The sequence below is a fragment of the Cervus canadensis genome, chromosome 3 (assembly GCF_019320065.1).
Source record: "Cervus canadensis isolate Bull #8, Minnesota chromosome 3, ASM1932006v1, whole genome shotgun sequence".
NCBI classification, from domain to species: domain Eukaryota; kingdom Metazoa; phylum Chordata; class Mammalia; order Artiodactyla; family Cervidae; genus Cervus; species Cervus canadensis.
Genome location: NC_057388.1, coordinates 8,509,839 through 8,572,104, shown reverse-complemented (window position 1 = coordinate 8,572,104; position 62,266 = coordinate 8,509,839). Strand labels below are relative to the sequence as shown.

Here is a 62,266-nt window from a genome sequence, read left to right as displayed (position 1 = left end):
AAAGCTTAAGAGTCAAACTTCCTAACAGTAATGTAAATGTTTTCATTTTAGAGGTTATGCAGTTTCATATTTCACTTGAAAGTGAAAGTCGCTCAGTCGTGTCTGGCTCTTTGCAACCCCATGGACTATACAGTCCATGGAATTCTCCAGGCCAGAATACTGGAGTGGGTAGCCGTTCCCTTCTCCAGGGGATCTTCCTGATGCAGGACTCCACCTGCAACGTGGGAGACCTGGGTCCAATCCTTGGGTTCCATGGGTCACATGAAGAGTCAAACACGACTTAGTGACTAAACAACAACAATGCTTATGATAGGGAAGGGAGGAGGAGGGTTTGAAGAAATGTGTTGAAAATCCTGGTGCCTAAGGGACATGTAGGTAGAGATGCCCCTGGCCTGAAGCAGGAGTGGCAACTGAAATTACAGGAACAGATTTAAAGCCACCCAGGAAGAGTAGAATGAGAATCAAGCCAAAGAATGCCATTTGAGAAATGGGCAAAAGGAAGAGCAATCCACAAAGCATCTTGTTAGGTACATGGTTATCAGTATGGAAAAGAAACATCTTGGCACCATCCTGCCCATAAATTTCATATAGGCAAAAATTAAGAATTAAAATAATTTTTAGGGCATTCTTTTTTTATTTCACATTCTTTTTGCGGGGGTTGCTATGCTGGGTCTTCCATGTGGTACGCGGGCTTCTTGGTGAGCTAGCTTCTCTCGTTGGGGAGCATGGGCTCTAGGTGCAGCTTCAGTAGTTGCAGCCTAGAGGCTTAGTTGCTCTGTGGCACATGGGATCTTCCCGGAGCAGGATCAAACCCACGTCCCCTGCACTGGCGGGCAGATTCTGAACCACTGGACCACCAGGGAAGTCCAAGGACGACCCTTTTAAAGCTTTTTGTTTTCCTTCCTTTTTTTGATCTGGTTCTTCAACTACATCCTCATATTCTACAAATGTTCCCGGTTTTCTGATAGTACAGTTATATTGGTTGTATTAGACTAGGACTAAATTAGTCATGTAACTTTCCCTTGTCTTGTTGTTTAGATGATGAGGTTTGAAAGGCGGTCACACTCACCTCAGGACCTTTGTCAAAGCTCAGCCACGTCTCCGGCCCACATTCATTCCCCAGTACTTCCTGGAAACTTCAAAGGCAGCCCCGCCTTCAACTCAACTCCTCTAGGTCTAGGGGACCCCTTTAAACACTGGTGCAGCCGCCACCTCCTGGAGTTGCGCATGCTCCGTTATCCAGAGCTCCAGTCGCTCACCTTCAGCCTGGTTCAAGGTATGGAAGCCTCGTCCGGCCTGAAGAATGGCCTAGGAGTAACCGAAACAAAAGAGGGCGGACTCCACGAAGCGGTTTGGTCAAATTCAATGAGATGGTTTGGTGACAAGCTGCGTCCTCCACTTTACTAAATGCCATTGTCCGCCTGCCCCCCCGCCCCCCACGATTCACCCGCCATTTACCCCGCAGGCACGAAAACCAGGTTGGGGAGCAGCACCTCAGAGCACGACTCTCCGTGAAGTTGAACCCGAATGGGTTAGCGGGTTGTAACCGCTGAGGGCCAAGCCCTACCCAGTGACTTTCCACTCCGGCGGCTCCTTAGACTCAGAAGCCAGGGCCGCCGCCGACCACTCAGTCAGAACCCGCCTCCCTGCGAAAGGCCGGGGCTCAAGCTGAGGACCCAGACGCGCGCTCTCGGCTCCGCACGCGGCGGCCGGCGCGCGCCCCTGCGCGGGTTCTCGCGTGACCCGGGGCCAGCTCACAAACGCGCGGGTGCGGCGGAGCCCCGGCGCCGGGCCACTGTCGCCGCGGGCCAGGCTTGCGTCCGAGCCGAGCAGCAGGCGCATCCCCCCGGACTCTTGGCATGCGACCCCTCCTACCACTCGCCAGGGGAAGACTCCAGGTGACGCGAAGCTCTCTGACTTTACATCAGCGACCCTCTCAGCCAAATCCAGGTTATCTCCCTGTTTCCCCTCCACACCTGCAGCCCTGCGTGACCTCCCTTTGTTCCATGTCCCTGGGATACCCACCTTGAGCACGTGTGCATCCTGTCACACGTCGCTTTTTTCACAGTCTAGGAAGTAATTTGTCCAAGCTTCACTGTGTCTTTCAGCTCTGTAACAAATTACACTGGGTCACTGTTGAGCTAATTAATATTTAGGATAACAGAAGTTGGGATCTGTTTTTGCCTATCAAATCGGCAATATTTAAGATGAAACTCTCAGTGCTTGTGATAATGAGGGGAGACTATATCCTATAGCTTTTTAGAATGTTATTTAGTTGTGTGTGTGAGTCTTAAAAATATTCACATAGGAATGGTCAAATAATTGATGGCACATCCTTCAATGGGATATTTTTCAGCCATGAAAAGTAAACTTTCAAATATTTGATGGCAAATCATGGTATGTTAACTATGACATATTCTGTGACAATGTAAATGTTTCATATCTGTACTGTTCAGTAAGGGAGTCAGCACCTAAGGTAGTCAGTCCAGTATGACTGAGGAGTGAAATCTTAATTAAACCTAAACTAAAATAAGAGAAGGCAATGGCACCCCACTCCAGTACTCTTGCCTGGAAAATCCCAGGGATGGAGGAGCCTGGTAGGCTACAGTCCATGGAGTGGGAAGAGTTGGACATGACTGAGCGACTTCACTTTCACTTTTCACTTTCATGCACTGGAGAAGGAAATGGCAGCCCACTCCAGTATTCTTGCCTGGAGAATCCCAGGGACGGGAGCCTGGTGGGCTGCCGTCCATGGGGTCACACAGAGTTGGACACGACTGACGTGACTTAGCAAACTAAAATAGCCACATGTGGTTACTAGCTACCATACTGGATGATGATGCATGGTCTCATTTTGTTTTTTCAAAAATGTATGATATTCATCATTGGTTATCTCTAAGAAAGGGACACCATAGTTGCTTCTCCAGCATCTAATCTTCCTTTGGGTTGTTCTAACTCCCTGATATGTGTATATACGTGTGTGTGTATGAATATATTCTCACATATACACATCTCATTTCTGAGTCAGTTTCTCCTCCAATGCCAGTCCAAACTGGGTGCAGTATTCATGGTCAATCTGCAGGTACCTTCACATGGAGACCAGAGCAAGCAACCCTTGTCCAATTCTGTATCTTTTAAAAACAACCCTTTTGTTACACACAGCAATGTAAATGTACATAATGCTACCAATTGTACACTTTAAAATGATTAAACTGATAAATTTTATGTATATTTTACAATGAAAACAAAAAAACCAACCCTTTTTCAGAAAAACAGCGAGAAACCTGAGGATACAACTACCGTAAACCATGATGACCCATCAACATCACGCCCCCAGGTCTGCCATGCTTACTAAAGCACAAAAGCTAAAGCCACTTAAGGAAGCTATTCCCACAAAAGCCAACTGCACAATCTGGGCTGCTACAAAATACCAAGGTCAAAACTCTAAAGCTATAAAACATGAACCCTCACCACCCCAGAGTCTTAATTTCTCTAGTTGCATTTATTTTTCAAAATGTTCAGCCAATGCACCAGATGTTGCAAATTGTGGCAAAGAAAGACACCCTTTTTACCCCTCCCAAGTTCTTTATCATAAACTATAACCAAGTAGAAAAGAGTCAAAGTAACACAATTATTACTGGCAAAGCAGTTTAGAGATAGTGGTTTTGGTGTGCAGCTAAGTGAACTTGTAATAACTCACCAATGAATTTGACATAATTGCTTTGCCATCACACAGATGGACAACCTTAGCTCCCCCAGCAGTTAGGCACCGCCCTTATTCTCTGGAAGACAACCGCGTGGGTGCGTGCTAAGTGGCTTCAGTCGTGTCTGTGCGTGACCATATGGTCTATAGCTCACCCAGCTCCCAAGAGGAGCTGAGTTCATCTGTCATCCAACTCTCGTCTTGTCTATAGAGGAGGTATAGCAGAGGAGACTCAAGGCCAAGGGCATTGCATGAGTAGAGTTTCTTCCACATGGAAACCTGAGGTCAGGAGAAAGCAGTTACTCCCCCACATGTCTCAAGAAGAAAAAGAAAATTTGGACAAACCAATAATCGTTAAATCAAATGCATGAGCGATCAAGAAGCAAGTTTCACAGAACCTTCAGGGAATAGATTATTCCTATAATATTCAAAATGCTTTAAGAAGCAGATAGTTCGTATGCTACCCAGTTTGTTTTACGAGCATGGTATAACCTTGACAGTAAAATTGGACAAGAACAGTACAAAAAAGGGAAACTGTTAGCAAAATTACTCTTAAACACATAAAAATTCTGAGTAAGTGTTATATTTAATTCAGAAAAAGTAATCTATCATGATCAAGTTTGATTTTTCCAAGAAATGCCACATGTTCAATAAAAAAAATCTATTAATGTAATATACCCCATTAGCAGATTGAAGTAATAAGACAGATAGCAGCTGTCATTTCTCCACATGGTGCTGAAGGGCTTAACAAATGTATTAAGACCATAATAATAAACAAGAGTCAGAGAACTGGATAAGAAGAAACAAAAATTGCCAATATTTATGATATTGTCCCTCGAATATCCAGGAGAATGTGTAAAGTTATTAGAATAAGACAGCCCAATCAAATTGCTGGATACAAAATCAACATACAAAGATTAGTAGTGTTCCTATATACGAATATTTTAAAAACTGAAAGAAGAAACACAGGAGACAGATAACATTCCCAGTATAAATAGAGCTATATCACATTATTAACTAGGAAGACTTAATGACAACAACACATCACTTCTTCCCCAAATTAATTTACAAATTTAATTAAATACTTATTGAAGTACAAGCAAGAGAGTTTATGGAACTTGATATGCTTATCTTGAAATTGATCTGGCAATGTAAACAGCTTGTGGGATCTTAGTTCCCCAACCAGGAATTGAACATAGGCTTTTGGCAGTAAGAGTGAGGTCCTAACCACTGGACTGCCAGGGAATTCCTTGCACTTTACTCATCTGGGTGAGCCATTCGGAGTTGGGTCAGCTGAACAGTTCCTCTGATAGCCCTGGCAAGGGCTATCTGTGGTCAGGTGGGTTACTCTGCTTTGGAGTGTTGGCTGGTTAAAAGCTGGAGTGACAAGTCACATGTCTCTTGTCATCCAATAGGCGAGCCCAAACTTCTTCACATAGGTAGGGGGTCTCAAGAACTGTTGAGAAGCCAGTTCGTAAGTTCCAATATCTGTCAAAACTCTGAGGTGTCATGTTTGCTAATGCTCCAGTATCCAAAAATAAGTCACGTGACCAACCTGAGACTCAAGAGGTAGAATCTGTTTCATACAGAGTTAGGAAACATTTATGACCCTTTTGAAATTTCTGATTCTGCTTTCTGCCCCGGGGGGCTGAAGTATATGGACATCTTCAAGTGTTTCTCATGCTCTTTGGCTTCTCCTGGGCTCAGCCAACGGGAACAGCAGGGAAGATAAGAGGAGAGTGAGACTGAGGATTTATTCCCTTGGGTCTCTTGCTGCAGACTGACTGGTTCCTCAAGCCAAAGGCCCAGTTCCAATCAGGTGGTTTTTCTCCTACAGTGTGACAAAACACATTGTAGAAATAGAAAATTATAGACCCAATTACTTGGGCTCAGCCATAATTGAAATTGTAGTTAAAGCCTTAAGCCATACATTTTGAGAAACTTTAAGTAGAAATCATTTGGACAAGGACTATTTTAATAACCTTTAATACTCAGGTGTTAGAGTTAGGTGTTAAAGTTAAGTGAGCAGATAGGTGACTCAGATGGTAAAGAATCTGCCTGCAATGCAGGAGACCTGGGTTTAATGCTGGGGTCAGGAAGATCCCCGGGAGAAGGGAACGGTTACCCACTCCAGTATTCTTGCCTGGGGAATTCCATGGGCAAAGGAACCTGGTGGGTTATGGTCCATGGGGCCACAAAGAGTCAATTATTTGGGCTTCCCTGGTAGCAAAGATGGTAAAGAATCTGCCTGCAATGCAGGAGACCCCAATTTGATTCCTGTGTCGGGAAGATACCCTGGAGAAGGGAACAACTACCCACTCCAGTATTCTTGCCTGGAGCCTGGCAGGCTATAGTTCATGGGGTTGCAAAGAGCTGGACACGACTGAGTGACTCATTCACTTCATTAACACTCAGTTAAAGCAAAAGCCGAAAGTGTACTGGTTAAACCCCAGTCCAGTCTGGCATGGTTATGGTTCTATTGAAGTTAGATCTACACATGGAAATAATATAATTTAATATGTCTCCTATTATGGACATGTGTTATTCCCAATCTATTACTATCACAAACAATGCTTTTTCTGTCCACTTAAGAATTCATTCTCCTTTAACCAAAATAATATATTATGATAAACAGTAAGGATTCACTGCATAGCACAGGGAACTATATTCAATATCTTGTGATAAATTATAATGGAAAAGAATTTTTAAAAATAATATATACATATGTATAACCAAATCACTTTGTTGTAGACTTAAAACTAAAACAATAGTGTAAATCAACTATACTTCAATATAAAATAGTAAAAAGAATTCGTTCTCTGTTCTCATGTATGAAGACATCCTCTTAATATCATCTACTTGGAAAGTCTTACTGTTTTACTTTTCACATTTAAATCCATAGTCCACCTAAGATTGACTTTTGTGGATGGCAAGATAGGGGTCAAAATCTTTTTCTTTCTGTATGGATTCCCAGTTGACCCAGAATCAAAAGCTATTCTTTCCCCATTATTCTTAATGCCATCTTTGTCATAGATGAAGGTCCATTTATGTATGGGTCTCATCCTCTTAATGTCAATCTTTCTGTGACCTTATACTTTAGAATTATCTTACATAAAGAACTCCGACATTAATCACAGCAAGATCCTCTATGACCCACCTCCCAGAATATTGGAAATAAAAGCAAAACTAAACAAATGGGACCTAATGAAACTTAAAAGCTTTTGCACTACAAAGGAAACTATAAGTAAGGTGAAAAGACAGCCCTCAGATTGGGAGAAAATAATAGCAAATGAAGAAACAGACAAAGGATTAATCTCAAAAATATACAAGCAACTCCTGCAGCTCAATTCCAGAAAAATAAATGACCCAATCAAAAAATGGGCCAAAGAACTAAACAGACATTTCTCCAAAGAAGACATACAGATGGCTAACAAACACATGAAAAGATGCTCAACATCACTCATTATTAGAGAAATGCAAATCAAAACCACAATGAGGTACCATTACACGCCAGTCAGGATGGCTGCTATCCAAAAGTCTACAAGCAATAAATGCTGGAGAGGGTGTGGAGAAAAGGGAACCCTCTTACACTGTTGGTGGGAATGCAAACTAGTACAGCCGCTATGGAAAACAGTGTGGAGATTTCTTAAAAAACTGGAAATAGAACTGCCATATGACCCAGCAATCCCACTTCTGGGCATACACACTGAGGAAACCAGATCTGAAAGAGACACGTGCACCCCAATGTTCATCGCAGCACTGTTTATAATAGCCAGGACATGGAAGCAACCTAGATGCCCATCAGCAGATGAATGGATAAGGAAGCTGTGGTACATATACACCATGGAATATTACTCAGCCATTAAAAGAATTCATTTGAACCAGTCCTAATGAGATGGATGAAGCTGGAGCCCATTATACAGAGTGAAGTAAGCCAGAAAGATAAAGAACATTACAGCATACTAACACATATATATGGAATTTAGAAAGATGGTAACGATAACCCTATATGCAAAACAGAAAAAGAGACACAGAAATACAGAACAGACTTTTGAACTCTGTGGGAGAATGTGAGGGTGGGATATTTCAAAAGAACAGCATGTATACTATCTATGGTGAAACAGATCACCAGCCCAGGTGGGATGCATGAGACAAGTGCTCCGGCCTGGTGCACTGGGAAGACCCAGAGGAATCGGGTGGAGAGGGAGGTGGGAGGGGGGATCGGGATTGGGAATACATGTAAATCCATGGCTGATTCATATCAATGTATGACAAAACCCACTGGAAAAAAAAAAAAAAAAAAAAGAACAATTAAGTTTTGTTTCTTTTTTTTTGTTTTTACAAATTGGTTCCTTTTTCCATTCACATCTATTTGATTATCAATATGTTTAGACTGGATACTCAATTCTACACTGATGGTGACTTTCACCAAAGTTGCTAGGAATTCTTTTCTCATTTTGTTATTCCTTTTCGTTAAGTGTTCCCTCCCATCGGATTGCTCTCATGATATTTTGATTGTTTATAATGTTCTATAGTTTCAGGATAAAGCTGTTTAATTATTCTGTTTTGGGTATTGTTGTACACCATGGATCTGTGGATTCATATTTTTCATCAGTTCTGGAACATTCTTAGCCATTATTTTTAATTTTTTCATAATTTTATTTATTCATTTTTGTCTGTGCTGGGTTTTTGTTGCTGCAAGTGGGGGCTACTCTCCAGTTGTGGTGTGGGGGCCTCTCATTGCCGTGGCTGTCTTGTTGCAGAGCATGAGCTCTAGGTGCAAGGGCTTCAGTAGTTGCGACATGTGGCTCAGTGGTTGTGGCTTCCGAGCTCTAGAGCACAGGCTCAGTAGTTGTGGTCCACGGGCTTGGCTGCTCTGCAGCATGTGGAATTTCCCCAGACCAGGGATCGAACCTGCATTGGCAGGCAAATTCTTTACCACTGAGCCACCAGGGAAGCCCTCATTATTTTTAAAATATTGCTTTTGCTTCATTGTCTTCACTTTTTCCTTTTGAATCTCTAATTAGATATATGTTAGTCCATTACATCTTCCATGTGCTGACTTATAATTTCCATCTCCTTATCTCTCTTTACTACATTCTGGATATATCTTTCATATTTTCTAGTTAAATAGTTGTCCAGTTGTTCTAGCATCATTATTGAAAAGACCAGTTTTTCCCCAACACTACACAGTCCCATCTTTTTCATAAATCACGAATCTGTATGTCATAATCAAATGTCTGTTTCTGGGACTTGTATGTTTTCTACTGATCTATTTGTATATTCTTGTACCAATTCCATATCCCCTTAATTGCTGTGGCTTCATAATGAGTCTTGATATCCAACAAGCAAGTCCTCCCACCTGATTTTCCTCCTTTAAGAGTGTCATGACTATTCTTGGCCCTTTGTTTGTCCAAGCAGTTTTAAAAATCAGCTTGTCAAGTTCCACAGAAATAAGGTTAGGGTTTTGATAACAACCTTACTCAGTGTGTAGACCTGGGGCAGACAGATCCTGGGAGAAGACTGCCACAGAGGCAGTCAGAGCCCAGGCGGCTGCAGCGCCACCTCAGTTCTTGCAGCCCTGATGCCCCGACCCCAGCACCAGGCTCCTGCACACCACAGCCGTGCGCTAGATGTGGGACAAACACAACAGAGAAAGGGATGCGACCTTGGGTTTCTTCTGTGTGGAACTGCAGATGCCTACGCAGGCAGCGCATAGGTTTGCTGTGACCACATATGCGGCCCTTGCTTTAGCAATTGTCTCCTTTGGAGCAAGGCACACAAACAAGGGCAACGGAGTCTGATCAAACCGGGCCCTCAGAGCTTCTACTCCAACAACCGGGGAGCAGATCCCACCCCTAGTAGGGCAATGACGGCCACAGAGGAAGCCCCACTTCACATCCAGCACGATCTCTCAACACAACATCCATCACACTCCCTAGCAAGGGACAGCAGTCAGCACACTCTAAAGAAAGACATGGTTGTTATCTATACCAAAACCAACCTTTATGCCAAAAATATTGAAAACACACAGTATTCACAGGGATGATCTTACATAAAAACACCCCTTTAAGACCACAGTAGATAACTATTTCTCCTAAATTCTGAGAAACTTAGAATTAAGTAAAATGAAAAAGCAGAGAAACTACTTTTAATCAAAAGGACAAGAGAAATCCCCTGAAAAAAATAATGGAACAGACCTCAGTAGTCTATCAGACCCTGAGTTCAAAAAGCAGGCAATAAAAATGCTAAAGAAATTAAAGGCTATTGATAAAAATGTAGCTCTCTGTAACAATGAACTAAAAACTATAAAGATGAGTCAATCAAACAATTCAATTGCTGAAATAAAAACCAATCTAGAAGCAATGAATAGCACTATATGACAAAGAACAACAAATAAGTGATCTGCAAAATAGAATAATGGAAAACATGCTGTTGATACCAATATGTGGGATCTATGTGATAATATAAAGTGTGCTAACTTACATTTAATAGGACTTCCCAAAGGAAAAGACATAAAAGTGGGAATCAAAAACGTATTGGGAGAAATTATGGCTGAAAACTTTCCAAACGTAAAGAAGGAAATAGATATTCGAGTACAGGAAACAGAGAATCCAAAACAATATGAACCCAAACAGATCTGCAGCAAGACACATCATAATTAAAATGGCAAAAGTTAAAGAGAGGATTCTGAAGGCAGCAAGAGAAAAATAAAGATTAAGTTATAAGGGAACTCTCATTAAGACTATCAACTGATTTCTCTGCAGAAACTTTGCAGGCCAGAAGGGAGTGGCATGATGCATTCAAAGTCATGAGAGGGAAATACTATAAAATAAACTATTCTGTCCAGCAAGATTATCATTTAAAATAGAAGGTGAAATAAAAAAAATTTCACAGGTAAGCTAAAACTGAAGGAATACTAAACCTACCCTAAAAGAAATACTGAAGGATCTTCTCTAAATAGAAAAGAAGCAAGAATCTATAGGAGGTGAAAAATCATGATAAGAAAGGCAAATGAATAAAAGACTTGAGGATATTTAAATAAACCAGTACATAGTTTAAAAAACAAACAAAAATTTTTGTAAAAGTGATTATAACTATTACAATAAACAGCAAAAGGATAACCATGAAGATATGAAGCAAGATGTCAAAACTGCAGAGTGTGGGGAGAGAAGTACAAAAATTAGATTTTTAGAATGTGTTGGAACTTGTATAACTGTCAGTTTAAAGCAAGTGGGTATAATCATGGGTCAACATACTTGAAAACTAGGTTAACCACAAATCAAACACATACAACAGATTCACAAAAACCAAAAAAGAAGGAACTTAAGCATACTACAAAAGAAAATAATCAAACCATGAAAATAAAAACAAAAAGAAGAAGAAATGAGCAAACTACAAAAACAAAGTTTAAAATGGCAATAAGTACATACCTACCAATAGTTACTTTAAGTGACAATGGAATAAGTGCTCCAATCAAATGACATACAGTAGCAGATTGGATTAAAGAAATAAGAATCTACAATATGCCACCGACAAGACACTCACTTCAGAATGAAAGACACACACAGAATAAAAGTGAGGGAATGGGAAAATATGTTTTGTGCAAAGCAAATGGAAATTATAAGAAAGCAGAGGTAGCAATACTCAAATCAAACAAAATAAAGTTTAAAACAAAAGTCATAAAGAAAGATAAATAAGGATATTATATAATGATAAATGAATCAATACAACAAGAGGATATTACACTCACTGACATATATGCACTCAATATATAGGAGCACATAAATATATAAAACAAATACTAACAGACACAAAGGGAGAAAACAATAGCACTCCACCAACATTAATGGACAGATCATCTGGACAAAAAAGTCGAGGGCAACAGGGGTCCTAAATGATACAACAGACCAGTTGGACTTAATTAATATCTATAGGACGCTATATACCAAAAAAAAGTGGAATACACATTCTTTTCAAATGCACATGAAACATTCTCTATAATAGACCACATACTAGGTCACAAAACTACTCTCAACACATTTAAGAGGATAGAAATTATTTCAAGCATCTTTTCTGACTACAATGGTATGATACTAGAAATCAACCACAAAAAACTAGTCTCAACACATTTAAGAGGATAGAAATTATTTCAAGCATCTTTTCTGACTACAATGATATGGTACTAGAAATCAACCACAGAAAGAAAAATGGGAAAAGAATGAATGCATGAAAACTAAACAACATTTTACTGAAAAACCAATGGGTCAACAATGAAATCAAAGAAGAAATCAGAAAATACCTTGAGGAAAAAAAAATGAAACTACCACCTTACAAAATCTCTGAGATGCAGCAAAAGCAGTTGTAAGAGAGGAGTTCATAGTGATACAAGTCTACCTCAAGAAATAAGAAAAATCTCAAATAAACCATTTCACAATCACCTAAAAGAATTATACAAAGAACAAACAAAACCCAAATGCAGAAGGAGGAAGGAAATAATAAAGATCATAGGTGAAATAATTAAAATAGAGGTTGAAAAAACAATAGAGAAAATCAATAATACCAAGAGCTGTGTGTCTGTGTGTGTGTGTTTAAAAATAAACAAAATTTACAAACCTCTATTGAGGCTTCAGTTCAGTTCAGTTCAGTCTTTCAGTTGTGTCCAACTCTTTGCGACCCCATGAACCACAGCACGCCAGGCCTCCCTGTCCATCACCAACTCCCAGAGTCCACCCAAACTGATGTCCATCAAGTCGGTGATGCCATCCAACCATCTCATCCTCTGTTGTCCCCTTTGCCTCTGCCCTCAATCTTTCCCAGAATCGGGGTCTTTTCAAATGTCAGCATCAGGTGGCCAAAGTACTGGAGTTTCAGCTTCAGCATCAGTCCTTCCAGTGAATACCCAGGACTGATCTCCTTCAGGATGGACTGGTTGGATCTCCTTGCAGTCCAAGGGACTCTCAAGAGTCTTCTCCAAACCACAGTTCAAAAGCATCAATTCTTCAGCACTCAGGTTTCTTCACAGTCCAACTCTCACATCCATATATGACCACTGGAAAAACCATAGTCTTGACTAGATGGACCTTTGTTGGCAAAGTAATGTCTCTGCTTTTTAATACGCTGTCAGGTTGGCCATGACTTTTCTTCCAAGGAGCAAGCATCTTTTAATTTCATGGCTACAGTCACCATCGGCAGTGATTTTGGAGCCCCCAAAAATAAAGTCAGCTACTGTTTTCATTGTTTCCCCGTCTATTCCCCATGAAGTGATGGGACCAGATGCCATGATCTTAGTTTTCTGAATGTTGAGTTTTAAGCCAACCTTTTCACTCTCTTCTTTCACTTTCATCACGAGGCTCTTTAGTTCTTCTTCACTTTCTGCCATAAGGGTGGTGTCATCTGCATACCTGAGGTCACTGATATTTCTCCCAGCAATCTTGATTCTAGCTTGTGCTTCCTCCAGCCCAGCGTTTCTCATGACGTGCTCTGCATATCAGTTAAATAAGCAGGGTGACAATATACAGCCTTGACATACTCCTTTTCCTATTTGGAACCAGTCTGTTGTTCCGTGTCCAGTTCTAACTGTTGCTTCCTTACCTGCATACAGATTTCTCAGGAGGTAGGTCAGGTGGTCTGGTATTCCCATCTCTTTCAGAATTTTCCACAGTTTATTGTGATCCACACAGTCAAAGGCTTTGGCGTAGTCAATAAAGCAGAAATAAATGTTTTTCTGGAACTCTCTTGCTTTTTCGATGATCCAGTGGATGTTGGCAATTTGATCTCTGGTTCCTCTGCCTTTTCTAAAACCAGCTTGAGCATCTGGAAGTTCACAGTTCACGTATTGCTGAAGCCTAGCTTGGAGAATTTTGAGCATTACTTTACTAGAGTGAGAGATGAGTGCAATTGTGAGGTAGTCTGAGCATTCTTTGGCATTGCCTTTCTTAGAGATTGGAAGGAAAACTGACCTTTTCCAGTCCTGTGGCCACTGCCGAGTTTTCCAAATTTGCTGGCATATTGAGTGCAGCACTTTCATAGCATCATCTTTCAGGATGTGAAATAGCTCAACTGGAATTCCATCACCTTCATTAACTTTGTTCGTAGTGATGCTTCCTAAGGCCCACTTGACTTCACATTCCAGGATGTCTGGCTCTAGGTGAGTGTGAGTGATCACACCATCATGATTATCTGGGTCGTGAAGATCTTTTTTGTATAGTTCTTCTGTGTATTCTTGCCACCTCTTCTTAATATCTTCTGCTTCTGTTAGGTCCATACCATTTCTGTCCTCTACTGAGCCCATCTTTGCCTGAAATGTTCCCTTGGTATCTCTAATTTTCTTGAAGAGATCTCTAGTCTTTCCCATTCTGTTGTTTTCCTCTATTTCTTTGTACTGATCACTGAGGAAGGCTTTCTTATATCTCCTTGCTATTCTTTGAAACTCTGCACTCAAATGGATATATATTTCGTTTTCTCCTTTGTTTTTTGCTTCTCTTCTTTTCACAGCTATTTGTTAGGCCTCCTCAGACAACCATTTTGCTTTTTTGCATTTCTTTTTAGAGGATGGTCTTGATCCCTGTCTCCTATGTAATGTCACAAACCTCCATCCATAGTTCATCAGGCACTCTGTCTATTAGATCTAGTCCCTTAAATCTATTTCCCACTTCAACTGTATAATCGTAAGAGATTTGATTTAGGTCATACCTGAATGGTCCAGTGGTTTCCCCTACTTTTTAAAGTTAAGTCTGAATTTGGCAATAAGGAGTTCATGATCTGAGCCACAGTGAGCTCCCGGTCTTGTTTTTGCTAACTGTATAGAGATTTCCATCTTTGGTTGCAAAGAATATAATCAGTCTGATTTTGGTGTTGACCATCTGGTGATGTCCATGTGTAGAGTCGTCTCTTGTGTTGTTGGAAGAGGGTGTTTGCCATGACCATAGCATTCTCTTGGCAGAACTCTATTAACCTTTGTCCTGCTTCATTCTGTACTCCAAGGCCAAATTTGCCTGTTACTCCAGGTGTTTCTTGACTTCCTACTTTTGCATTCAAGTCCCCTATAAAGGAAAGGACATCTTTTTTGGGTGTTAGTTCTAGAATGTCTTGTAGATCTTCATAGAACCATTCAACTTCAGCTTCTTCAGCATTACTGGTCAGGGCATAGACTTGGATTACCGTGATATTGAATGGTTTACCAAGAAGAAAAGAGAGGGAACCCAAATTCAACAAAGTAAGAAATTAAGAGAAATAACCACCGATACCACAGAAATAAAAAAAAATAATATTAAGAATAGCTATATGCTAGGAAACCTGGAAGAAATGGACCAATTTCTAGAAACACATAGCTTGCCAAAACTGGGTCAAAAAGAAACAGATAATTTGAACAGACCAATCACTAGAAGTAAAACACAATCCATAATAAAATTCTGTGCAAACAAGTCTAGGACTGAACAGCTTAAGAATTCTACCAAACATACAAAGATCTTACACCGATCCTTCACAAATTATTCCAAAAAACTGAAAAGGAGGGAAATTCATTCCATGAAATCACTTACCCTTATACCAAAACCAGACAAAGACACAACAAAAAAGAAAATTACAGGTCCATATATTTGATGACTATAGATGCAAAAATTATCAACAAATATTAGGAAACTGAATCCAAAGATACATAAAGGATCATACACCATGATCAAGTTAGATTCATTCCAGGGTCACAAGGATAGTTCAACATATGTAAATCAATCAGTTGATAGACTACATCAACAGAAGAAAAGACAAAAACCACATGATCATCTCAATGGATGAAGAAAAAGCCTTTGACAAAATTCAATATCCATTCATGATAAAAACTCTTACCAAAGTAGGTAGAAAGGAACATATCTCAGATAATAAAAGCCATTTGTGAAAAACTCACAGTCAACATAATATTCAGTGGTGAAAAGCTGAAAGCTTTTCTGCTAAATTCAGAAACTAGACAGGATACCCACTCTCACCACGTCTATTCATTATAGTATTAGAAGTCCCAGTCACAGCAATCAGGCATGAAAAAGAAATAAAAGGCATACAAATTGGAAATGAAGAGGTAAAACTGTCACTATTTCCAGGTGTCATGATAATCTATATAGAGAACCCTAAAATCTCCATACAAAAATTATTAGAACTAATCCATGAATTCAGCAAGGTAGCAGAATATAAGATTGATATATATAAATCTGTTGCATTTCTTTACACTAACAATGAAATACCAGAAAGTTTAAAAAAAAAATCCTGTTTAAAAGTAACTTAAGAAATACCTACGAATAAACTTAACCAAGAACAGAAAAGATTTATACAATGAAAACTACAAAACATTGATAAGGAAATTGAAGGTGAGTCAAAGAAATCAAGAGATACCCTGTGCTCTTGGTTTGGAAGAATTAATACTGTTAAAATGGCCATACAATGCAATCTACAGATTTAATGCAATCCCTATCAATATATGCATGACATTTTCTACAAACTATAATAAATAACCCTAAATTTTATATGGAGCCACAAAAGACCTAGAATTGCCAAAGCAATCCTGAGGAAAAAGAACAAAGTTGGAGGCATAACCCTTCAAGACTTCAGACTAAAAAAAAAAAAAAACAGACTTCAGACTATACTACAAATATAAAGTAATCAAAACATCACAGTACTGACACAAAAACAGACATATGGATAAATGGAACAGAATAAAGAGCCCAGGAACAAACACACATCTATAGTTCATTAATTTACTACAAAGAAGATAAGAATATACAAAGGAGAAAAGACTCTTTTAACAAGTGGTGTTGGGAAAACTGGACAACTACAAGTAAATCAATGAAATTAGGACACTCTCTCACACCACATACAAAAATAAACTCACAATGGCTTAAGGAATTAAATATAAGACATGATTCCATTAAACTCCTAGAACAAAATATGGGCAAGACATCCTGACATAAATCATAGTAATATTTTCTTAGATCAGTCTCCCAAGGCAAAAGAAATAAAAGCAAAAATAAACAAACAGGACCTAATCAAACTTAGAGCTTTTGTAAAGCACAGGAAACCACCAACAAAATGAAAAGGCAACATACGGAATGGGAGAAAATATTTTTGAATAATACAACAAAGGATTAATATCCAAAATATACAAACAGCTCATATAACTCAACATTGTAGAAAACCACCTAACCAAAAAAAGTCTAAATAGACATTTATTCAGAGAAGACATACAGATGCATAAAAAATGCTCAACATCTCTAATTATTAGAGAAATGCAAGTCAAAACCACAATGAGGCAGCACTTCACATGAGTCAGAATGGCCATCGTCTACAAATAACAAATGCTGGAGGTGATGTGGAGAAAAGGAAACCCTCTACACGGTTGGTGGGAAGGTAAATTGGTGCAGCCACTATGGAAAACAGTATGGAGGTTTCTTTAAAAGATAGCTACCACATAATCCAGCAGTTCCACTCCTGGGTATATATCTGGAAAAGATGAAAACTCTAATTAAAAAGATACACTCCAATGTTCATGAAGCACTATTTACAATAGCCAAGACATGGAACTCATCAACAGATGGCTCCCTTAAGAAGATGTGGGGTGTGTGTGTGTGATGGAATAATACTTAGCCATAAAAAAGAATGAAATATCACCATTTGCAGAAATATGATGGACCAAGAGAATATTAGAGAAGCAAGTCAGATAAAGACAAGTATTATATGGTATCACTTACATGTGGAATCTAGAAAAAAATACAAACGAATATATATACAAAACAGAAATAGACTCATAGGCATCAAAAAAAGAAACTTATGGTTGCCAAAGGGGAGAGGTGGTAGAGGGGAGATAAATTAGAGGAGTATGGGACTAACAGATACAAAGTACCATACATAAAATAGATAGGCAACATGGATTTACTGCATCACACAGGGAACTATATTCAATATCTTGTAATAACCTACAATGGAAGATAATCTGCAAAAATATTACTGAGTCACTTTGCTATACACCTGAAACTAACACAATACCATACATCAACCGTATTTCAATTAATAATAATAATAATTTGTTAATATAGGGAGTTGTGTAGACAGGTATTGGAGTACTGAAAAGGTAAAGCTGAGGCTGCAGCAACAGAGACAATAAATACAAGAAGCAGCTTCCACCCCTAGGGATGCAGGTTGGGCTGTTAAAACCCATAAACTTGAAAGAGGGACCTACAGGGGTCAGATTCATACCTCTTGAGGAGGTTGCTCCCTAGCCTTGCAGGTCCTCAAGAGTTACATGAAAGACTTAAAGTCAGGCATTAGTCCTTGAAAAGGTTGTTTTACCTCTAGTTTACTTTTATTGAAAGCATCCCCCCTTCCTTAAGACATTTTACTTTCACCTACTGGAGAATTGTCATACACACTGAATTTGTTGGGACAAGATACTTGAATACCATATGTAAATCTACCATATGTAAACATACCCACAATGAGAATGATACTCTCTCTACATGGGGCATGAGGGAGTCACTGGCTACACCCTGTCTTTCAAAAAGTTGAGTTCTTTCATTCCTTTATGTGTCCTTTCTCATATTCTTTGATATTTTTATTCCTTTCTATAATCTTAATGTGATTTTAAGAGTTATCATGTGATAAATGCATCCAATCAATAAATGTCTTTAGCCAGTAATTATATATAAGTTAATTAGTTATAAATGTTTTTTAATGATTATGAAATTCATTACAGAATAAAAATTATTGTATTAAAATTCTTTTGTAACTTTAACATCTTTATTATATCTCTTAACATCAACATTTGTTTTGTAGGTTCAAAGGAAAAAATTAAACATGAAAATTATAACTGAGTTACAATCTTGTATTGGTATAAAATATACCCACAAATAAGATGTCTGAAAAGAAGCGTACTTCAGAAGAGCTAGAGGATATCATTAGTCGATTTCGAAAAGAATCTAGATCACGGTCAGTGGAGGAATCTGGACTTACTAAAGAAATATCAAATTTGTTAAAGGAAGATTCTGATGAGACATCTTCCAACCAAATTTATGAAACGCTTCCTAGAAAGAACACATTAGCTATAGATGATGATACATCAACATCCTCCTCTGGAAGTAAGTCTAAGAAATATGAAGAACAAAGGAAAACTCTCCAATTTTCTGAAACGATTGCTACATATGACAGCCTGCAGTCAAAAACTGGAGTTTCACAAAGTTCATCATTATCAGAAACTGAGATGAGGACTGAATATCAGGCTTTTGTTGACTCCCTACCTCATGAAACATTAGGAAAAATTAGTCCACAACTCTCTGAAGAAAATCAGGAAGGATCTGGCTTACCATCAGATAACTTTACAATTAACCTCAAAGCCAAGGGTTTACAAGAATTCCCTAAGGACATTTTAAAAGTCAAATATGTAAAATATCTGTATTTAGATGAGAATGAAATCAAAAGTTTTAAAGGGGCAGACTCAAGGGATATGCTAGGACTTGAAATTCTATCCATACAAAAAAATGGGCTAGCAACACTTCCATCTGAAATTCAGTTACTTCATAATTTAAAACTATTAAATGTCAGTCACAACCAAATATCACATATACCTAAAGAAATATCACAACTTGGGAATATTAGGAAACTATTTTTAAATAACAATTGCATTGAGGATTTTCCTTCTGGCTTGGAAAGTCTTAAAAACTTGGAAATTTTAAATTTGGCTAAAAATAAGTTAAGACATATACCAGATGCCCTGTCTAGTTTGAAAAACTTGAGGGCTCTTAATCTGGAATATAATCAGTTAACAATATTTCCTAAAGCTTTGTGCTTCCTTCCCAAGTTAATTTCACTAAATCTTACTGGAAACCTGATAAACAGTTTGCCAAAAGAAATTAAGGAGCTTAAAAATTTAGAAAAACTTTTACTGGATCACAATAAACTTACCTTTTTGGCTGTGGAAATCTTTTTATTGCTCAAAATGAAAGAACTCCAACTGACAGACAATAAATTGGAAGTTATTTCAAACAAAATTGAGAATTTTAAGGAACTTAGGATTCTAATACTTGATAAAAATTTATTGAAAGACATGCCAGAGAACATTTCCCACTGTGCAGTGTTGGAATGCCTTAGTCTTAGTGATAATAAATTAACAGAACTTCCTAAGAACATCCATAAGCTTAAAAACTTAAGAAAACTCCATATAAACAGAAATTATCTAGTGAAAATACCTGAATATATTTCACATCTTAATAATCTGTTCAGCCTAGAATTTTCAGGAAATTTTATCACAGATTTTCCCATTGAAATAAAAAACTGCAAAAACATAGCTAAAGTTGAATTGAGTTATAATAAAATAATGTATTTCCCACTAGGTTTGTGTGCTTTAGGTTCTCTTTATTATTTGAGTTTCAATGGAAATTATATTTCAGAAATACCTGTAGACATATCTTTCAATAAACAACTGCTTCATTTAGAATTTAATGAAAACAAACTCCTTATATTTTCTGAGCACTTATGTTCTCTTATTAATCTTGAATACCTGGATCTTGGTAAAAACAAAATAAGGAAAATCCCGCCATCTATTTCCAACATGGTATCACTCCATGTCCTTATTTTATGCTGTAATAAGCTGGAAACTTTCCCCATAGAAGTGTGTACTTTAGACAATTTGCGAGTACTTGATCTTTCAGAAAACCAAATACAGACTATACCTTCAGAGATCTGTAACTTAAGAGGAATCCAGAAATTAAACATCTCAAACAATCAGTTTATATATTTTCCTATTGAACTTTGCTATCTTCAGTCACTGGAAGAGTTGAACATAAGCCAGATAAATGGGAGAAAGGTAAGAGACAGACGGCTTGGGCTTTGTGGGGAAGGGAGGGCTGAGGGGATCCAAATCTCAGCTGCAGTGTGTGTGTGTTTAATTTAACTGAAATATTTTATTTTTTAACCTCAAACATGGCTTACAAATAAACTTTTCAACACAAGAGTTTAACAGGAAAACATTTCACTAAAATGAAATGCCAAGTAATTAAAGGTGACAAATTTATAGATTTATTTTCACTTAACTTACGGATGTAACATAAACACATTATTGAAGATTTGGAAAATTGACAAAAAAGAAGTAAAAATAAATTCCACAAGCATACCATCACAATACAACTAACGGACATACATTGATACAACTTACTTTTACTCTTGCTTTTTCTTATTTATATGATTTTATAAGCAATTGTAGAAATATTGTATACTCAATTTTAAAGTCTTCTATTTTCACTTAACATATAAGAATTTACCCATAACATAATCTTCCCAATAATTTTTATAACCAATGCATGATATGTGTAACTAATCCTCTCTTGTTAGGCATTCTGTGATGTTTCCATTTTTCATCATCGTAAATAATGCTATGATGAACTTCTCCATAAATGTACCCTTTTCATATTTTACTATTTCCCTATGGAATTTCCCCTAAAGAACTGCCAGACCATGGGTATAAATGTTCTTACAGCATTTCAGTTTACTCAACACTGAATTTTATGGAAATATTTTTTAAAAATCAAAGAATTTGATTTATATATTAAGATATGATTTATATATTAAGATCTCAGTAAACAAGTGGAAAGGACACAGCTATTACCTAGCTATCTTTAATCTGACCACCACAGTCAAATTAATGTGATAGAGGCTTGACTATTATCTGGAGAAGGGATAGGCTACCCACCCCAGTGTTCTTGGGCTTCCCTGATGGCTCAGCAGGTAAAGAATTCTCCTGCAGTGCGGGAGACCTGGGTTTGATCCCTGGGTTGGGAAGATCCCCTGGAGAAGGGAAAGGCTACTCACTCCACTGTTCTGGCCTGGAAGATTCCATAGACTGTAGAGTCCATGAGGTCACAAAGAGTCAGACACAACTGAGCGACTTTCACAAGTCACACAAGTCACAAGGGACTATTACGGACAGCAAGATTTCCTAGTGTGTGTGTATGTGTTATGTGTCCAACTCTTTGCAACCTCATGGACCAGAGCCCACCAGGCTCCTCCGTCCATGGAATTCTTGCTCCTCTGTTCAGGCAAGAATACTGGAGTGGGTTGCCAGCTCCTCCTCCAGGGGATCTTCCTGACCCAGGCATCAAACCCCGGTCTCCCGGAAGATTCCAGGCAAATTCTTTACCGTCTGAGCCACAAGGGAAGCCCAAGATTTCCCAAAGTCTGTTACTAAAAAATACTAGGCCCATGAGCTTTGAGAAGCACTGGGCTCTTTGAGAATCACAATGGATTCAAAACATTAAAAGCTCTCAAGTGGCCTGCGCAAAGAGATTGGTTTGTCTCTATTTAACCCACATTTCCCAAAGTTATTTTTTAAACCTATCTGCTATATATACATTTTACAGAAAGACTACTTCAGAAAATACTTGCTTAAGTAGATGGAATGAATAATAATACATGTTATATTTTAAAAATTTCTCTTATACTAAAAGACATGTTTTAGTTCTGTACTATAATTGTCAACTAATTCCTTGGCTGATTTATAATCCTCTCACTTTCTCTTCTTATATCTTACTAGGGAAATCTACAAAGTTATGTCTTTAATTTTCTCTTTGCTATTAACTGCTTCCTAGACCTCAGCATGCACATAACTCTCAGATCCACATGTCTGGAGCTAATCTTTCCTCAGTGCACTAGTACCACAGATTTGCTGGATATTCTCTGTTCTCTTATTCTTCTACTGTCCAAAACTCAATATAACTTCAAAATCAAACCCACCTTTCTTTCTAATGCAACTCCCTTCAAAATTTCCCCATTTCTGTTTGTGATGCCACTTTCTTCAGACCTGCCAATCTAGAAATCATGGAACCATCACCAATCATACTGAATCTTACACCAAAGCAATTTCATTTTTCCTCTGAAAAAGCTCTTGGATCCTCTCTCTGATTTTCCAATGTCACTGGCTCCATCCTGGTCCATGCTCATTGCTCAGTTCATGCCTAGACTACTCTGGGAAACTTCTGCTATTCTCTTTGATTCTGTCTCCTTCCTTTTCTCAGGACTCATCAAAACTATCAGCCTTCATTTCACAGGGCCATTCTTAGGAATCTAGATTCCTTGGATGGGTGGACGGTTGCCAAATGCCTGTCATTAAAACATCAATTTGAAGGTCACCAAATGAGAAAAATGATATATCAAAACTCCTTTCAAAAGGAATATCCTCTATCATTGGAAAGATCACTTTGATAACCCTCTTGGGGTGAAGGTAATATACTCAAAAGATTAATCTATATAATAGCATATATTCACTGTACAGTCATCTGAAGAACAGGAATCAGGTTAATTACAGGGCTTTTATTTTGCTGAGTGAAGGATGCCCAACAGGACTTTTCCTTTCAGAGTAGCTCTCTCAGTCACACAGTTCTGAGGCACTTCCTCTAAGAAATGCTGAGCAAATTGTTCAAGAATATTTGTTTGAAAGAATGTCAAATTGTAGACCTAGCTATTTGTATTGATCAGATTCCTCCCAATAGGCCCAGATTTCAAGTCTTGCCAGAGGTTGGTTCCATATTCCTTCTCTAAATATATCTCCTTCTGCTTCCTATCACCTCTTTACTTGTCAGCTTTTCACTGGCCATTTTTATGCATGATATTTGTCTTGCCTAAAGTGTCCTGTAACTTCTATACAATCCTATTCATTCTCAAAAAACCATTTGAGTCCCACCTGAAACTACATGAAACTTCTTTTTTGTTCTCTCATTTATGCTGATATACATTCCCTAAATTCTCTCTCTATATATTACTGTTAACGTTATTTTGGCACTGAATTACTTATTGATTAGTGCTGATTTCTGATTGTTTCATATGTGTATATTTTGGGCTTCCTAGGTGGTGCTAGTGGTAAAGAACCCACCTGCCAATGGAGGAGAAGAGATGCGGGTTTGGTCCCTAGGTCAGGAAGATCCCCTGGAGAAGGGCATGGCAACCCACCCCAGTATTCTAGGCTGGAGAATCCCATGGACAGAGTAGCCTATCAGGCTACAGTCCACAGGGTTGCAGAGTCGGACACCACTGAAGTGACTGAGCATGCACGCATGCATTTTGTTCCCAAACTGAATTTTAATCTCCCTGAAGTTAGGATCATCTATTATGCTTCTTTTATACATGGAAGAACACTGAGCTCGATATGTAGTATTTACCTTGTTGTCTGATTATTTTTGAGGGGCCCATATATTCAAAACACTTTTTTCACTCACAGGACTTCCTCTATTTCAGAAGCCACTTGTGATGACCTTATTTTTTCTGGAGATGCGTATTTCTTCTTTGCCTTAGCAGAGTATCTTAATTCCTGTTACTTTGCAATCCTTTTTGTACTCGGAATTTTCATTTGAAGCTACATTGCCAAACTGTGTGTGTCTATTACAAAGGAATTAATGAGCACTTACTCAAAATGTATCATGATTGGGAACATGCATACAAAAACTATATGTCATTTAAAAATCCAAGGAGAATACACAAGGGATTAATAAAAAGCTATGTTGATGAGAGTAGGAGCAAAGAGATCAAATATGGAAGAGAATAGTTTAGAAAGACTTCAGGGAGAATAAATCAAAGCTGGGTAAGCTTTAGGGACAGAAGGGATAAGGTGGGACTGAACATCAAGCACTGGGAGAGAGAAAAAAGTAGTTAGTAAGCCACAGGGTTGAATAGGTAGCATCGGTCAGACTGGGGAGATATGTGGATGTTACACAACTTGTGGGTTTTATTAAGGAAGGGAATCACAAAGACTTTGTGACATAGTGAAAATGTCTCCTTTTTTGGAACAAAAAAAATAATCTCTCCTTCCCTTTTATTTCAGAAAAAAGTTTTCACCATAGAAATATTTATTAAAAATATAATTGTTTAACCTTTGTTACAGCTAACAAGACTTCCAGAAGAGCTGTCTAATATGACTAAACTTAAAGGACTTGATATTTCAAATAATGCAATCAGAGAGATGCCAACAAATATAGGGGAACTGAGGAGTCTGGTTAGTCTAAACGCAGACAACAATCAAATAAGATATCTGCCGCCATCTTTTCTATCTTTAAATGCTCTCCAGCGGCTAAACTTGAGTGGTGAGTGTCAAGTGTAATCAATAAGCATTATTAATAAGTTGAGTTTTAGTTTCTAGGTTGCAAATTTTGCTGACAAGACAGAATGGCAAACACTCAACACCATGTATTAAGTGCCCATTGGAAGGAAATGGCTATTGCACATAACAGAAAATGAGAGCAAAGCCTAAAGTCCAGTTCCTTCCCTGAAAGAGGTTATGATCTAGCTGGGGAACTTGAACATATTTTCATTTCTTTTCTGTCTTCTCTGCCTATACCTAATCATTCAGCATTTCTTCCCTTTGTGAACCTGACCTCTCTCCATCTACACATACAACCTTAGGTCAGCATTTTCTCTATTTTCCTTTCCTGCTGGCTACCCTGAGCCCACTCCTACACCCTATAGTAATCTAATATCTTACAGTCTTTTACAAAGTAAATCACTTCAATTACAACAACAAAAGTAAGTCATTCTAAAAATATCAGAATTCTCAAAGCTAGACTAGTATTTTTCTTAATTTTTATTATAAAGTATTTCAGGCTTACAGAAAAAACCACTTATGTGCTTACTCTCAGGTATAAGGAATCATTTACTTGAGTTTTTTTCATTCTTTTTTTTGAATTAACTTAAATATTTATTGAAGGATAATTGCTTTACAGAACTTTGCTGTTTTCTGTCAAACCTCAACATGAATCAGCCATAAGAGGGGATACATGTATACTTGAGGTATTTTTGACTGTTAAGAAATAAAACAGAATCGAAACTTCTTTTGTACTTCTCCCCAAGACTGGAAGTAGGGGCAGGTGGCTCACTGGTAAAGAATCCACTGACAATGCAGGAGGCGCAGGTTTGATCCCTGGGTGGGAAAGATCCCCTGGAGAAAGAAATGGCAACCCACTCCAGGATTCTTGCCTGGGAAATCCCATGGACAGAGGAGGCTGGCAGACTACCATCCATGCGGTTGCAGAGTCACACATAACTAAGCAACTAAACAATAATAACCAAACTAGAAGTAACCACTGTACTGAAATTGGTGTATATCTTTTTTCTACCCATTTTTTCCGTCCTTGATAATCATACCACATACTCTAAAAAAGTATATTCTGCAAGTGTTAGGTACAGTGTTTTATAAATATCATATAAGTACTGGTTGATAATCTTGTCGGAATATTCTGTCTTCATTGGTATACTGTCTTGTATTAGTTGCTTTGGAGAGGCATTAAAATCTACAAGTAGGACTGTGGAATTTGTATGATTTTTGCTTTAGTTATCAATTTTATTCATGTATTTTCAAGGACTATTATTAGAAAAACACAAATATGATTGTTTTTAATAACAAAATGGTATTGAATTTTGTCAAATGACTTTTCTGTATCATTGAGAGAATCATGAGCTTTTATTCTTTTTTCTCTTAATATCACATGTTACACTGATTGATTTTCTTATATTGTACCATCCTTGCATTTCAAGATAAATCCCACCTCACAATGGTGTATAATCCTTTTAATATTTTGCTAGATTTCATTTGCTCTTATTTTGTTGAGGATTTGTGCAAAAAGGATATTGATCTGTAGTTTTCATTTCCTGAAGTGTCTTTTTCTGGCTTTGGTATCAGGGTAATGGCAGCTTCATGAAATGAGTTATGAAGTGTTCGGTCCTCTTCAATTTTTTGAAAGAGTTTGAGGACTGGCATTAGATGTTCTTTAAATATTTGGTAGAATTCACCAGTGAAGCCACAAGGTGTAGGGTTCTTCTTTGTTGGAGGATATTTGATTACTGCTTCTGTCTTCTTTCTAGCCATAGATCTATTCAGATTTTCCGTCTTTCTCCATGATTTAGTCTTGGCAGGTTTTGTGTTTCTTGCTATTTGTCCATTTCCTCTAGATTATCCAGTTTGCTGGTATAATAATGGTCATAGTACTCCACAATCTTTTACTTCTGTAGAATCAGTAGTAATGTTTCTACTTTCATTTCTGGTTTTAGTAATTTGAATCTTTCTTTTTCCTTAGTCCAGTGAACTAAAGGTTTATCAATTTTGTTGATCTTTTCAAAGAACCATCTTTTGGTTTTGTTGATTCTAGTGATTCTCTATTTCATTTATATCTGCTCTAAAAATTCCCAAGTGGCTCAGTGGTAAAGAATCTGCTTGCCAGCACAGGAGATGCAGGAGACGTGGGTTCAATCTCTGGGTCAGGAAGATCCCCTGGAGTGGGAAATAGTAACCCACTTCAGTATTCTTGCCTGGAAAATTCCATGGACAGAGGAGCCTGCGGGGCTACAGTCCATGGGGTTGCAAAGAGTTGGACACAACTGATTGACTGAACATGCTTGCAATCTTTATTTCCTCCTCTTCCTGATAGTTCTGGGTTAATTTACTTATATTTTTCTAGTTAATTTATATATAAAGTAATTACATTGATATTCTTTTTTAGTGTTGGTATTTTCAGCAATAGATTTCATCTTCAGCACTGCTTCTGCTGCATCTATAATTTTTGGTTATTGTGTTTTCATTTTATCTTTGCATTTTATAATTTCCTTTTTGATTCCACCTTTGACACAGTGGTAGCTTAAATTTGGCATGCTGCTTAAATTAGTAAAGTTTTCAGTTTTCCTTCCATTATTTTTGGTAGTGTCATGCCACTGTGGTCAGAAAAGATATACTGTATGGTTTTTTTTTAATCAATCTTAATGAGATTTGTTTTGCACCTTAATATATAGCCTTTCATGGAGAATATTCTATGTGTACTTGAGAAAAACATGTATTCTGCTGTTGGAATGTTATATGTGTATCTATTGGGTTTAATTGCTTTATAGTGCTGTTCAAGTCCCCTAAATGACTTTTTGTCTAAATGTTCTATCCGTTACTGAAAGTGAGGTATTAAAGCTTCCATTTATTATTGTAAAACCACCAGATTTTCCCTTCAATCCTATCAGTATTTGCCCAGTATGTTTTGGGGCTCTGTTGTTTGGTTTGTACATACTTCTAATTGTTATATCTTCTTGATGTAATGATCCTCTTATCAATATACTGCCCTTTGTCTTTTATAACAGTTACTGACTCAAAGGTTTTGTTATCTGATATTACTAAAACCACCCCAGCTCTTTGGTTAGTATTTGCATGGATTTCTTCTTCTGTCCTTCAATACCCAGAGCCATAAAAGAAAATACTACTTTCCCAGTCTTTGCAGTTTATCTCTAAGCTGGGACACTTTAACACTAAGCCAGGCCACCTAAGACTCTGTCTTAGTCTTTTCCTGATTGTGTGAAGCCCAAAAATCCACCTCAGGTGCAAGCCTAGGATTCTCTCAGTTTTCTTCTGGGCATGTGTCCAGTTCTGAATGTGCTTATTGCATTCCATTTTCCCCAGAATATACTGTGGCTCTTCTGAGCCCTAATTCCCCCAAGAAACTTCCTCCTCAGCCTTCTCCTTCCTTGGCTTTTGAATTTGTTTGCTGCTTTGTCTGCTGTTCTTTGCCCCCCTCCCTTGTGGGGGACGGGGAGACAGTGTATGTCTTTACACGGGACAACAACTGTCTGAGCCGGGGGAGCAAAACAAAGGTCATTCTCTGTGCCAGTCCATCAGGAAATCAGCAGACAGGTCAGAATGCAAAACCACAGTATTAAAAGAACAAAGTCTAAGTTGGCTTTCTGATACCAGCACGCTGTACCAGGAATGCAGGCTGCCCCAGCCCGCTCTTTGACTGCTGCTGCCTGGGAAATGGAGAGTGGTAGGGAGATGAGTGAAAAAGTCAAAGTGCTCTCTTACCAAAATTCTTCTGCCTTTTTCTTCCTTGAGCAGTATCCTACTAACTGTAAAATTCTGGAGTAAATGCCAGCATTCTGAAAAAGCTGATTCTATCATTGCTTTCCAACTTTTGATTGATTCAAGTGGAGGACCTGATTTTTTGAGAGGATTACTCTGAACTTTCTGTGACATTCATTCTAGGTGTGGTTTTCATGTTTATTTATACTTCTTGGATTTTGCTGTTTCTGGCCTGGATATTTTACTAAGTTGGGGATTTTTAACCTATTTCTTCAAAAAGTTTTTCTGCTTCATTTTCTCTCTTCTCTTGGTAAGATTCCAATTACCTTTACATATTGTCTTACAAGTCCCTAAAACTGTGAGTGTGTGTGTGTAACACACACAGCTTTTAAGCATCTCATATTGATCTACCTTCAAGTTTACTGACTTGTCTATGATCTCTATTCTATTACATCTGTCCAATTAATTTTTAATTTCAGATACTAAATATTTCAGTTCTAGAACTGCCATTTTTCTTTTCGTAGTTTATATTTCTTCTCCAAGATTTCCCTTTTTTTCATTCATTTGAGACTATCTTTCTTTATATTCTTAAACTTCATTGTATTAGCTGCTTTAAAATTCTTTTATTGTTAACTACAATTGAGTCAGTTTTTTTCTCTTGGGAGTGAGCCACACTTTCTTGTTTCTCTGTTTTGAATCCTGAAGTCTATCATCAATTCTGTCTCTCTCCAAAGAAAGTTGATATTTGTTCTGGTTGCTATTGTTGCTTCATCAGGCACTTAAGTTGCTGGACTGAAAATGCAAACTCCTTCCCTGCAGTTGGCAGCTCCTTAGATCTCAGTTCAGTACTTTCAGCTGGTAGCTGTTATATCGGTTATCTATTGCTGTGTGACAAATTTCCACAAAATTTAGCTTCTCAAATTAATAAAATATTTATTTCGCACAGTTTCTGAGGGTCAGGAACCCAGAAGGCGTTTAGTTGACTTGCTCTGTCTCAGAATCTTGTGTGAGATGACAGCCAACCTGTTGGTTGGTACTACAGACAGGCTTGATTAAGGCTAGCAGATTTGCTTCAAAACTTATTTATGTGGCTGCTTGCAACAGAATTGAGTTCCCTGCCATGTCAGCCCCCTTATGACATGGTAACTAGTTTTCCCCAGAGCTAGTAATATCAGGAAGAGAGAATATACATAAGTCAGAAGCAGCACATACTCCAAGAAACAATAAGCAACCTAGTGCCCAGATCTTGGTTTCTAAAACCTTTCTTCACTAAAAGGAACCAGGTTCCTTTATTCTTGGCTAAAATAACATAACCATAAAACACACAAATAACACAAAGGCAAACTTTAGGCCAGTTCCTCTTGAAATGATTACAAATTCTTTGTCAGTAATCACAGTTTTACTTTATATGTCAAGTTTATATTACCAATAGATTAAGGTGGTTTTGAAAAAATTACATTTAAGGAAGTGGAACTTACCCTCCACCCTATGAGGATGGACTAGACTTTATAACCCAGTTCTAAAGAAAAAGTATGGAAAGGAGAAAATCAAAACATTACATTGCAGAAACCTGGCAGATCCCATTTTAGCCAAGGGATCAAGGTTAACATGCCAGTGACGGCTTGTGGATGTCAGGTACCCCTGAGGTGAAGAGAGCACTCAATCTCTGTGGCGTTCTTTCCAAAAACCCATAACCCCAGTCTCTTTCTGAAAAAATATATCAGATAAACTCATATTAAGAAATATTCTTCAAAACCCTAACCAGTTCTATACAAAACCTTTAAGATCTTGAGAAACAAGGACAGGCTGAGGAATTCTCACCGACTGGAAGACATACCTGTATGCGGTGTGCTATCCTGGAATAGATACTGGAGCAGAAAAAGGGCATTGATGGAAATATAATGAAATTCAAAAGCATCCAAAGCTTATTTAATAGTACTGTGTCAGTGTTAGCTTCTTGGATTTAAAAATGTAACATAGGGGACTTCGTGGTAATCCAGTGGTTAATACTCTGTGCTTCTACTGTAGAGGGCACAGGTTCAATTCCTGGTTGAAGATCCTGCACACTGCATGATGTGCCAAAAAAAAAAGTAACATAATAATGTGAGATGATAACCTCAGGGAAAACTAAAACTAGATGAAAAGTATTCAGGAGCTCCATACAATTTCTGCAGCTTTTCTGTAAACCTGAAATTCCTGAAAACAAAGAGTTTATTTAAAAAAATTACCAAACAAAAGTACCATCACACTTACTCTGTAAAGTCCATTCTGGTATTGCAAGAGGGAAGCCTCCTATCTTATCTTGTCATTCTCGATGAGAAAAAAGAATCCTTGCTCTGCTTCTGTACGTCCTCCTTTTCACTCCTAGCAAGTGGACAACAGTAAGAACTTAAGATTTGCCAGCACCGTGAGGCACCTCCCGCACTGCGTCAGTGAGACACAGTAGAAGCCCATTCATTGCTGCTGTTCAGTCGCCATGTTGTGTCCGACTCTTCGTGACTCCATGGACTGCAGCATGCCAGACCTCCCTGTCCTTGACATGGTTACTTGTCTCCATAGTTTTCCTTTACAAAAGGATATAATTCATTTTTTTTTTCCTGCTAGGAAATAATCTTTCAGTTCTGCCTAGTGGTATCTACAACCTTTTTTCACTGAAGGAGATAAATTTTGATGATAACCCTTTGCTGAGACCGCCAATGGAAATCTGTAAAGGAAAACAATTGTATACTATTGCACGCTATCTACAGAGGGCAGATGAAAGAGATGGTAGGTGATGAGTGAGTGATTAGCTAGCTTACAAGTCATTTTCTGGTATGAGTATATTAACAAATAATTTGCTTTAATCAGAGGTTTTCAATCTGGCAGGGACATTAAAGTATTTATCATCTTCCCTTTTCTGAAGGCTAGGAGTTTATTTTGATAATTCAGATTATTTAATGCAGGTCTTTACAATTTGAACCATTGAAAAACAGGTAAATTTAAGTCACAGATGAGTTGCTTCCCATCTATTAGCCTTGATGCTCTTCAAGAGGTTGTGGCCATCATGATTGTGGCCAGACTCAGAGAATCTACCTATTTGAAATTTTTATCAGTTCTGGACTATATCACCATATACAGTTGTTCCAAAAGTCATATTTGGCCTTGAAGGAAGTTCACAGATCAGGTTTACACTGATGCCCGTCAGTTCTTGGCTCATTACAATCACCTGTCTGCAATCCTTAGGCAATCTTCATTCCTGCTGTTCTTAAGTACTCCTCTGATTACTTCAGAGAGCGGGTCTATTTTCTTTAAATGCCCTTTCACCAGATGGAGACTGGTTTCTTCAAGCCTTTGGATGGAAGTTGCACTGTCTCATTCTTTCCCTGGGTTTGGGTTCCCAACATCTAAGGTTTTTCCTGGGACTCTGAGTTTGCTGCTCACTGTCAATCCTCAGAATAGACCCAGATTTTTGTCCTCCAATTTAATGCAGTTTTAAAGTATTAAATCAATTTAATGATCCAGATTTGGGGAAAGCGAATATATACAACTCTCCCCCCAAATCATTCTATTATGTACCCTGTCTGTGTAATCAAGAGGCTTATATCATCATAATCCTTTAATCTGTTGAGATGGTCACTAAAAAGATATGGTTACAGTCCTCTGTAAGCCACAATATGTATGATTACCTTTCTGAAGATTTTGCAAGAAGGCCTCATTGATGGAAGGAGCCTAAGCAATAAAAAGTCACAGTAGTTGTTTTCTCTAACTTGCTATGCAAGTTGGTTCTGCTATTATAAAAGGGGAAATTTAATGGTAAGTTTACTTTTGTAAAACAAAGGTTGAAGGCCTTTCTAAGGATCTGTATTATTGCTAGGTTACAGTACTTTAGAGAAGGGCTGTAAAGTTACATAACTGAACTTTCTTGTTAACATTCTGTTACTCAAGTTCCTGAGGATAGAAGGTTCATGTGGTTCTAGCCTCTGTAGGGAAAGTTCAACTGGCAATGACAGTAAATCAAAGTCAGCAAAAATAAGAGAATTCAAGTCATTTATCTCCTTTCTTTATTCCCATGGGGCCTTCATACTGCAAGCTTGGCACCACAGAGACTGAAGAGGAAGTCATCATGGGAGATATATTTATTCTGCAATTAACAAGGAACATGGGGTCTCTTCCTTAAAATTTCACTTAGGAGACTGGATTTTCAATTATATCATTAACATACAATCTAGCCTGAGTGATTAATGGTATGGATAAATATTTTAAAACAGCACTGAATATATTTGAGATGATTATAGAGGGGTGGCAGATCTCTAGTTTTTTAAAATTCTCAAATTACTTTGGTTAACAGAAAGATGGATCTAGTTCATATTAGCTAATAGCTTTTTAAAAACTAAAAACACTCTATGTCTAAGCCAACAGTCATTAAATAAATGATGTGAATATAAAACAAGCATATATATGTGTGTGTACACCATATTTATAGTAGTTTTAAACTTGGTTTCTCAGGATAATACCCAAGAAGCATATTAAAAAGCTAGAACTGAAGGAAGGAGTTAAATTCATTTCAAATCCTGAAAGAATTAAAGGGTTTAATGATCACTTTGAAGTTGCTTATGATATTCTTTTAAACAGACATTTTATGTGAAATTGACATTTATGTTATTTATGTTTAGGGTTAATTAGAATTGAGAATTGAGTAGTTCAAATTTATATTTTGTTATCTTCTCAAATTTCAGTTAGTATATTTGTACTTTATTTTTCAATTTTGTTTGATATATACATTGTATAAGAGCACAGAAGTAAAAAATCTAGCTATAATATTAACTCAAAATAGAGTATGTTTTTCAAAACAGATGGCCTAAATTTTCTTTTCTGTTCCAATGTAGAGAAAATCTTAGCGAAGATCTTCAAAATAGTTGCCAAGAATATTACTGAAACAAATTTTCAATTTTTGTGTCAAAAATTAAACCTGACAATCTCAGAAAGTGATAAGTCTGCATTGAGGTATGTATAAATGACAACATGTAGTATAGGCCTATTCTAATTTTCTGGTTTATATCATAATGATATTACATGCTTCTGAAACATTCATATGAACATGAACTCTAATTTGTTATAAAAGACTGATTTTAGTTTACTGTATGTTTGAGATCCATATGGTTACAGTAGTTTAAGAGCAAGTACTCTGAGGATAGAATGGTTGGCTCTAAATCCCAGCTAGTTCTGTGACCCTGGATAAGTCCTCTGACTTTTGTATGCCTCAATTTTCGACTAGTAAAATAAACAGATTTACCTAAGTGAGCTGTCATGAAGTCAAGTTACAAAGCGTGTAGTGCAGGAGCAGTGATGCGCTGTCTACAGTAAATAGGCCACAATTATATTGAGGTCTTGAGTAAACCTCTCTTAGAATCAAATGTTAATTCAATTGTCAATTTTGTACAAGGCAACAAGGGCTGGCATAGGACTGACATTCACTTACTGTGTATGTGTCAGACTCTGTGCTAAACTTTTATATAAACTGTCTTCACCGGTTAATTTAATCACTCTGGTAAACTAGGTTGAAAATCTAGATATACAGTATTGATACAGTTTAAAACAATGTTCCTAGCTGATAATTAAAAGAGTTATTATTTAAAATCTTTTCAGCACTGTTTCATTAGGTGAGAGAGTCCACCAAGTACTTGATAAGTGGAAAACGGAAAAGAACAACTTGTCAGTAACCACTGCTGCTCTAAGAGATCAGCTAACTCGGGCGCTAACCATGATAGGAGCATACGAGATTATGGACAAAATAACAGCTTTAAAACTTTTTTCATGTGCAATTAAATTCTGAACAGTGTATCTGGAATAAGAAATGAGAACATAGGATGCACTTACATAATTGAAACTGGATAGAAGAGAAATGCACGTCATGTCTCTTTTTATGAATTCCTAAGAGATGATAAATTTTGGCTACCACTCTAGTGTCATCATAATAAAATATTACAGACACTATTTTGTGTATTAGTTCTTTTTTTTTTTTTTTTGGTGTATTAGTTCTGTTGTCTCTCTACTCTCCCTTCAGAGATACAAAGACAGCTAGCTATTCTTCAGTTCAGTTAAGTTCAGTTGCTCAGTCGGGTCTGACTCTTTGCAATCACATGGACTGCAGCATGCCAGGCTTCCCTGTCCATCACCTGCTCCCCGAGCTTACTCAAACTCATGTCCATCAAGTTGGTAATGCTATCCAACTATCTCATCCTCTGTTGTCCCCTTCTCCTCCCGCCTTCAATCTTTCCCAGTCTTTTCAAATGAGTCAGTTCTTCACATCATGTGGCCAAAATATTGGAGTTTCAACTTCAGCATCAGTCCTTCCAATGAATATTCAGGACTAATTTCCTTTAGGATGGACTGGTTGGATCTCCTTGCAGTCCAAGGGACTCTCAAGAGTCTTCTCCAACACCATAGTTCAAAAGCATCAATTCTTCAGCGCTCAGCTTTTTTAGCGAATATAAATCCTTAGGCACTCTTATTACTATGGGAAAAGTTTAAAAATAGAGAAGGACTTAAGAGACAGGTGCTGTAGTTGAGAACTAGTATTTTATGTTGCACTTCTGAAAAAACAACAAAGACAATAAAATACGTGGTGTTTAAATCCAAAATGCTGTACTGTGCACTGTGTTTAAGTACTGTGTTTAATTTGGTCTCACATCACAAAGTGTATCTTTTAAAAAGAAGGTTATTTTATAAAGTGAATAAAAACTGTACACTGTCTAAAATATTCTCAATCACTTGGAGGACTCAGGTCACACTAGCTTGTTGTCGTCGTTCAGTCCCTAAGTCGTGTCCGACTCTGTGACACCATGGACTGTGGCCCGACAGGCTCCTCTGTCCATGGGACTTCCCAGGCAGGAATACTTACTGGAGGGGGTTACCAGTTCCTTCTCCAGGGGATCTTCCTAACCCTGGGATCAAACCCATGTCTCCTGCATTGCAGGAGGATTCTCAACCACCGAGTCACTCAGGTAGCCCCCCACGAGCTTAAGTCAGTGAAAAGTGAGAAATCCAGAAGTATTATTCGTTTCACCTGTGGTTGTTGTGATGGTTAACATTCTCAACTGGCAGCAAAATATTTCCATAGGACATTAAAATAGGAAGGATCTTGGAAAACTATCTATTATTTTACAGATAAGAAAAGTAAGACCTAGAATAATTAAGTGACATAGGCAGGTTCTGTGTCCTTCCTTCAAAGATACAAAGACCAGAAAATTTTCTTGGGAAAACTTTAGTCTGAAGTGAGAGAGAGAAGAAAACTGGATAACATCAGAACAACATCACAACTTTTGCCATTGAATGCTACAACAACCTTTCAAACAGATGTTTTATCGTGTTTGTTGTTGTTTAGTTGCTCAGTTATGTCCAACTATTTTGCGACCCCATGGACCCCACCAATGAGACTCCATGGAGCCTGCCAGCCTCCTCTGCCCAAGGGAGTGGGTAGCCATTCCCTTCTCCAGTGGATCTGCCTTCCCAACCCAGTTATAGAATCTGCATCTTCTGCACTGGCAGGCAGATTCTTTACCTCTCACCCATCAGAGTTTCCTGTCCTATCCTGTAGACTCACCCAGAGCTCACTGTATTTTGCTGCCAGATTTATCTTTTAAAAACACAGATCTAACATATCAACCTCCTGATCAAAATTTCAAATTATTCCTTTTATAGTGTAGATCAAGGGCAGCCAGTCTGGCGGCAAGAGAGGTTCAGGTCAGTCTTCCTGCGTTTGTGGGGCAGCTGAACTCCCCCAACTCCTTGGTCCTTTGGCGCCACCTCAGGAGCAGGGAACGATTCTGACTGAGGAAGGGTCGAGAAGGTTCCTTGGAGAGACTTCCATAGAGAGAGAGAGGTGGGCTCTGAAGAGTTTTAGCATCAGTCCTTCCAATGAATACTCAGGGTTGATTTCCTTCAGGATTGATTGGTTTGACCTCCTTGCAGTTCAAGGGACTCTGAACAGTCTTCTGTAGCACCACAATCCTTTATACATACTGTACAAGGAACCATTTTCTAATTCAAGATCATGAAGATTTACACCTAAGTCATATTAATAGGGCTTATACCAATGTAAATCCTTTTGTTTCCACCAGTAGCTGTTAAAATAGCTGATCTTCACAAATGCATGTGTTTAGTTTTCAGAGCTACCGCAGGAGGAAGATGGGAGTAGATTAAGTTAAAAATCCTCGAACCTTGCTGTTCTTATCAAGATACAGCTGCTTTTCTTTAATGAACGCTTCATGGATTGATGACAGGTTTTGATTAATTTTCAGAGTTCTCAAAAAATTGATTCTGACACATTTTGGGTCTATTTTCTTGTTATTTTAGAGGGGAGAATTCTAGGAATTTTTGACTGCCACTTTCACTGACATCACTCTATATGTATAGTTTTATATCAACCATCTTGTTACATGTTTTCCATTTGTCTCACCTTCTTGTGTTTATTCTCATATCTGTCTTAATTTGACCAATCATTTTATTATTTTTTCTACTGATTTTATTGCTATTATTTTAGAGATTACATTGGAAATCACAACATTCATATAGCAAAATACACAGGAGCTAAAACTTCTTAATGCATGTTCTCCTCTCATTTGTTGTGTTGCATTTTTAATTCTATATTTAAATTGGCTAACTTTATAATCATTGCTTTTAAAGTCAATATGTATGTGTATATATACACATATATATATACAAATTATTTCTCCCAGGGTTCTTCATTCCTTCTTGCATTTCTGTCCTTCTGTCTAGATCATTTTCCTCCTGCCTAAAGAATTCCCTTTAATGTTTACTTTAATTCAAATTTTCTCATGATGAATTTTCTGTTATATTTGACCAAAAATAGTTTGGCCTTCAGAAATTCATTTTAACAATGTTAGCACATTACTCATTACACGCTTCTATAGTGACCTCTTAGTTTTTCTTGAAACTCCCAAATAAAAACTCCTAATTTTTTTTTGGCTCTCCCAAAACTGAAATGGTTCAAGAGTCCCATTTCTCCTCAGAGTCTGTCAATACTTAAATTTAATCTGCTTGGTTGTCTCATGATCGCAGCTCTCTAACGGTTTCAAAAGAAAACTATGATTTTAGAAATTTTGTTTTTCTCTAGGAATTTGGATTTAAGATGGAGGCAAGGCCCTCACATGGTTTTCCTCATCCTAAATAGAAGCAGAAATCCTAGTTTCTTTGTATATTATTCCTGGAATGCTTTTCCATCTCTTTGCTTAAAAAATTTTAATATTGGTTTTGGACCAGTGCTTCCTGCATGAATCAAAAAGCAGGATGAGTTTACTCAAGTTTTCATCCTTCATTTTGAGGCCCTTAGTTTAAGTTTCTTCCCAGTCTCCCATATGGTGGTGATTGGCCTAAGGTCTAAAAACACCCTTTTAACAGAAAATGTCTCCTCCTTCCGGGTAACTAAACTCCATCTTACTTTTCCTTACCTTGAGCAAATTATTTTGCAACTCTGTGCCTCTGTCAGATTCTCACTCTGTTAACTTTTGTTCTTGCTGATGACCTCCAGAAAATAATGGCCTCACACCCCTAGGCATGGCTCTGCTTGAGGGTGAATGTTGCTACTATCACTTCTCTACGTGATTCTCTTTCCACTCATGTTTTGCCTTCTAGCCTCAACCATGGCAATGTTCTTTCTTCCTTCATTAAATCTTTAACCTCAACCTAAATGCAGAAGAGGCGATAAAACCTCCTCAAAGTCAGGCTGGCACAGTGCTTTCACTACTAGTTATTCCAGTCCTTTGACAGTAAGGTACATGGGTTTATTTCTAATTATCCCCTATTCTTTATAGAACAAATACCCAAACACATATTGGCTAGCATGCATGTATTATTTTCCCAATTTCAAAGTCTGGCTTCTTACAGAAATTAGAGTTTCCACTTCTTTTGAAATGTATCTGAACATAATCTTGCTCAGTGTACCAATACTGTCAGAAATACTACGTTTTTTGTTTTGATTTTGGTAGACAATGGTAGCCAACAACAGTTTCAGGTGAGTTAGGGTTAGTTACATTCCCCCAGAACCTCACTCTATCAGTGAAGCAAGTCTGCTTTTTGATTCATGCAGGAAGCACTGGTCCAAAACCAATATTAAAATTTTTTAAGCAAAGAGATGGAAAAGCATCCCAGGAATAATATACAAAGAAACTAGGATTTCTGCTTCTATTTAGGATGAGGAAAACCATGTGAGGGCCTTGCCTCCATCTTAAATCCAAATTCCTAGAGAAAAACAAAATTTCTAAAATCATAGCTTTCTTTTGAAACCGTTAGAGAGCTGCGATCATAAGACAACCAAGCAGATTAAATTTAAGTATTGACAGACTCTGAGGAGAAATGGGACTCTTGAACCATTTCAGTTTTGGGAGAGCCAAAAAAAAATTGGGAGTTTTTATTTGGGAGTTTCAAGAAAAACTAAGAGGTCACTATAGAAGCATGTAATGAGTAATGTGCTAACATTGTTAAAATGAATTTCTGAAGGCCAAACTATTTTTGGTCAAATATAACAGAAAATTCATCATGAGAAAATTTGAATTAAAGTAAACATTAAAGGGAATTCTTTAGGCAGGAGGAAAATGATCTAGACAGAAGGATAGAAATGCAAGAAGGAATGAAGGCTTATTTCACTTAGCATAATGTCTTCAGGGTTCATCTATGTTGTAGCATATATCAGAATTTCATTCACTTTTAAGCTTGAACAATAGTCCATTGTGCATTTATGCCATATTTTGTTTATCCATTTACCTATTGATAGACACTTGAGTTACTTCCACTCTTTGGTTTTTGTGAATAATACTGCTATAAACATGGGTGTACAAACTTTTGTTCAAGTCCCAGCTTTCAGCTCTTTTGGATATATATCCAGAAGTGAAATTGCTGGCTGATGGTGTGTGTGCCCAGCCAACTCTTTGCAGCCAAAGCGTCTTCCAGTTCTTTGCAGCCCCATGGACAGTAGCCCGCCAGGCTCTTCTGTCCATGGGATGTTCCAGGCAAGAGTACTGGAGCAGGTTGCCATTTCCTACTCCAGGGGTCTTCCCAAACCAGGATTGAACCTGCATCTCTTGCGCCTTCTGCACTAGCATCACCATGGAGAAATGCTGGATCATATGGTAATTTTATGATTAATTTTTTGAGGAATCACCATGCTGTTTTCCAAAATGACTGCACAATTTTACATCCTCACCAGAAGTGCACAAGAGTGCACTTATCTTGGTAAGACTTGTTATTTTCTATATTTTTATAACAGCCATTCTAATGGATATAAAGTGGTATTTCATTGTGGTCTTGGTTTGCATTTACCTAATGTGAAGAGTTGTCTCATTGGAAAAGACCCTGATGCTGGGAGGGACTGGGGGCAGGAGGAGAAGGGGACGACAGAGGATGAGATGGCTGGATGGCATCACTGACTCGATGGACGTGAGCTTGAGTAAACTCCGGAAGCTGGTGATGGACAGGGAGGCCTAGCGTGCTGAGATTCATGGGGTTGCAAAGAGTCGGACATGACTGAGTGACTGAACTGAACTGAATGATTAGTAATGGTGAACAGTTTTTCATATGTTTATTGGCTATTTGTATATCTTCTTTGAAGTAATATCTATTCAAGTTCTTTGCCTATTTTTTAAGTTGGGCTTTTTGGAGAGAATTTGTATATTCAGGAGTGTCTCAAATATTTTAGCCAATGCAATATATATATAAAATGTCACTAATTTCTACAGTTAAAAACCCGTATTTTATTCTATATTTACATACCATATATAATTTTAGCAATGAAAACACATTTCTAACATTCACTCTGAAAATTATGAAAGTCCCTGGTATCTAGCTTTTAGTGGCTGTCTCTGATATGGCCTTTCTTATTCAAACACTAGCTGACCATCCTAAGAATTAAATTCCATATTGTAGCAACTGCCTGCACATACATTAACACACAATACCACACTGCTATGCTGAAATCTTTAAATTAAATCCCACACACCATAGTTGAAAGATCTATATCTGCTTCTCTGGTTATGGTGCTTATCTTTCTGCCCTTCACCCACCATTCCCAGTCACATTTGTTACCTATTCTATTTCTTGAACAGCCAGTTTGCACATTCCTAACCCAGGGTCTTTGCACTTGCTGTTCCTTCTTCCTTTTGATTCTCTCATGAACTTACCCTTGTCACTATCCAGGTCTCAGCTCAAGGGTTACCTCCTTAACGAAGTCTTCCCTGACCCCCAAACTACAAGTAGCTCCTTTCCCCTAGTCTTTCTCAATCAAATTGTCCTGTTCATCTTAAACTTAAGTTTATGTCTTTATTAGCCCCATGAGAAGAAAGACTTTTTATTCGCAACTCTGTACCCAGTACCAAGGTGAGTGCTTTGGCCTATGGTAAGAGCTCAATAATTTTTTTTTTTTTATATTCACGTGAATTTTTGGATACCTAGAGTGTGACATGTGTCATAATAGAGATAAAAAGAAAGTACTATGAGAACACAGAGCAGGAATACCTAAATCATAATACCAGAACAGGGTAGGTGAGAATTGTCCAGATAAGTAGATTAGTCAGTATGGGCTGCCATAACAAAATACCACAGATTGGGTGTAACAACAGAAATTTATTTCTCACAGTTCTGGAGGCCAGGAAGCTCAGGATCAAGACACAGGGTGATCTGGTTCCTGATGAAACTCTCTTCCTGGCTTGCAGATGTGTCCTTCCACGGTGTCCTCGCATAATGGAGAGAGCAAGCAGATGGCATCTCTTCATCTTCTTATAAGGACATTAGCCCTATCAGATTAGGGTCCCAACCATATAATCTAATTTAACCATTATCTCTGCCTCACAGGTCTTATCTCCAAAAACAGTCACATTAGGGGTTGGGGCCTTCAACATAAGAATTCTGGGGGTATGTAAACATTCAGTCCATAACAAAGAGCTACATAAAGAAGGGCAGGCATTGTTGGGAGACACTCCTCCATTGTCTCTTACACTGCTATGCATTTTGCTGGGGCATGACAAGAATGAGGGCAGTTCCAGGCACAGTGCTAGGTCAGTGAAGAGAGGGCCTTCCCTTGTACTTTGAATGGCTGTTTCACACATGCGTGATCTTGCAACATTACGTACTGGACATTTGAAAATATGGGCTCTTGTAATTATACAAAGATTCAATATGTAGACACATTTTACTACACAAACAGCACTTGTTACTAAATTTCCTCTATAGAGAAGTCTCAAGAATTGGTAAGTTGTCAAGCTCATATAGGCAGATGTAAGTTTTCTAAAATTCTTAATTTTTATTTGAACACTTTAATTTTATCATTGACAACAAATACTGCCAGTGGTTTTCCTTGAAAGGAGAGGCTGACTTCATTTTCAAGAAAACATCTGTCAGATACCCAACTCTGAATGACCAAAGTCTGCCACTTGTTCTTCAAGAAAACATCTGTCAAATACCCAACTCTGAATGACCAAAGTCTGCCACTTGTTCTTTCAAGCACAAATGCCATTCCACAGAAAAAGGAGCTGGGGCTTTCCAGGTGGCTCAGTGGGTAAAGAATGTGCCTGCTAATGCAGGAGATACAGGACACAGGTTCAATCCCTGGGTCAGGAAGATCCCCTGGAGGAAGAAATGGCAACCCACTTCAGTATTCTTGCTTTAAAATACCCTTTTAAAAAGGAATACTTATGATTTCATCCACAACATTCTTAAGTGAAGCAAGCAATGTTTTTCTACTACAAGTGCATGGCAGTGAAGAATAACGACTACTAGAGTCTGGTGCCACTTACCATCGGTTTGTGCTAAGGCCCCAGAAGTTCTATTTGCTACTGATTTGACACCATCACTGCAAATTCCAACAGTGAAAAAGTAACTCACGTATTATTATTAAGAGCTTTGACTTTGCAGACACCCCTGGGGTCCTGGGGATACCCAGAAGGCCATGAACCACACTTTGTGAACAGCTATGAATCAGAATAAATGCAGAATATAAAAACAGTTAACACATGGTCCCTATTCTTAAGTTCATCTGGTAACAGAGGAAACTGATGAAGTCAACTGCAGCACAGCTTTAGTGACAGGAGAAACGGTAGCCTTTGTGGACGGTAGATCAAAGACAAGGACTAGGGTCCAGTTGGCCTATGACTGCAGTAACGCAGACAAGCAATGACCAGGGCCGGACTCAAGGCAGTGGCAAGAATGGAGCAACCTTTAAGGTGGTGGAATTACAGGACTTGGTGACTGATGAGCTGTGATGCGCAGCGCAGGAGGGCAGTTTGGTGGCCACCGGTGCCCCTCCTACAGACGCAGTACGGAGGAGCGGGCTGGCAGCCAGGTGAGTGAAGATTTATGAGTTTACTTGGCGTTACTCATCTGATACCAGCATCAGATCTCCAGAGGAGTCAAAACAGGCAACTGGTTGTTTACTGCTCCTTCCACTGGGCCTCGCAGTTTTCTCATTCACTGCTGTATTCCCAGGGCCAGGCATGGCACCCAGCTCTTAACGTTGACTGCATAAAGCAATGAATCTGGCCAGGGGCTGGTGACAGTTAACTAACAGGAGGGTTCCACTTGGCGGTCATTTTACATCCATGTTTATTTGAAACCACAAGAGTGGATGAGCTCAGGGTGCGTCTAACAGGAGGACCGAACTTCCGTTTCAAAATCTGTCTGGCCCTAAACAGCCAGAATAAGAGGCGTTCTTGGTATTGCCTCAAACAGGTCACGGCGGCCTGTAACATATAAACCTAGCTTGCAAAATTTGCTTCTGTTAGACGCAGATAACCAATAACCACGACTTGCTAGCTCTATCACTGCATATGAATTTGCATATGAATCTGATTTTATTCGAGGTGAGATAGGACTGACCTCAGCGTCCCAACCTTCAGGGCGTAGAAGGCGTCTTTCACAATCTCCCTTTATCGCGGATGATATTTGGAACTTTCCGAAAGCCCAGGACGCTGCCCTCCAAAGGGTTCAGGTGCGGCGCCCTCGAGCGCCCAGGCAGGGGGCGGCGCCCCAGCCACCCGCCCCGCTGACGCCACATAAGCCGAGATCACCTCAGCCGCGCGCGGTGCAATCACCGAACGCGCGCCGCCGCCGCCGCCACGCCGCAACCCTCTCCCTGAAATCCTTCCGCCCGTCCCATCACGGTGCCGTGTCCTGGCTCCCGGCACCCAGGACACACAGGCTCGGGTGGCTCGCGATTCTTAGGGTGGCCTCCTCTTAAGCCTATGTTTCTCTTCTGTCTCTGCACTTCTCGTGCCACAGGTGCAGCCTGATTCTTCAGGTCCTCTCTCTCGCGGCGCAAGGAGACTTCGGCATGGTGGCTCTACTTAAGGGGCGTGGCCAGCTGCAGGCCCCGCCCTGTTCTGTGACGTACAGGGTGGTGCGCGAACGAGCCAGGAGTTACAGTGCATGGGGCTGGGCTTCGTAGGAGACCTGCTGGCCGGGGCCACCTCCTATCGCCCGTCTGCCAGCTTCTCTTCCTCCGTGGATTCGGAGGAGCCGCGGCGACCTTGGCCTCCAGCGTCTCAGGCAAACTGACGCGGGGGTGGCGGCCAGGATGGTGATGCTGGACTTACTGCAGGCGGGCGGGTCAGTGCTGGGGCAGGCTATGGAGCAAGTAACGGGCGGCAACCTCCCATCCATGCTGCTCATCGCCTGCGCCTTCACTCTCAGTCTGGTCTACCTGCTCCGCCTCGCGGTTGGCCACCTGGCCCCACCACTGCCGGCTGGGGCGGTACGTGCACCCCTGGGGGTTCTGCTGGGGGGACGCTGCGACCAGGGCGACCGAAGAGCTAGCGAGGGGCTGGCACCGCGGTGCTGCTGGGCAGTGGCGGCGGGCGCGCTGGAGGCTGGCGTTGGGCGGGGGTCGAGGGGCAGCAGCCCCGATTCTGGTGGCGCGGGCGGTCGCGACTGCCCTGACCTTGCTGAGCTCGGTGCTGGGTGCCCTGATGTCGGTCGCGTGCCTCGGCCTCGTTGGGGTCCTGTTTGCCGCGACTGTGGTCTCAGTGATGGCTCTGTTGACCGGGGCACTACCGGTAGCCCTAATGGCCGGGGTCGGGGTGGCGGCTGTGGCCCTGAGCGTCCGGTGATGGTACTGGCCGCCGTAAGGGGTGTTTCAGCCCTGGTGGGGGCCCTGTTGGTGATGTTTTGGGCAGCTTCGGCCCTGGTGGTTGTCATCCTGGGTGGCTGCCCTTGAGTGGTTCAGTGTTCTATGGGCTGTGTCGTTACCCCTAGTGCCGATTTTACATCAGTGTGGAAAGGAATGTGTTGAGTTTGGTAGAGTGAGCGTGATGAGTGTTGCAGGGACCTTCGTATGATGCTAATAAAATATCAGATTCTCTAACTTAGAGCCTTTACTGACCACTGGCTTCTATTTCCCGAATATATGTGATGAATGCGTTTTTAGCGAAACCAAGTAGCACTGACAATAGAATACATTTTTTACTGACAGTGGAAATCACAAACTATTGACCAAGTAGTTTCTGAAATGATTTTTGTTTGACCTAAAACAGGCATGAGGCAGTTCTATTCCCCCCTCCCCCCATGTGTGGTATTTTTGAGGAAGTGTTATCTTTGGAAAGACAACTGTAGTATTTTAAGATTGTTGCTACTATTGTCCAAAGAGTGAGTTTGTAGAGCTCCTTTGTCTTTGAGACTACGAAAGATATGAGGGCTATTGTCCTTTTCCATAACTGCATATTTGATTTCAGGAGACTTGATGCTCTAATCTGTGAGTCTCATTTTGGGGCACCTGAAGTACATTTTAAGCCCGCATGCTCAGTGGATCATTCCTGTCTGACTCTGCAGCCCCATGGACTGTAGCCTGCCTGGCTCCTCTGTCCATGAAATTCTCTAGGCAAGAATACTAGAGTGGGTTGTCATTTCCTCCAGGTGATCTTCCCGGCCAAAACCTACATCTCTTGCTTTGGCAGGTTGATTCTTTACCACTGAGCTATGTGGGAAGCCCAGAAGTACCTTTCATAGTGAGTGCTAAAGTGTTCCTGCTAAAAAAATAAATAAATAAAATGTTCCTGCTAGAACTGATTTTTCTCTCTCTTTAAAATCAATGGATCTAGATCATTCCTTGAAAGAAATGACAATGTGTTCTGTTGACCATACTGAGGAATATAGCATCTTAAACATTTCCCTTCTTTCCCTCAAGTTACTCTGTTTTTTTCCCCATTGTGGGACTAAAGATTTAGGCAAGATTTTGGGACTAAAATTGTGAGTGGTAGTAGAAATAAGTGCTCAAGAAACCATAGTTTGAGTTTCGTATTGTTTTTACTCATGGTTAGGAAGGTTGCCTAGAGCCACTGATAATACTGGGCATATTCTAGAAAGTGTTCAGCATTAATAATTGCAGTACTGTGATGTTTGTCTGGTCATTTATCTTATACCAGAAGAGAAGAGTTTCTCTTCTTTTTCCCAAAGCTGCTCTCTCTAAGGTATTTGTGGTTTGCTTGTTGTGAAGTTACTTTTGGTGCTTCCTCTTTTGGTAACTTCTTAATATTAAGGACAAACTTCTTTCTTTTTTTCTTTTTGAATTGTGAAACTAAACTGAATGTCTTATAATAGGAAATGTAAACTCGAAGTTTTTTTGTTTGTTTTCTTTTGCAGAAAAGTCCACCATACATTTTCTCTCCAATTCCATTCCTTGGACATGCTATAGCATTTGGGAAAAGTCCAATTGAATTCCTAGAAGATGCATATGAGAAGGTAAGTGTTACAGATCATTAAAGGAAAAGAAATTAGTGCTTTTCCAATTTTCTTTTAAATAGTGGAATTTTTTTTTTTTTTTAATGTAATCTTATGCCTATCCCCAGTACAGGTAACAGATAAAATTGGAGCTGCTCTGGATTAAGAGCTGGAGGGGTCTTAGAGACCCTCTTATGTTCTCCTTTGTTCTGGGATTATCTCTGAGGAAATTTAGTCCTGGCAACTATGGTTTAAAAACCACTGGCCTCAATTTTGTATTCACTGATCACAGTTAACATGGATACTATTAATAATTGACCCTTTTTTTTTAACCATGCATCTGGAATTTTCTAACCCCCTCTCATGTCCCTCCCCCTTCAGCAGGTTTCTGTACTTAGTCTCTATTTCCACACCTCCTCCTTACTCTTTAGTCCACTTTAGTCTGTCTTTCAACCCCTTCACTAATGAGCACCGTGTCCTAATACAGTGAACTGAGCTGTATGTGTCAGTGATGACCACTCCCACCTTAGCTGTGGCTTCTCTCACTGTTTCTTCTGCTTCTCTGAATGCTGCTTTCCTAACTCATTTGTGGGCTCACGCTTGGCCATTGACTGTTGGGATTCACTGAGGTTTGGTCCTTGGCTTTTATTCTTTCATAGCTGATCTTGTCTCTACCTGTAGCTTCAGTTTTTAGCCACATGAAGTCAAAGTGTGAAAGTGTTAGTCCCTCAGTTGTGTCTGACTCCTTGTGACCCCGTGGACTGTGACCCACCTGCTTCCTCTGTCTTTGCAATTACCCAGGCAAGAATACTGGAGTGGGTTGCCATTCCCTTCTCAGGGAATCTTCCCAACTCATTTTTAATTTTGAACCCGCATCTTCTGCATTGACAGGCACCTGGAAAGCCCAACCAGGTGTAAATGACACCCAAATTAATGTCTCCAATTCAGGTCTCTCCTTCGGTCTTCAGACCTGAATATCCACCTCCCACATGATTTTTTCTCAGTTGTCCAAAGTCACCTGAAATCAGACATTTAAACAATCTGACCCTGTGATTTTTCTCTCTAATCCTGATCGTCCTTCCTGTTCACTTTGCTCCTCATTGTTCTACCAGTTTTGCAACGTACCAGGAGCCTAGGATTCACTCTTGATACTTCCTGCTCCATCCAGCAATTCATTGCCAAACCTGCAGATTTTCTCTGCAAAATAATTCTGCATCCTTCTGCTGCTGTCTCCACCGCCTCCATTCCATCGTCCCAGGTGCTCATCACAGGTTCCTGTGACAGGCTCGCTGGTCGTCTGGCTTTCCTTCAGCTCCTGTCTCTTCCTTCCCTCCATCCAGGAGCCAGAGGGATCTTTCTTTTAAAATATGCACAGATTATTATCTTTCCCATGCAGTTTAAGACCTTCCATCTCATTCCGTTGCTTGCAAGGATACAGCTCCCTGCAGGTGGCTTCTAAGGCTCTGTATGGTGCAGGCCCTCCTAGATAGACTCTACCCTCATCGAATCCTTGCCTTCCCTTTTACCTTTAGAACTCTGCGCATGCTCTGCCATCAGGCTAACTACTGCCCCTACCCATGCTTTAGGTCTCAGCTCTGGTGTCTTTTTCTATTTTTAGTCCCTTTTATCAGTTCTCTCATTGAAGAGTTGCTTTCCTTTGTGTAGTACTTGTCACATTTGTAATTTTACATTTGTTAATGCGATTATTCAATTGAGTTGTATCTTTTTAAATAGACTGGAGTTCCTTGAGTCACAGACAGTATTTTTGTTCATGATTGTATCCCCAGTAACTGAAATCTTTAATAGTAATCAGAAAACTGCAAAGTAAAGCATTTAGCACCTAACCAGATGAACAAAAAATTAAAAATGAGATCATTCAGTGTTGGTGAGATAGTGGTAGGACTCATCACTAAATAAAATTCTGGTATCTTCACATAGCAAGGACTTTACGAAAGGTCATATTTTTTGGCTACTCCTCTAAAGTTACCTTTAATCAAAGAGAAAATGTATCTATATTCTCAGAGATATTCATTACATAATTATCTATAATAAATAAAAAATGGACACATCAACCATAGAAAGAACAGTTAATATGATGTCTGTGAAAGATAGAAAATATTTTCAATGTAAGGAGTGAAAAAAGCAGAATAGAAAGTTTTATTTATGTTTTATTTGGAACTGGATGAACATAATTATACATTTGGACAAAGACAGGGGGAAGAATTGCATTAAGGTTCGTGGAATGTTTTGATCTTCAACAATGTATTATTTTGTTATTTAAGATGAATGTCTTAGCGCTTGCAGATTTTTTGGTAACGTCACTGTGGGTACTTTTCTCTCTTCAGTATGGACCTGTATTTAGTTTTACCATGGTGGGCAAGACGTTTACCTACCTGCTGGGGAGTGAGGCTGCCGCACTGCTTTTTAATAGTAAAAACGAAGACTTGAATGCCGAGGATGTCTACAGCCGTCTGACAACACCTGTGTTTGGGAAAGGAGTTGCCTATGATGTGCCTAATACAGTAGGTGACATGGTTAACTTGAAGAAAGACAAATCTACACTATACAATTTGTAGCTAGTGGTGTAAGCTCTGCTGCTAACGTATAGAAGAGATTGTTCCTTGCCTCAAAACTCTGAAGAATCAGGAGGCGTTTATGAGAAGGAAAACCAAGGGTAGCTGACAGAATGGGTATTTTGCTTTATAGCTGCTGGTGTGGACTAAGCAATTTTAAAGGGCTTCCTGTGCAAAGAAATATTAATAGATCAATGAGAACTTAGCGTGTTAGCATTAGATTTGAGATAGTAAGAAGGAAAAACTCATTTCATCAGAAGGGCCTCTTATTAATACTTTCCCACCTCCTACCTGAAATTCTAGGATGAGAGCTCTTTTGAGCTAGAGGTTGTTGGTTTTAGAAGTTTGTGTGATTTCTTTGCTCCCCCAAAGGCAAATATTTAAGTGCTACAACTTGGTATAAAATGCAGATCCAATAATTAGCTTAATTACTTGGTGCAGGCTCTGGCTATCAGTGTACCATGCATTACCCAGTACTCTAGTATAGCAGCTGAGAATTGCCATTAAGTGTTGCTTCTGGGGATTGAGGAGGTATGGGGGAATGAACAGCTCTCCTTAAGACCAAAAGCGAGCAACCTAGATGCCCATCAGCAGATGAATGGATAAGGAAGCTGTGGTACATATACACCATGGAATATTACTCAGCCATTAAAAAGAATTCATTTGAACCAGTTCTAATGAGATGGATGAAACTGGAGCCCATTATACAGAGTGAAGTAAGCCAGAAAGATAAAGAACATTACAGCATACTAACACATATATATGGAATTTAGAAAGATGGTAATGACAACCCTATATGCAAAACAGAAAAAGAGACACAGAAGTACAGAACAGGCTTTTGAACTCTGTGGGAGAAGGTGAGGTTGGGATGTTTCGAACGAACAACATGTATATTATCTATGGTGAAACAGATCACCAGCCCAGGTTGGATGCATGAGACAAGTGCTCGGGCCTGGTGCACTGGGAAGACCCAGAGGAATCGGGTGGAGAGGGAGGTGGAGAGGGGGGATCGGGAGGGGAATACATGTAAATCCATGGCTGATTCATGTCAATGTATGACAAAAACCACTGAAAAAATAAATAAATAAATAAAGGAAAAAAAAAAAAGACCAAAAGCGAAACAAAACAAAACAAAAGACCAAAAGCGAAAGCCTAGGTTAATCCCTCTGGTTGGATATATCTAACCAGAAGTTCTATTTTAAGAACTTTCCCAAAGGGTTTATTGTATTAGTGTGAATTTATTCCCACTGTATTACATTCTAATTCAACTTTTGGAAGATAGTGTGAGTGAGGAATGATATTTGTTTGGGAATAAATGGTAGAATATGTGAAAGAGGATAAAAATATTAACAAAGCATAATGGACCTTTGGGAGATTGTGTTGGCATCTAGGTTGGGTTGGAAGACTAGAATATAATGAAATAGGAGGAGGCAGCCTTCGAGTCAAGAGTGGGGAAAGCATGTATATATAGGAAGGAGGGCCAGAAGTGGGGTTCCTAATTTTTCATTTGAATTGAACCTGCATAGCATGTGTCTACTACATGTTACTTCAGATATATACATGAAGTTTTATCTGGTGTGGTGAAGAAAATTATTTTATCTTTGTTTTCAATTTTTCAGAAGATTGCTTTCTTTGAGTATTAAAGAGTTATAATAACCCAAATGAGTCTCATGATAGAACTGTTTTAATACTTGTATACTCTTAATATTTTGAAGGTTTTTTTGGAGCAGAAGAAAATGTTGAAAAGTGGTCTTAACATAGCCCACTTTAGACAGCATGTTTCTATAATTGAAAAAGAAACAAAAGAATACTTTGAAAGTTGGGGAGAAAGTGGAGAAAAAAGTAAGCACAATATTTTGGTTTTTCATTTGTCCTAATACGTCTACTTTTCTGTGACTAGAAGTTTTAAGAATGTGTGTGTGTATGTGTGTGTAAAGAGCAAACTACAACACATGTAAAACCACCTTGCACGCTTGCATGCTGAATCGCTTCAGTCGTGTCTGACTCTTTGCCACCCCATGCACTGTAGCCCGCCAGGCTCCTCTGTCCAAGTGATTCTGCAGGCAAGAATACTGGAGTGGGGTGCCATGCCCTCCTCCAGGGGATCTTCCTGATCCATGGATCAAATCCACATCTATTACATCTCCTGCATTGGCAGGTGGGCTCTTCACCACTCACGCTACCTGGGAAGCAAAACTGCCTTATATTTAATGAAATGAACATGTTATGGAGTTAAAAGACTTGAGAGGAAGTAATTATTGCTGCTCACTTAGCAAAATCTTAAAATATTTTAATTAATGTGCATACTATTTAGCTCAATTGTGTGAATTTGGAGAAGGCAATGGCAACCCACTCCAGTACTCTTGCCTGGAAAATCCCATGGATGGAGGAGCCTGGTAGGCTGCAGTCCATGGGGTCGCTAAGAGTCGGACAGGACTGAGCGACTTCACTTCCACTTTTCACTTTCATGCATTGGAGAAGGAAATAGCAACCCACTCCAGTGTTCTTGCCTGGAGAATCCCAGGGACGGGGAAGCCTGGTGGGCTGCTGTCTATGGGGTCGCACAGAGTTGGACACGACTGAAGTGACTTAGCAGCAGCAATTGTGTGAATTACATAAAAATGATTCATGATTGAATTTTGAAATAAACCAAATGTAAAACTTACATTCAAGGTCATTTTAAGATAATATATAAAATAAAAAAATTTGCCCTTCATGTCAGCAAGTTGAAGTCTAAAAGATTAAATTATATATGTAATACATTATTTTTCTAATGTTGTATGGGAATGGTTTATTTCAACAAAAATGTAAGTTTAAATACATAAGCTTGCTGTACTCCCAAAAGAGCGATTTTAGCTGTTCCCATTAGAAATCTTTAAAAAACGTATTATATACTTTCTCACCTTATGTAGGGAATATATTGAATGTAACATAACATTCTTTGGACTCTGTGAATCCAGTTTTTATACTGGACTGCAGTTAAGTGTTGCCATCGAAAGCATTGCCATAGCCCTAGCAGGAAGCAACATCTGTCTACAGGGCAGTGAGACTACTGCGTGGGTCGTCACATTCTGGGTCTAGTCTTCAGCTTCTGTAAAAGGTCCAGGAACCTGGTTTTATTTAATAGACCTAAGCTTTATGTGACATACTTGGTATTCTACAAGAAGCTGATGTATAAATGAGAATGCTAACTGAATAAATACAAGTGAGATGCAATTATGGGACCAAGAACAGCATAATACTTGCGGAACTTCTCTTTGTTGGCAATGTAATTGGAAAGCCAAATGATAACTCAAAGTTCGTTTGGTGAACATAGAATTAAAGAACAGGATATCGACTGAGTAATTGTTAGGACTTTTAAAGGGTGTGCTTACTTGATGCATCTGTCTCTAATGTTTGCATATACAAGATGGTGATTAGTTAGTTCTAAGACTTTTTCAAGACTTTATTTTTTTCCCACTTATGAATTTCCCACTTTTGATCTGGGGAATAATCCATTCTTCAGTCTTTGGACTGCTCTTTCTTAGAAAGCATCCTTTTATCCCCTTATGTACTAGATAATCTTTTTATTGCCTTCATTATCCTGTGACCTGGAACTCAGATAACCACATTCATTTTTATCTTCTTTTTCTTTCTGAGATGAAGGGCTCATGAGGATGAGTGAGATTTTAGTTGCCTCTGTGGCATCCGTCTTGGCTGTCCACAGAGGGGGGCTGCCTTTGGTTTCTCTTTATTGTAGCCTGTCTACAGGCTTCTTTCAGTGGTGTAAATAGGATTTTGTTGGTTAATGAGTTAAATTTTTATTCTCATTTCCTTCACAGTACTTTTGCATCTCTAAGAAAACAACATTTCAAAAGAATTTTTGGCAATGGTAACGGGAATGATCTTTTTCCCTCTAGATTTGTTTGAAGCTCTTTCTGAGCTCATAATTTTAACAGCCAGCCATTGTTTACATGGAAAGGAAATCAGAAGTCAACTCAACGAGAAGGTGGCACAACTGTATGCGGATTTGGATGGAGGTTTTAGCCACGCAGCCTGGCTTTTGCCAGGCTGGCTCCCTCTGCCTAGTTTCAGGTATGGATAAAGAGATGATGCTTGGTCATTTCACTTTGTTTAGTTACTGTACTGTTGGTTTGCTTTGCATTAACAAAAATAAAAATTAAATATAGAAACAAATTGGGGGAGATTATGAGCCTCCCTTCTTCTGTAAGAATTCAACATTTTTTTTACATAGGGAGCTCATTTAAGGTAAAGTTTCAGTTTTAGAAGGGTTAATTTGTCTGTCCTGATATTTTAAAACCTACTTGACCCATGTATTCCTTGTACTCAGGAAAGTTCCTGAACTCTTACCTAGAAGCGATGCAGCCTTCTAAGCACTTGAAAGTAGTTGACTAATTTGTAGTTTGTTGTGAAGTTTCTTTGTTTTGAAGTATTCACACCTTTCTTTGTCTCCTTGTCAGCTGGATTGTGATCTCCTTAAGGGCAAGGGATCATCTGTGATACAGAGAAACACTGCTCATAGGACTTGACATGTAGCTTAGTGTTTTGCCTATTAGTAGCCTTTATTGATTCATTTCTGTTCAAGTGAGGAATGGGAGGTATTAAAATCTTAAATCCTATAGAAGAACCAGAGTGAGTCTGTCCACTTTAAGAATTAATTTGCTTAAAATTGGGATTTCATGTTAATGTAAAGGTGTATTTCTGCTTTCTTTTAAAATGGAAAATGGCTGTAAAGGAATAATCATTTGAGTCTTCAATTATAACATAGGTAGTGTGTTCAGAATCAGGGATATGTATAACACATTTCCTGTCCTTAAGGACCTTAGAAATTCCTAACAATATAAGATTCTCATGGATTCTTTTTTTTTCTCTTGGTTCTGAGTTTTGTCAATTGATGCCTGAAAGTATTGCTTAATTTTTTAAAGTCATCTTCATGTTTGAATTACAGACGCAGGGACAGAGCTCATCGGGAGATCAAGAATATTTTCTACAAGGCGATCCAGAAACGCAGAGAGTCAGGAGAAAAAATTGATGACATTCTCCAAACTTTATTAGAGTCTACTTACAAGTAAGAGCTCTTCAGATCACATATTAAAGTGAAGCAGGAAATTCCACATAAAACACATAAAATATAGTTAAATGCATTTAACTACATGTACATTTAAGTACATTTAAAAAGTAATAATACTGGCAAAAATTAGTAGCTATGACCTTTCAACTTCTTAAATGGATGAGACCTAAATTACTGGAATCCTGTACCTTACTGGAATTTAGTACTGTGCATGTGAAAAGTTTGTTAGTAAACTGCAATGAAGTCTTTGTAATTAATGTCATATTTTTTATTGGCCTCTCTTCTCTAAAGGGGAAAAAAAATTTGGACTTGTGATGGGCAAATGCAAGAGAGAAAAGGAACCAATTTTTATGCAAAGGTTGGGGTATAAAGTGCATCTGCAAATGTTAAATTTGTGCATGTGGTCCGTTCTGTAGGGATGGGCGTCCTCTGACGGATGATGAAGTAGCAGGCATGCTGATTGGACTGCTCTTGGCAGGTCAGCATACTTCCTCAACTACCAGTGCCTGGATGGGCTTCTTTCTGGCCAGAGACAAAACGCTGCAAGAAAAATGTTTCTTAGAACAGAAGACAGTCTGTGGCGAGAATCTGCCTCCTCTGACTTATGACCAGGTTTGTGGGATTTTCAGCTTCATTGCTGCTTATGATACTGAGTGTGTGTGGCTGATTTTTAAAGGGGACAATTTGGGATCTTCTATATACTCTAGATTAAATTGATTATTTTTAGAAAATTCCCCATAGCCTCCCTGAAATGTCCTAACCCTGGATCTGTTTGCTGGTGTTTTGTTGAGGACTTTTGGACTATATTCACAGGGGATAGTGGGCTGTGGTTGTATTGTTATGTCTTTGACAGATTTTGGTATCAGGGTATTGTTGGTTCTTAGAGAAGGAGTTTGGAAGCATTCCCGCCTCTTTTTCCTTTTAGGAAGGCTTTGTGAAGGACTGGTATTGCTGCTTTCTTAACTGTCTGGTGGTGTTAACCCGGGAAGCCATCTAGGCTGTGCTTTCTTCGTGGGCAGTTTTTGATTACTAGTTCAGCGTCTTCACTTTTTACAAATCTGTTCACATGTTCTGTTTCTTTTAGTTAGTTTTTGGCAGTTTGTGTCTTCCTAGGAATTTGTTTCATCTAGGTTACCTAACTTGTTGGCAAACAGTTGTTAAAGTATTCTCTTGTCATTCTTTTCTATTAGGGCAGTGGTGATGTCTCCTTTTAATTCCTGATTGTAGTAATTTTTATAGTGATAGCTAATTACATACTATAAAATCGACCTGTTAAAGTATATAATCCACTGGTTTTTAAAAATATTTTCAGAATTGTGAAACCATCATCAGAGTCTCATTTGAAAATGTTTACGCCACTTCCAAAAGAGGGCCATGAGCAGTCCATTTCCCCTGCCCCTGGCAACCACTAATGCCTATTGGACATTTCATATGAATGGGATCATACAGTATGTGATCTCTTGTGACTGGCTTCTTTCACCTAGCATGTTTTCAAGATTAATCATGTTGTAGCATGTATCAGTACTTTAGCCTTCTTTATTGTGAAAGTGACATTCCATCATGTGGCTATCCCACTTTGATTAGCCTCTTCACCAGTTGATTGACATTTGGATTGTTTCCACTTTAGGATACTATGAGTACTGCTGCGATAAACATTTGTGTGCAGTTTTGAAAAAGCTGAAACTGATGATTTTTGCTACTGTTTTCATGTTTTAGATGGGTAAATTTTTGCAGGTCCTTACCATGCCATGATGTTACCTTGCCTTCTTTTTCTTTGCTGACCATGGACAGTAATAAAACTGTTTCTATTCAGCTACTCTGAACTTGTTTGTATCCTGTTGCAGTTAAATGTTTGTAAACCTTGGAAAACTTTTCTCTTTTTAGCTCAAGGATCTCAATTTACTTGATCGCTGTATAAAAGAAACATTAAGACTTCGACCTCCTATAATGACCATGATGAGACTGGCCAAAACTCCTTTGGTGAGTCTCCTGGCTAGAGCTTTTCCTCTGTGGCCTCAAGTTTTATTTATCAAAAAGAAATAGTGTAATATCGAAGAGAATTTTTTTAAAGACATAGAATAATCACTTGTACATAATTTTCAGTTTTACATATTCTAGATATATAAATATTTTTACACATTGCAGACAGTATACATGCTCATCTGATCTCCCTACATTTTAACAATTAGGGCTTTTAAAATGGAAGTGTAGTTTTTTCCTTGGTTTTTTAAAATAACATATATGTTGTTATAAGTAATTGTAACTGTGGAACTGTGTAAATTGGATTGTGAAAGGCTTCTTGAAATCCCATCCCCAGCCCCATGGCATTATGATTTTTTAAAATTTGTGTATGTCCTTCCAGCCCAATGTTGTGTCAGATGGAAATCATCTTGAGTTAAAATGACTTTTAACTGGCCTACCAGCCAGTTTTAAAATATATGTATATTTCATGTATACTAGTGCTTTATTGTACAGAGATCGGATTATTTGGTGGAATATTCAGTTATCTAATGAAGTGTGTTGCTTTCCTTTGTAGACTGTGGCAGGGTACACCATTCCTCCAGGACATCAGGTGTGTGTTTCTCCTACTGTCAATCAGAGACTCAAAGACTCATGGGTAGAGCGTCTGGACTTTAATCCTGATCGCTACTTAGAGGACAGTCTAGCATCAGGAGAGAAGTTTGCTTATGTGCCATTTGGGGCTGGTAAGATGATTACACTTCATATTTGAAATGTTAGTTCTGATAACGTATTTGTTAAATAATCCATGTGAATTTTATTTACAAATATCTTCCCTTTTCTTATGGGGACATGCCTACAGACATTTGTAGGCATGTAATCTTTGCAGGTTGGAAGAAATATTTCATTTGTACTAAAAGAAACAGTTCTGTGAATCCTTATATAGTGTTCTATTATCTTTTGTAACCCATCTAGTTTTATAGTTCTGATTTTTGTAGTCTACCCTGTTTTCCCTTATGCTATTTAAAGCTCTTTGTGAATTATGTTTTAAAGAACTGTTGAAGTTAGCACACCATTTAGCATTTGAAGCTAAATATGATGAGATAATCAGCATTTCAGAAAAGAGGAATGGCATGGAAGCTTTTCTGGATTGTTAGTGAGCTTTTTGGTTGTTTATGTATTCTTATAATGTTCTTTAAATTTGGACAGTAGTCATGTATGGATGTGAGAGTTGGACTATAAAGAAAGCTGAGCACCAAAGAATTGATGCTTTTGAACTGTGTGGTGTTAGAGAAGACTCTTGAGAGTCCCTTGGACTGCAAGGAAATTAACCAATCCATCCTAAAGGAAATCAGTCCTGAATATTCATTGGAAGGACTGACGCTGAAGCTGAAATTCCAATACTTTGTTGTTGTTTTTTTTTCCATTTATTTTTATTAGTTGGAGGCTAATTACTTGACAATATTGTAGTGGTTTTTGCCACACACTGACATGAATCAGCCATGGATTTACATGTGTTCCCCATCCCGATCCCCTCTCCCGCCTCCCTCCCCATCCCATCCCTCTGGGTCTTCCCAGTGCACCAGCCCTGAGCACTTGTCTCATGCATCCAACCTGGGCTGGTGGTCTGTTTCACCCTTGATAGTATACTTGTGAAACTCCAATACTTTGGCCACCTGATGCGAAGAACTGACTCATTGGAAAAGACCCTGATGCTGGGAAAGACTGGAGGCAGGAGGAGAAGGGGACAACAGGATGAGATGGTTGGATGGCATCTTCAACTCAATGGACTTGAGTTTGAGTAAGCTCTGGGAGTTGGTGATGGACAGGGAGGCCTGGCGTGCTGCAGTCCATGGGGTCGCAAAAGGTCAGGCATGACTGAGTGACTGAACTGAACTGAAATTTGGACAGGTAGTGCATAAATGTGCAAACCTCTGCATTTCGATTAAGATCCTAAAATAATGCAGGCTGACGGCTGTTCCTCCAGTAATTTCTCTAGTCATTGGTACTTTGCACGGATTTAACTGTATTCTATGACTTATTTGACTTTCCAAAAAGACCATTTAAGTGACATGACTTGTTTATCATTGGTCACACCTTTTCCTCACGTAAATGAAAGTATAAGGTCCTTTGGAAACTTTAGATCTTAATAACTATTTACTAAAGAAATTCAAAAGTGGTATACCATATACATAACATAGAAGAGTCATAGATTGTTCAAGTGGTTGGAAGGGGCATTAGTTATCAAGCCCAAATTCTGCCTCAAAAAGGAACCATTTCTAAACTGACACTTACCTGGCTTCTGTCTGGGGTTAGTGCAGACCGCATTGGTGAAGGGCTCAGTTCCCCCACCACGTTAGATGCCATTTACAAGTGCAGGTTGTTAGCTGTTCTAACCAACTGGCTGTAAACCTGAGGCTCTCTGGACGCCCGCTTTGCGCTTCCATGATTTGTTAGAATGGCTCACAGAACTCCGGAGCGCTTGCTTACTGACTGCTGGTTTCAGTCAGTCAGTTCAGTTGCTCGGTCGTGTCTGATTCCTCGCGACCCCAGGGACTGCAGCACGCCAGGCCTCCCTGTCCATCACCAACTCCCAGAGCTTCCTCAGACTCATGTCCATCGAGTCAGTGATGCCATCCAACCATCTCATCCTCTGTCATCACCTTCTCCCCCTGCCTTCAATATTTCCCAGCATCAGGGTCTTTTTGCATCAGGTGGCCAAAGTATTGGAGTTTCAGCTTCAGCATCAGTCCTTCCAATGAATATTTCAGGACTGATTTTCTTCAGGATGGACTGGTTGGATCTCCTTGCTGTCCAAGGGACTCTCAAGAGTCTTCTCCAACACCACAGTTCAAAAGCATCAATTCTTCGGTGCTCAACTTTCTTTATAGTCCAACTCTCACATCTGTCCATGACTTCTGGAAAAACCATAGCTTTGACTAGATGGACCTTTGTTGGCAAAGTAATGTCTCTGTTTTTTAATATGCTGTCTAGGTTGGTCATAACTTTTCTTCTAAGGAGCAAGCGTCTTTTAATTTCATGGCTGCAGTCACCATCTGCAGTGAGTGATTTTGGAGCCCAAGAAAATCAAGTCTGTCGCTGTTTCCATTGTTTTCCCCATCTGTTTGCCATGAAGTATGGGACCAGTTGCCATGATCTTAGTTTTCTGAATGTTGAGTTTTAAGCCAACTTTTTCACTCTCCTCTTTCACTTCTTCAGAAGGCTCTTTAGTTCTTCTTCACTCTCTGCTATAAGGGTGGTGTCATCTTCGTATCTGAGGTTATTGATATTTCTCCCGGCAATCTTTTTTTTAAAGATTTAAAATAATTTTTTTTTTTTACTAGTTGGAGGCTAATTACTTCACAACATTTCAGTGGGTTTTGTCATACATTGATATGAATCAGCCATAGATTTACACGTATTCCCCATCCCGATCCCCCCTCCCACCTCCCTCTCCACCCGATTCCCCTGGGTCTTCCCAGTGCACCAGGCCCGAGCACTTGTCTCATGAATCCCACCTGGGCTGGTGATCTGTTTTACTATAGATAATATACATGCTGTTCTCTCGAAACATCCCACCCTCACCTTCTCCCACAGAGTTCAAAAGTCTGTTCTGTACATCTGTGTCTCTTTTTCTGTTTTGCATATAGGGTTATCGTTGCCATCTTTCTAAATTCCATATATATGTGTTAGTATGCTGTAATGTTCTTTATCTTTCTGGCTTACTTCACTCTGAATAATGGGCTCCATTTTCATCCATCTCATTAGGACTGATTCAAGTGAATTCTTTTTAATGGCTGAGTAATATTCCATGGTGTATATGTACCACAGCTTCCTTATCCATTCATCTGCTGATGGACATCTAGGTTGCTTCCATGTCCTGGCTATTATAAACAGTGCCGCGATGAACACTGGGGTGCACGTGTCTCTTTCAGATCTGGTTTCCTCAGTGTGTATGCCCAGAAGTGGGATTGCTGGGTCATATGGCAGCTCTATTTCCAGTTTTTTAAGAAATCTCCACACTGTTTTCCATAGTGGCTGTACTAGTTTGCATTCCCACCAACAGTGTAAGAGGTTCCCTTTTCTCCACACCCTCTCCAGCATTTATTGCTTGTAGACTTTTGGATAGCAGCCATCCTGACTGGCGTGTAATGGTACCTCATTGTGGTTTTGATTTGCATTTCTCTGATAAGGAGTGATGTTGAGCATCTTTTCATGTGTTTGTTAGCCATCTGTATGTCTTCTTTGGAGAAATGTCTGTTTAGTTCTTTGGCCCATTTTTTGATTGGGTCATTTATTTTTCTGGAATTGAGCTGCAGGAGTTGCTTGTATATTTTTGAGATTAATCCTTTGTCTGTTTCTTCATTTGCTATTATTTTCTCCCAATCTGAGGGCTGTCTTTTCACCTTACTTATAGTTTCCTTTGTTGTGCAAAAGCTTTTAAGTTTCATTAGGTCCCATTTGTTTATTTTTGCTTTTATTTCCAATATTCTGGGAGGTGGGTCATAGAGGATCTTGCTGTGATTTATGTCGGAGAGTGTTTTGCCTATGTTCTCCTCTAGGAGTTTTATAGTTTCTGGTCTTACATTTAGATCTTTAATCCATTTTGAGTTTATTTTTGTGTATGGTGTTAGAAAGTGTTCTAGTTTCATTCTTTTACAAGTGGTTGACCAGTTTTCCCAGCACCACTTGTTAAAGAGGTTGTCTTTTTTCCATTGTATATCCTTGCCTCCTTTGTCAAAGATAAGGTGTCCATAGCTTCGTGGATTTATCTCTGGGCTTTCTATTTCTGTTCCATTGATCTATATTTCTGTCTTTGTGCCAGTACCATACTGTCTTGATGACTGTGGCTTTGTAGTAGAGTGAAGTCAGGCAGGTTGATTCCTCCAGTTCCATTCTTCTTTCTCAAGATTACTTTGGCTATTCGAGGTTTTTTGTATTTCCATACAAATTGTGAAATTGTTTGGTCTAGTTCTGTGAAAAACACCGTTGGTAGCTTGATAGGGATTGCATTGAATCTATAGATTGTTTTGTCTCCCGGCAATCTTGATTCCAGCTTGTGCTTCATCCAGCCCAGCGTTTCTCATGATGTGCTCTGCATATAAGTTAAATAAGCAGGGTGACAACATACAGCCTTGATGTACTCCTTTTCCTATTTGGAACCAGTCTGTTCTTCCATGTCCAGTTCTGTTGCTTCCTGACCTGCATACAGGTTTCTCAGGAGGCAGGTCAGGTGGACTGCTGGTTTACTGCACAAGTATACAACCCAGGAATAGCCTGACTGAAGAGAAGCGCAGAGCAGAGCAGAAGGAAAGGGAACACAGCTGCATGCCCTCTCTGGCTGTGCCACCCCCACCCCCAAACCTCATTTGCAAATTCAAGTTGTGGTTGAAAGGGGCTTGTTATGAATAACAAATGGCTCTTTTCTTCTTTGACCTTTATTTGCTCTCTTCACTTAAGAAGTTCCAGTGGTTTGAGGAACACTGTGCCAAGAAAGGAAGACTAAATACATATTTATATTTATTACAAATCATATTATCAGAGGTTGTGAAACATTTCGTTATGAAGTCAGATTTGAAGTCTTACGTCCTGCAACATGGTTCTTCTCTTTCAAGACTGCTTTGGAGATCTAGTCTTTTGCATTTGTCTCTGCATTTTAGAATCAGCTTGTCAGTTTTTATACGTATATGACCCTTTACATTTTGATGTGTTGCTATTTTCAGTGTATTAAATTCTGTTTTCCATTATCATTTGAAATGGTGTTTAAAGTTTTGATTGGAAGGTTCATATTAACTTTTAACTATGGGTCTCTTGGGAGAGAAGAGAATATTCTAATATTCTGATGTTCAGAATATTCTAGTGTATCTCCAAACTTGATTACCACTGTGTGTTTCAAACGTTACATATCTTTAACCTAGATAGATGTTGGGTTTCAGGAAAAAAACAATTGGAAAAATCATTGTATAATACCCCTGTGCTGTTTCCCCTAAGAGACATTAAAAATCTCTTGGGATTTTTATGGTTACTTACATTGTTATGAAAAGAATGTCTCTTTACTATAGTATCTGTATATCTGCTTTTCACCTTTAGTTAACTGTAGATAAACAAATTTTATCACTCTAGACTCAAAGAGATGAGAAAGAATTTCAACCAATTGTTATGGAAACTTTTTTTTCTTTTATAGGGCGTCATCGTTGCATTGGGGAGAATTTTGCCTATGTTCAAATCAAGACAATTTGGTCCACTATGCTTCGTTTATATGAATTTGATCTCATTGATGGGTATTTTCCCACTGTGAATTATACAACTATGATTCACACCCCTGAAAACCCAGTTATCCGATACAAACGAAGATCAAAATGAAAAAGGCAGCAAGGAACTAAAATGTGAACATCACTGTAAACTGCGAAAGCATTGAA

The 62,266-nt window shown here is 39.0% G+C and overlaps 2 protein-coding genes across 2 annotated transcripts in view; both read left to right on the top strand.

The window, feature by feature from the left end:
• The first annotated feature begins 1,846 nt into the window (after positions 1-1,846).
• Positions 1,847-34,484, top strand: LRRD1 (leucine rich repeats and death domain containing 1). Its single transcript, XM_043462574.1, has 6 exons — positions 1,847-1,950; positions 18,521-20,546; positions 24,609-24,807; positions 31,152-31,313; positions 33,413-33,530; positions 34,173-34,484. Exons 2-6 carry the CDS (start codon positions 18,600-18,602, stop codon positions 34,357-34,359), a joined length of 2,613 nt encoding a protein of 870 aa, XP_043318509.1. The 5' UTR covers positions 1,847-1,950; positions 18,521-18,599; the 3' UTR covers positions 34,360-34,484.
• A 9,427-nt stretch (positions 34,485-43,911) lies between these two features.
• LOC122438080 (lanosterol 14-alpha demethylase) overlaps positions 43,912-62,266 on the top strand; it is a 19,427-nt gene continuing 1,072 nt past the window's right edge. Inside the window, exons 1-10 of the mRNA XM_043462579.1 lie at positions 43,912-44,283; positions 46,167-46,265; positions 48,590-48,766; positions 50,533-50,659; positions 52,717-52,891; positions 53,766-53,885; positions 54,305-54,500; positions 55,773-55,868; positions 56,425-56,593; positions 62,032-62,266. The exon at positions 62,032-62,266 is cut by the window's right edge and continues 1,072 nt beyond it. Of these exons, the coding sequence (XP_043318514.1) occupies positions 44,107-44,283; positions 46,167-46,265; positions 48,590-48,766; positions 50,533-50,659; positions 52,717-52,891; positions 53,766-53,885; positions 54,305-54,500; positions 55,773-55,868; positions 56,425-56,593; positions 62,032-62,210 (1,515 nt within the window). The 5' untranslated portion in view covers positions 43,912-44,106 and the 3' untranslated portion in view covers positions 62,211-62,266. The remainder of the gene's footprint in view (positions 44,284-46,166; positions 46,266-48,589; positions 48,767-50,532; positions 50,660-52,716; positions 52,892-53,765; positions 53,886-54,304; positions 54,501-55,772; positions 55,869-56,424; positions 56,594-62,031) is intronic.

Excerpts from the sequence above, each read along its gene's own strand:
- LRRD1 (XM_043462574.1), top strand. The coding sequence starts at position 18,600 with ATGTCTGAAAAGAAGCGTACTTCAGAAGAGCTAGAGGATATCATTAGT. Across the intron at positions 20,547-24,608 it reads GCCAGATAAATGGGAGAAAG|CTAACAAGACTTCCAGAAGA; the intron begins GTAAGAGACAGA and ends CCTTTGTTACAG. Across the intron at positions 33,531-34,172 it reads AGTGATAAGTCTGCATTGAG|CACTGTTTCATTAGGTGAGA; the intron begins GTATGTATAAAT and ends AAATCTTTTCAG.